This window comes from Trachemys scripta, chromosome 3, assembly GCF_013100865.1.
Source record: "Trachemys scripta elegans isolate TJP31775 chromosome 3, CAS_Tse_1.0, whole genome shotgun sequence".
NCBI lineage: Eukaryota > Metazoa > Chordata > Testudines > Emydidae > Trachemys > Trachemys scripta.
Window position 1 is genome coordinate 62,867,618 of NC_048300.1, and position 72,089 is coordinate 62,939,706.

The following is a 72,089-nucleotide window of genomic DNA, read 5'->3' on the forward strand; positions in this document are numbered from 1 at the left end:
ATCCAAAACTCACTGAAGTCATTGAAAAAACTCCATCATGATCTTAATTTGGATTAAAGTATGTGGCCAGAACAAGAAAATGTTCCCATAAATGAAACATAAATACAGGTGAATATATAAGCAAGAGTAGATGAATATATGAGCAAGAGCAAGCATCATTTCAAACAAAGGGCCATATATTCATCCTTTATGTTTAAAACATCCAGGAAAAGAGCACTGACTTCCCTAGTTTCATGCAATGTTGTTGCAGCCATGTTGGTCCCAGGATATCGGAGAGACAAGGTGGTTGAGGTAACATCTTTTATTGGACCAACTTCTGTTGGTGAAAGATCTGAAGGAGAGCTCTGTGTATTTCAAAAGCTTGTCTCTTTCGCCAACAGAAGTTGGTCCAGTAAAAGATATTACCTTACCCACCTTGGTTCCCTAGTTTCCATCACCTTCAGGGAGCTATTGATTGACTTCATTAACCTCTTGGAACCTTTAGGCAGTGCGGAAGAGACAGAGCCACTACCAATATATAGCTGTGACCTCTGCTTATCATGCTGACTAGTATCATTGTTTTCTTGTGCTCTCCCAATCTGTGTGGATCTCTGTCTCTTTTCTTATGCTTAGATTGTAAGCTCTTTGGGGCAGTGATTTTTTTGTTCTGTGTTGTACAGGGCCGAGTTCAGTGCTTTACTGCAATAAAAGTAATAGTCTCAGATATTGCTTGCTGATCTCCATCCTAGTCATGGATCAGGGTTACCTTGCAGTGGGCACTGTACATTCAAATAGTAAGAGACAGTCCTTGCCTCGAAGAGCTTACAGTCTCAATAATGTTTTGTAATATTAATTTAGTAGTTCATATATCGTATCAACAGTAAGTATGTCATAATGAAAATTTTACATTTAAAGAGCTACCATCTTTCTGCAGAATCCCAAAGTTCTTTACAGAGGTTCACTAAATTCACTAAACCACCACCTCTCAAAGCAATGTAGAAGCTGTTTAAAAGCACTAGGTGACAAAATAGTTTAGTAAAAGAAGTGAAAACTCCTATATCCAATTGAATATATTTTTTAAAACTCTTGTAATATTAAAAACGTCACCAAAAATATGGACAGGAAGCTACCAGAGGAATGTAGGTAGACATGGATTTACTATCTATCTACCTAGTTCTGTCTCTATATAGATCTTTGCATTTTTTACTTCTGCCCCTTACCATTGTATCTGAACATCTTCCATGTAAAGTTGTTAGAACCAGTGAAGTCCCTAGTGAACGTCAGGGAATTCTGGGGATTTACCTAGAAAGGAATGTATGTGGTCCTGTGATTTTTAATGGGCACATGAAGTCACAACCTATACTTGAACTCTTATCCAAAACACAGCAACTCCTGGGTACTAGTGACCACCAGTGATCCTAGTTTTCTGTGATATAAAACCCCAAAATTCTCCAATAAAAACACATAAAAATGCATGTTTTTTTGGAGATTAAAATGACAGCTGACAGCCAGAGCCCCACTGCCTGGGGCTGACAGCCAGAGCCCAGCCACCCAAGGCTGAAGTGTCAATTTCCCGTGTTTCACTAGTGGCCTGGTATATGATGTTTTTGTGGTGTGTGCACTAGTGGCCTGGTATATGATGTTTTTGTCACAAAATGTAAAAACTAAGGATTCTCTGTAAAAATGGAAATTCCACATTTTTCCATGGCAAACGGATTTATAGGATCCCCTGTGACCATGAATACTGTGCTCCAACATTTATTCAATACCAACCCAGTGGAGAGAGCAGTACCTATTTTATCACCATCATCACTTCCTGCAGCACTTTGATTTTCCTTTATACATAAAGTTATGCTGTGATTTTTTTAGTGCTTTACGTACCACAGATCTTCTCAAGTAGACCTTGAAACAAATCAAACTGCCTATGAGATCATTCCTGGCAGTGTATAAAAAGCAAGCTTTTCTGATCCATTGTCTGTCTGTGTAACCCCTGCATTATGTTAATGGTAAACAAAATACTAGATTGAAGAATGAGAAAAGATTTTTGTTTCTTTAAAATGTTAGGCCTTTTCAATAAAATGTTTTATTAAATTTCAGTAAACAGACTGAGATTTTGGAACTGTATTAAGAGACAGTGTAGTCCGGGGTAGAGCAATAGACTGGGACTCAGGAGCTGTGGGTTTCATTCCTGGTTCTGTCAGTGATCTGCTGGGTGATCTTAGACAAGTCACCTCATCTCTGTTTCCTTTCCCATTCCTTGTCTGCCTAGATTGTAAGCTGCCTGAAAGAGGGACTGTCTGCTACTCTGTGTTTGTACAGCACCTAGCCCAAATGAGGCACAGCTGTCATATAAATAATTTTCACTGGGTACAAATGGGGCTCTGATAGAAAAAATACATTTAAAGGGTTTCAGATGTGAATGGGGATAAACTTTTCCAGCCTAACAAGTAAAGAGAACTGGATTTGTGGTTTCCAGTTTACAGAAAGAGCTGACCAGTGTGGTGGATAGAATTTCAACACCTGGATGTGTGAGAAAGAGTCATTCGTCTTCAAATAGTGTCCCTATGGACAGAATCATAGAACTGGAAGGGACCTCGAGAGGTCATCTAGTCCAGTCCCCTGCATTCAAGGCAGGACTAAGTACTACCTAGACCATCCGTAACAGGTGTTTGTCCAACCTGCTCTTAAAAATCCGACAATGATGGAGATTCCACCACCTCCATAGACAATTTATTCCAGTGCTTAACCATCCTGGAAGTTAGAAAACTTTTCCTAATGTCCAACCTAAACCTGCCTTGCTGCAATTTAAGCCCATTGCTTTTTGTCCTATCCTCAGAGGTTAAGAAAAACAATATTTCTTCCTCTTCCTTGTAACAACCTTTTATGTACTTGAAAACTGTTATCATGCCCCCCCACCCCCCTGCCAGTCTTCTCTTCTCCAGACTAAACAAACACAATTTTTTCAATCTTCCCTCATGGGTCATGTTTTTCTAGACCTTTAATCATTTTTGTTGCTCTTCTCTGGATTTTCTCCAGTTTGTCCACATCTTTGCTGAAATGTGATGCCCAGAACTGGACACAATACTCCAGTTGAGGCCTAATCAGCGCGCAGCAGAGCGGAAGAATTACTGCTCGTGTCTTGCTTACAACACTCCTGCTAATACATCCCAGAATGATATTTGCTTTTTTTGCAACAGTGTTACACTGTTGACTCTTATTTATCTTGTGATCCACTATGACCCCTAGATCCCTTTCCACAATACTCCTTCCTAGGCAGTCATTTCCCATTTTGTATGAGTGCAACTGATTGTTCCTAAGTGGAGTACTTTGCATTTGTCCTTCTTGAGTTTCATCCTATTTACTTCAGACCATTACTCCAGTTTGTCCAGATCATTTTGAATTTAAATCCTATCCTCCAAAGCACTTGCAACCCCTCCCAGTGTGGTATCGTCCACAACTTTATAAGTGTACTCTCTATGCCATTATCTAAATCGAGGTGGGCAAATTTTTTGGCCCGAGGGCCACATTTGGGTGGGGAAATTAGATGCAGGGCCATGAATGTGAGGCTGGGGCAGGGAGTTGGAGCGTGGGAGGGAGTGTGGGGTGTGGGAGGGAGTGCAGTGTGCAGGAAGGAGCTCAGGGCGAGGGGTGTGGGGTGCAGCAGGGGACTCAGGGCAGGGGATTGGGGTGCGGACTCTGGCCTGGCACCGCTTACCTTGAGTGGCTCCAGGGTGGCAGTGGCGCTAAGGCAGACTCCCTGCCTGCCCTAGGCCTGCACTGCTCCCAGAAGCTGCCGGCACCACGGTTCTCCATTCCTGGCCAATGGGAGCTGCGGGGGCCTGCAGGCGAGGGCAGCGTGTGGAGCCCTTTGCCTCCCCCTCCCTCCCCCCAATGCCTCAGGGGCTGCAGGAATGTGATGCTGGCCGCTTCTGGGAGCAGCGCGGGGCTGAAAATCCCACGGGCTGGATTTGGCCTGCAGGACGTAGTTTGCCCACCCCTGAGCTAAATCATTGATGAAGATATTGAACAGAACCGGACGCAGAACCGATCCCTGTGGGACCCCACTCATTATGCCCTTCCAGCATGACTGTGAACCACTGATAACTACTCTCTGGGAACAATTTTCCAACCAGTTATGCACCCACCTTATAGTAGATCTCTCTAGGTTTTATTTCCCTAATTTGTTTATAAGAAGGTCATGCAAGACAGTATCAAAAGCCTTACTAAAGTCAAGATACACCACATCTACCACTTCCCCCCATCCACAAGGCTTATTACCCTGTCAAAGAAAGCTAACAGGTTGGTTTGACACAATTTGTTCTTGACAAATCCATGCTGACTGGTATTTATCACCTTATTATCTTCTAGGTGTTTGCAAATTGATTGCTTAATTATTTGCTCCATTATCTTTCCGGGTACAGAAATTAAGCTGACTAGTCTGTAATTTCCTAGGTTGTCCTTATTTCCCTTTTTATAGATGGGCACTATATTTGCGCTTTTCCAGGATGCTCCACTTCAGGTGCATGTATGCGTCTTGAGCCCTTGATCAGAGATTTTTAGCTAGCAGTGCCCATTTGGCCCACACATGCTCCCTTTGCCTCCTTGTGGCAGACAGCAAGGCTATATAGGGGCATGTGGGCGAACCATCCTCAGTTCTTTCTTTACCTCTTCAGCCCAAGCCAGAACACTAGTGTGTCTGCCTATTCATATCCTAATGAACAGGTGTAAGGGGGCTCCCATTTCTGCCCAAAGACTTTCAAAATGGATATTGGGTCGAGTCTGCAGGTGCTCAGCCCCCTCGCCGGGGGTGAGAGCACATTTAACCAGATCACAAGTGCCATCTACTGCTTTTTCGAAGAATACCCTGGTATCTGAGATATGTAGTGCCACTCCCAGGTCTTCAGTCCATCATTTTCAAACCATTACACCCTGTTCCATGCCATCAGATCTGATGTGGTACTTGGCTCTGCAGTACTATCTTCAGTTCTGGATCCTGTTCTGAAGTTCCTTTCTCCTTCTGGGGATACTGTTTGGAAATCACCTGAAGTGGAGACCATTAGGGACACTACTCGAAGAAGAAGGAAATGTTACTCACCCTGTACAATAACTATAGTTCTTCAAGATGTGTCCCCCTATGGGTGATCCAGACCTGTCCTGCTTCCCCTTTGCTTCAGTCATTCCCTAGGGGATGACTGAGAAGAAAAGGAACTGGGGATGGTTCACCCATACACCCGTATATAGCCTCAGTCTTGGTGTCTGCCGCTAGGAGGCATAGGGCACATGTGTGGGCCAACTAGAAATTTCTGATCAAGGGCTCAAGAGATGCATGTGCACCTAAAGTGGAGCACCCATAAGAGGACACATCTCGTAGAACTGCGGTTACTGCACAGGGTAACATTTCCTTTTCAATGTTCAGGAGTCAAATAAGGGACAGAATAGCAAAATTGGTGCAAGTTGTCCAATAACTGGTTTCCCAGTTTAGGAACTCAGACGTTCATTTTTTCATCTTGTGGATGCTGGAGAGGATCTTCTAGGGAGAAATAAAAGTCTTCTGTAAGACTCCTGATTGTGTCTTGATATCTAGGGTGGGTAGTTTCCAAAACACTGGGTCAAATCATATAATGCCTCTCCTTCGGTTCACAATATAAAGTAATGTATTGTTTTAAAGCAATACGTAAGGTTATCAGATCTTCAAAATAAAAAACCAGGATACTTTTGTGGTAACATTATTAGTGTGAGAAAATATTCATACAGTGGTTAATGACATTACCCAGTGGTTAGATCACTTACCTGAGAGGTGGCAGAGCCTTATCTCTTGTCCTTATTAGGCAGAAGGAGGGACTTGAACTAGGGGTCTCCAGCTCGTGGGTGAGTTACACTAGCGACTAGGCTAAAGGCTAGAACAGAAGTCAGCCTCAGCCTCTTCTGCTTACCCCACTGGTGGTTTTGTAGTGGTAGGTGCATTTCTGTTTCAATCTGAATCTCTTTTTGTTCTGGAGAAATTGATTTTTAAAACTGTGGCAAATGAGAATGGAAATATTTTTAGTACACGCACAGGCATTGTAGCCAACACTGTCAAATGTGGGTACCTAAAGTTATCCCCCTAAGTCCATATCTGAATACTGATGTAAACCCTGTGTACTGAGGCACTAGAGCGGGGGTGGGCAAACTTTTTGGCCTGAGGGCCACATGGGGGTTCCGAAACTGTATGGAGGCCTGGTATAGTGTATTAAATTGTTCCCTGGAGGAATGTGCTACTTACAATGTACTACTTACGGCTGCCAGTCCTGTGCTCTGAGCGGCATGGTAAGGGGGTGGGGTGGGGGGTTGGATAAGGGGCAGAGCATCCCAGGGGACAGGGAGCAGGAGGGTTGGATAGGGGGTGGGGTCCCAGGGGGGCAGTTAGGGGCAGGGGGTCCTGGGAGGGGACAGTCAGGGGACAAGGAGCAGGGGGGTTGGATGGGCCAGGCGTTCTGAGGGCGGCAGTCAGGGGGCAGGAAGTGGGAGGGGGCAGGGGCCAAGCTGTTTGGGGAGGCACAGCCTTCCCTACCCGGGTGTAGTGTATTAAATTGCTCCCCATAGGAATGTGTTACTTACGGTGTACAGTACTACCTTTGGCTGCCAGTCCTGGTGCTCCATAAGTAGCACATTGCTATGGGGAGCAATTTAATACACTACACCTGGCGGCTCTCACAGCCGTGCTGCCTGGCAGGAGCTCACAGCCCCACTGCGCAAAGCACTGGTGGCATGGTGAGCTGAGGCTGTGGGGGAGGAGCCGGGGGGGCTAGCCTCCCCGGCTGGGGGCTCAAAGGCTGGGCAGGATGGGCCCACAGATGGTAGTTTGCTCACCTCTGCACTAGAGAGGTGGGAGCTCGCTATTGACACCTGTTGGTGAAATGGGAGAAGAGCAGCTCAGAGCCGCTTGAGAACTCATGGACAGGGACAGAGGCTCCGTAGGTGAGAGAGCTCTGCTAGCATTTGTTGGTGAACAAGAGGGAATGACTAACCTTCACCACACTGATGCACAGTTGGGTGGGGGAGCTTTAAGAGACAGAGAGAGAGAGAAAAGGGTTGCATCCTCTGAGGGGAGGGCATCTCCTGGTAAGGATTCTGTTAAGGGCCCTGTGTTCTGTAGAGACCTCAGATAGCTACAAAACAGTGACTAGTGCACAGCTGAAACGGGGTGGATGTTCTAGAGCTGAGGTGGCTTTGAGGTAGTGGATAGTGCAGAGTTGAAGTGTCTTGGGCTGAAGTTGCAGAGAGCATCAGCCTACTTGAGAGACTCTGGTGTAGGCCTTCCTATGCAGCAATCAAAGCTTACCTCATTCCAGCTGGGTCAGGTGGTAGAACCCCTGGAGCAGCACTGACCTGCCAGAATGCTTGGATACCAAAAACCCAGGACAACAAACTGTGAGTAAGGGAGCTGGGGGGAAGGGTAGAATGTATGAGCCACTGCCAAGTGCAAGTGAAGATCTGAGGTTGGGGCTACTATTAAAACAGCCTGTGGGGGTGGGAGTCTTGCCTAACAGATCTTGTTCATGTATTAATTGCTGCCTCTCCCTAGTTCATTCTGTTGTTCACCTCTTCCCTCCCTATAAAGTTCTCTGTTTTAAATCCCGGCACTGGGTGCTTGTGAGTGGCGGGGAAGTATTGCTTATCAAGGGCACCCAGGGTGGTTGTATGTAGCTTCCTAGGTTTCTGGGTGAGGGTTGAAGCTGGAGATGTTTGTTTTCAGAAGGAATCTCCAGAAGATTGAACCTGGCCCTTTTTGCTGTTGACAACACCTGAAAGACAGGTTACCCTTAAGTAGGTAGTTTTATTTTGGTTTGGTTTTTTTAAGGGCTAACAAAGAGGAAGATGGAAGCTGTCGGTAGGGATGTTACCCATAGGCATGATAAGGGATTTCATAAAATAAATACTATGTCCTGAAAAGGAGGACTTCAAGGCCCTGATCCTGCAATTTAGTTCCATGCAGGAAGACATATGCCTGTGTGGAGTCCATTGACTTCAATTAGGTCCCTGTGGCTTCAGTGGCATTCTCTGGGGGCACAAGAGCCTATCTGTGTTGAACCAGTTACAGCATTGGGGCCCTAGTTAATGAAATGAGCCATTTCAGATATGGATTATTTGCTCTCTGTGCATAGCATTCATGTATATATGAGGTGGTAAGTGGGATAACAGAATGAAGGGTTTGAAAAAATGTTGCATATAATTAAAAATGTTCAGCACTTTAATTTTTAGCAGAATTTCATGTACACTAACAGTCATTTAAAATATAGCACACAAGGAGAAGGCCTTTCATAGGGTAAATATGTTTGCCACGTTTTGCTGCCTTCTCTGAGAACAGTTAATTAACATTAAACAAATATTTATGTGGGTCGAGCTCCAAAATGCTAATGTGACTATTTTGCAGTTTATAATATTTTTGTCACATGGGATTTGATTTTATTTGTGTTGCCTTATTTAATCTCTGTTCTAATTCTGTTTACTCTGGTTAATTATAATCTTCACTAATGGACTGTTATAAAAGTACTGTACCATTGCAGGTCAGATCCTCAGCTGATGTAAATCAGTATAGCGCCTCCATGTAGCTCTATTAACAATTGAGCTATGCCAATTCAGACTGGGGGTGGAGGGTCTGGCCCATTGACCTCAATTAAGCTATGCTGATTTGTACCAGGTGAGGATCTGGTTTGCGGTTCTAAGTGAAAACTACTCTGTGAGAAGCTTTGAAACAGATGATAAATCTGCTGAAGTATTTAAAAAAATCTAGAGAGTAGGAGAAACTTGTTGAGTGAGGGAATGTTTCTCCTGATGAAGAACAGTGTGTAGTTGAACAATAGCATATACAGTAAGGTCTTATTTATGTTGTGTGTTGAGTATTATTGGATAAAAAACAAGGGCCTAATTGATTTCATTGAAACCAGCGTAACTCCATGGGCTTCTGTGAAAATATTTCTGATTTGCACTGGTGTAAATCAGATCGGATTCAAGTCTTTAATCTCTGCTTTACCTTTGAATACTGAAATGAATGCATAAATATGAAAAATGGATGACTATTTTTCACTAAACACCATTAAACAGTGGAGTTGTGATAAGTTTGACTCATACAGTAGTTCATCTTATAGTTAGACAAAAATTATTTGGCCTTTTTATGTCTAGAGGTTTAGGTGGGTTCACAATGTGTAAAGTGTTTTCCCAAGAGACACTTATGACAGGGCATAATATAGGCCATGTGCAGTGTTGGGTAGGGAGAGAGTTAAAACCCACCTTATAAAAAGGGAAGAAATAGCAGCTGATTGCCTTAAGTTCAGCACCTGCAATAGAACTCAGCCATGGGGCCCACGTGGAGATGATTATCAGAGGAAGATTAGAGCAGGTGTGGACTTTCTATTAGAGAGGGAGATGGTTCTAGCTAATAGTCTCACACTATACACTGATTTTGCTGTAGGCCAGTCAGTTTCTGTCACTGGCCACTCATCCCCTTTTTCAGGGAGGGATGGAAGAAGGCTAAATACTGTTGCAAATCAATGTGTTAGCCTTCCTCTGCTAGGGACCTGAGTTCAGATCCTAATCTGAGTCCAAAAAAGAAAAAAAAATTGTGTTCTTTTCCAAGGTTGTGATCTAAAGCCTACTAAAGTCAATGGGAAGACTCTCATTGATTTCAGTGGACTTTGGATCAATTCTCTAGTTCTTAGCAGATGTATCCATAATGCGTGTCCCTAAACCACCACACAATTCAGCATGATTATAAAAAGTCTCTACTTAAAGGGGGCTGGCACTTGCACAGCAAATGTACTGTAGTGGAGGGTTGACCTGCGGTAGGAGAGGTGCATGAAGAAAGCTTACTCAGCATTTTCTCTGGCTTCCTTCATCTTCTTGAGCTCTGAATTCACTCTCACATCTTTTTTTTTTTTTTTTTTAAGAAAATGAGTACAAGAAATATAGTGCAGAGGGTATGGATCTAAAACCAATTGATGACCCTGAAGCATAGAAAAAGACTAAAACAGCCGTCCTCCAGAATTTCCTTTTGGAACTCTTAATTTACGCTCTTTGGAAGGATAAGGTGGCTTGAAAAAAAGTATTTTGTACTCTTGAGAAGATTCAAATGCCTGTTGAATATTCCCATCTTGCATACAAGGCATTAGAGACGAGCACTTTAAAATGCCAGCGCCTTTCCTTAATTTTAGTTCCATTTTTTTGCTGAGTTCTCTTCCTTGCAGGAGATTATTTCTAATTGCTTAAACATGGCTGTTATGCATTAGGAGTTGCAGCCTAGGTAGGGGTCTGATAAAATTGTAGTCTATGCTCTCAGGGCACTGCAAAGAGTCCCTCACTACTTCCCTAGTGGTGCATGGCTCTCCGGAAGGGAGCAGGTGAAACCATGGCTCTGATCCCTACCACATGCTAGCCAGCAGACCAGGCTAGCAGGGGTGAGTATGCCAAACCAGGTGAAGGGGTCGTAGCATTATGCAGGCTTCCTCTGTGCACTGGAGAGCTCTAGGAAGTAGTCTTGTAGTGTTCCTCTGCCTGCCTTCAGGCAGTGTGGCTCTGCCACAAAAATTTCCTAAATCAAAAGCCAGGCTGTAGTATCTGCCCGGTATAGGGTGACTAGAATGTGCATCTGTATCCCTCTTCCCCTCTAAGGAGCTAATAATCTCAAGATCGTAATCAACCACCCACCAATGCTGCATTGAATCCACTCCAGTTTTCTTGCCAAACCAAATGGTATTTTCAGTCAAGTTCCAAGTAAGAGAGAGCCAAAACGTAACCTTAAGCCAATGAGCTTAGAGCCAGGGTTTTAAGGGTTGTTAAGTGATTTTGCACCAAGCAGACGGGCGGGCCATTCAACACCAACCGCAAGCCTGTCAATAGGTTTGACCTGAGACAGATGAGCCTGTGCCCAGAAAGAAATATGTCCATAAAAAATCAAATCCTGGGCAGAACTGTGTAAAACTTGATGGTTTTAGTTTGCAGGAATTCTGGCAAACTCCTGTATCTTGTTGTCTGTTTGTATAGTTCCCACCCCCTGAAGTTTGGCTTTGACTTTTCCCTGATTCCCCTGACATACTAAACAGTCAGAAAACACAGAAATGAAGAGTCTCAAAGTAAAATTTGCTCTCCTGCAGCCACATGCAGAGTAGTTTTGATTACTACTTAGGCTACTTAATTTATATCATATTTAATACATACAGCATGTGCAATGCAGTGGAGAAGGCGATGCACTAACTGATGTTATTTCTGTATCAGTTTGGATCCTTAATCTTACACTAGCAGAACTGGGTTGGATTAATTAGGTGTATTTTGGTCAGAAGATGTTTGACCTGGAGTCATGTCATCTCTCTTCCCTTCCCCCTCCCCCCCAATGACCTGTCGTAACCCAGAGTACCACAGTGTATTTTTCTACGGGAGATGTATTAAGTACTTTTTAAGTACTCCCCCCTCAGAGTCTTTGCTACAGACCAGCGAAAGCTCCCTTTATTCCAGCTGGCATATTGGAACACCCCAGAATGCAAAGCACTTATAAGGACAGGTTTCAGAGTAGCAGCCGTGTTAGTCTGTATCCGCAAAAAGAAGAACAGGAGTACTTGTGGCACCTTAGAGACTAACAAATTTATTAGAGCATAAGCTTTCGTGGACTACAGCCCACTTCTTCGGATGCATATAGAATGGAACATATATTGAGGAGATATATATACACACATACAGAGAGCATAAACAGGTGGGAGTTGTCTTACCAACTCTGAGAGGCCAATTAATTAAGAGAAAAAAAACTTTTGAAGTGATAATCAAGATAGCCCAGTACAGACAGTTTGATAAGAAGTGTGAGCATACTTACCAGGGGAGATAGATTCAATGTTTGCAAGGAGGCAGTCACAAGTTTGATCCAAATAATTTGGGGTGGAGAGCTACATGGCCATGGCCATACACTGAGGTATCCTAGTCTGTGGCTGGCCAGCCCACCCTGGCTCACGGTTTTTATTCAGAGGTGGTACAAATTTAAAGACAACTCCTTTCTTCCCAACAAAACCCATTCTTGCAGGATGTGGGGCATGAGATGAGGTTTTTATATATGTGTGTGTGTGTGTGTGTGTGTGTGTGAGACCACTCTCTGAATGCAGACTGGCCTTATTCTAAGTGATATAAAGGTAACTTAGCCACAAACTAACATGACATGATGATGAACCATCTCTCCCCTCTCTGCCTTTCCCAAGAAGATACAGTGAAAGTGTAGCAGCCTAAGAAATCAGACAAGGCAACTCGAAAGAACAGGCTTCCCACTCAAGATTCCCAGTGCTTAATGGTTTCTGCATAACCTTGTTCGTAGTATTTCAGCCCAAACCAGGAAGTACAGAGGCACTTGAAAGGTTTAAGAAAGATTAAGGAAAGTTAACCCAAACATGCCAGCCCCCCTATTCACTCAACCCTTCTATAATATGAGTGAACAGTGTAACACTGTTGCAAAAAAGGCAAACGTTCTGGGATGTGTAATTAGCAGGAGTGTTGTAAGCAAGACACAAGAAGTAATTCATCTGTGCTGATTAGGCCTCAACTGGAATATTTTGTCCAGTTCTGGGCTCCACACTTCAAGAAAGATGTGGACAAACTGGAGAAAGTCCAGAGAACAGCAACAAAAATGATTAAAGGTCTAGAAAACATGACCTATGAGGGAAGATTGAAAAAACTGGGTTTGTTTAGTCTGGAGAAAAGAAGACTGGGGATGGACATAACAGTTTTCAAGAACATAAAAGGTTGTTACAAGCAGGAGGGAGAAAAATTGTTCTCAATCTCTGAGGATAGGACAAGACGCAATGGGCTTAAATGGCAGTAAGGGTGGTTTAGGTTGGACATGAGGAAAAACTTCCTAACTGTCAGGGTGGTTAAGCACTGGAATAAATTGCCCAGGGAAGTTGTGGAATTTCCATCATTGGAGATTTTTAAGAGCAGGTTAGGCAAACACCTGTCAGGGATGGTCTATATAATACTTAGTCCTGCCATGAGTGTAGGGGACTGGACTAGAAGACCTCTCGAGGTCCCTTCCAGTCCTTCAATTCTATGATTATAAACTGTTTCCCCTCTGGTTAGCAAGAGAAACTAAGTCTGCACTACAAGACCAATATTTCTTTACAGTGCAAACCATCACATTGCCAAATACTATTTCTTTGCCTGTCACCATCTGAAACTAGAAATTTCTCATTCATTAGACATTTGGTGAAAATAAAATTTTCATTAAGGTCCTGATCCAAAGACCACTGAAGCCAATGGAAAGACTCCCATTGCCTTCAGTGGGTTTTGGATCATTTCCATTTATTTGTTACTTGCCTTGGACACTTAATCACTTTGTTTAATTGAAGTATGTTTCTGTCCTTTTTATTATCCGTCAAAGAGTATTTTGATAGTTATAGCAACAAGAAAATAGAAAAGTACTGGGAAAACAATAATATCTTTAAGGCCCAATTCAGGCAAGCACTCCATTTTCAGGAAGTCAAGAGGACTGAAGCACGTCAGTCCTGAATCAGGGCTTTGGTATTTTGCTCCTGTTTTGTCCCATAGTCTCGTTTCCCTACTGACAGTCTAGCTCAAATGATGGGTTCTTCTGGCTTGAGCCTCCTTTGCCTGTTGATGTTAAGATTTATGGAGAGGCAAAAGCAGCTCAGTGAACAGTTTTTTCTGCCTACTTTGTTTCATTTCCTGTTTAATCTGGGACAAGGTGGCAGAACTTACTAAAGACATGGTCCAAAGTCTACTGAAATCACTGGAGGTCTTTCCATTGACTTCAACAGACTTTGGATTAGGCCCCAGCAGTGTCTCTTGTGATGAGCAAAAGTAAATGCAAATAGATTTGATGGAGGAAAGCCCTGTGAAGTTACTCACCCGCTCATTCATGGAGAGTAACTTTTTAAATGAGTGAGTAGTATTTCATTCATTATTTCATAATCATCATGGTAAAAGGTGGGCTTGTATGTGTGGGTTTCTTTTCCTATTTTGTGAGGTGGCTTTAATCCATTCAACGTATGTGTTTTAAAAAACCCAATAACTACCAGAACAAGACATCCACTGCATGTATTTCTCTGGGGAGAGGATGAGAGAACAAACACTTGATAGGTGTTAAGTCACATTGCTTAATGCACAAGTGGAAGGTGATCAGAGACTATGGTGATGAGTGAAGTATAAGACCGAATATAGAATTGACTAGACTTCATGAAGCCGTTTAGGGACTTTGCTATTGATTTTCTGCGGAAGGCACTCAGAAACCACGGTGATGGACATCCATATAAAATTCCAAGGTGGAGAAACAGATTAAGAATCTAAATGCAAATTTGAAAAACTACTGAGCTAAATAGGAACTGAACTGAATGCACATGGCAGAGGGAACCTGGGCTTCCCTTCCATCCCCCGGCAAGCTGGTAAATGAGGACAGACTCACACAATGAAGCACAAATCAGAACACTTTCTCATTGGCTGAATTTACTCTGAGGGCATAGTGCTGTTTGTAGCAGCTTCTGAAAGCTGCAGTTTCCAAATTAATCCTTTCATGGGCATCACACCACAAAATTGACCTAATATATGTACCTGGGATGGGGAGAAAATAGTGGATTCCTGAGGTTTTGCCTGATCATGATCTCAGAAGCAATAAAAAAGAGAGTTGAAAAATCCCTCCAATTTTATCACAGTATGTCTCCAGAAATTAACTGTGAACTATTTTTGCTACTCCATCCAAATGTTTGCTGCACTGAAAGTGGTTTTTGAGATTTTTCTATCTGCGCCTTTTGCCATATTTCCCCCCCATGTTAATGTGCAGTGAAGCATGTCTGAGAGCTAGATTTTTAAAAAATGAAATCCAGTACTAGAGTGCTTTTCCTAGAAGCAACGACCACATGAAAGCCCCTAGTTCTACCCCAACATGTGTAACTATTTAGCTATTTTGATAGTAGAAAGAAGTGAAAATATAGAAAGATGGTGTGATGGAAACAGTGATAGTGTGCTGCCTGTGCAGCTGCTGAGCAGCTAGGTATGCTGTTCTCTGCCTGACGTTTTTGACTACTAAACAGTAAAACATTTTGTTAACTCTGTGCATACTGCAGCTTCTGGACTCTTTAGTAGTCACATTATGAAGTCAGGAAAGCTAACATAAAATTAACCATGTATATCGGGATTGCCTCTTGTGTTCCTTGCTATACCATGCAGCTAAGGGCCCCAATTCAGGAAGGTGCTTTAGCTCATGACTAATGTAACGTTATGTTTAACCATGGTTTACTGACATGATGGTGGACATAGTTTGTTCTGGTCTACACTAAACCATGTTCCAAATCTCATCAGCTAATATGTTTGTTGACCCCAATCCCGGGGAAGGATGGTCCTGTGGGTTTAGGGTGCTCATTGGGGACTGGTGAAACCTGGTTTTGCTTCCTTGCTCTGCCAAACTTTCTATGTGTGACTTGGGCAACTCACTTCAGGTGTGAGCCACAAAGGTACTTAGGTGCCCAAGTCCCATTTTTAGGGATCATTATGATCCACAAATGCCCACTTGGCAGCTTCCTGACCCTACAGGTGCCTAAATTCACTCAGCACTTAGATTTTTGCAGTAAAAATTCCTTAGGCTCCTATGTGTCTGTCTCTGGGGATGCACTCTACTTCCTCCCTCTAGGCACCTGTCTGCCATCTAAGCCCCAGAGCAATGCATAGGCCAGAGAAGAAAGGCCTTTGGCCACCTGAGTTGTGTGTGGGGAGTGGGGGAGGGGCAGAAATCTGGTATGTGTGCTCAGAGACTACGTACCAGATGAGGTCCCTCAGTTGAGTTCACACAAAGTGGGGAGGAGGGAGAGGAAGCAGCTCTCTCATAACATTTAGCCTCATGGATAGGTACTGACCCAGAATGTGGGAGACCCCCAGTTTAAGGCCCCCCTCCTCAGGGGAGAAGGGATTTGAACGGAGATTGGCCACTCCTCAGATGACTATCCTAACCATGAGGCTATGGAGTCATTCTAACTTTCGCTGTCTCAATTAATATTAACTATTTTTTATAATTAAAGTGGAACAACTTCAATAGGAGAGACTAAGGGAGACCCACATCAGAATATTCCATAGCTTAGTTAAAAAGAAACCGCTAAATAAACCAGTTGCACGTGTCTCTTTCTGTGCAAATACTCGAATGTAGTTAGCAATGTTGCTGCTGCCAGTTTGTGTGGAGATTATGTAGGGTTTTGGTGGTTGTTTTCAGTTTTAATGTAATGATTAAGGGTGAAACCTTCAGAAAGAAGCATGAAAATCAGCATGTGCTCCTCAGTCACTTAGCTGCTTTTGAAAGTCCCTCTTTAATGTTATAACATATGAAAACCTTATTACATATTGGCCGACTCATCTACCAACAGTATTATTTCTGTTTCAACTGTTTCCCATATACTAGAAACAGATGACTCCCATTGTGCTAGGTTCTCATTCTGGGTGTTGAGAGTTTTGTCCTTTTAATGCAACACATTTTCAGTTCCTCATCAGATTGGGGAAATCAGTTGTGACTTGCCTTGGCCAAAAGTAAATGGAATATTTTCCATTCACTGTCACCTGAGTAGCTACCTGCTTTGGACTCTATTTCTAAACCTTTACAGCTAAAAAGTGGAGCCATCACTGAATAATTTAAATGTGTATGTAATCTATTGCAGGTGAACAAAGAGGCCAGAAAGGGTACCTGCTAATATAATTCTTACAAGCACATCAGTGGAGTGTGAAATGGAACATAAAATATGCCTCCTAATTTGGTGTGAGTTTCATAGAAAGATGGAAAAATGCACTTTTCCTGTGTGGTTAAAAGAAAAAAGAATTAATAAAGTTGTTGGGTTTTTTTTTAAACCAATGTAGACAAGTAAGTGGTCTGTGACTCCAAAACAGGTGCAGTCAGAAAAAGCGTTTCCAGCTGTGGCATATAAAGCATGTGAATGTTCCTAAAATCTACCCCCACAAAGCAAACAGCAGGCTCTTTTAGTTCCAAGAGACATTAGTAATTTACAAACCACCAAAGTACAAATTGATGCTGTTGTTGACTGTGGCAAATCCTCACCTTTGTGTCCAGCTTGGGCACAGGGCAGATGTGTGTGGGGAGGTGAGGAATCCCCCTCACCAGAGCCCCTTAGTGAACTCTGCTATACACTGGTGGGACCCCCCCCCACATCCCAACATCAATCCCTCCCTGTACCTTACTTGCCCTTTGCAAGGGATCCCCAGAGAATGGGTCTTTTCATCACACAAGGGCTGTGCACCCCTTGCATGACCCATTCAAATTGGACCTCCCCTTCCGCAACAGAACAGCTCTTGCTAACAATGGCAAGATTTGTCTGTGCTCAAACCATCTCCAGTTTGCAGTGTTGACTGTGTGTTAAAATGGCTTTTTACTTGGAACTAAACTCCTTGGCTCTGGTAGCATTTGGGAGGCTACGGGCGCAGAGCCCCTCTCTACCATGTTCACAGCATCACTTTTCTGAGGAGAGTTGCGCTTTCACAGCTAGATAAGATAAGCAACCCATGGATTCTCATGTCCCAGCTCATGTAGTAAGACCCACATTTCAGCAGTTTTCATTTTGAATAATGAATTGTGATATCTTGGAGCTCAGGTGAAGAGGTGCTGGGCTGGGAGCCTGAAGACCTTGAGTTCAAATCTTCTCTTTCACTGCCTGCTTACCCCCCAACAGATGTGGTCAGTACTGAATTAAAGCAATTCAAAGCCCAAAGAACAGCATAACATGGGGCTCTTAATGGTGCCAACCCTGCAGCCTTGCTCACATGCTATGGTCCCACCCCTCCCTTGGAGTAGCATAGAAGTGGGGTCCCCTTCCATGCAGGTATTGGCATAAGACCCCTGATGAGCAGCATTAAGGGTGGTAGCAGGGATCCACTCTCTGCCTCCTTCCCCACCCTGAAAGAAGCAGAGGCTGCAGCAGGAGACGCCCGCATTGCTTACCTGAGCAGTTGGCATGTATCTACTTGAGTGGGGGAGCCAAGCCCTCTGTACTCATCTCTTCCTGTCACACACACTGTCTTCTGGGTTTGTGTTAGTGTTAGCAGGATAATTGAGAGTGGTGGTTCCTGGAGCTGATGTTCCAGTGAGATAAATGGAGCAGTTCACATCTCCTGGAGCTGATACTTCAGGCTCTCAGTAGACTCTGGCAGGGATCACTCCATTAGTTACACTTGGTTCATGTTTTTTTGGCTTTTCTTCATAACCCTGAGGTCAAGAAACTTACATTTTTTTTCAAAAATGAAAATTTAGCCTGATGTAATCACATTCAGGAGCTGGGTGTTACATTTTTCATCACTTGGTGTTTCTAAGTTAAGACCAGATGGTCTCTTAAGGAGACCAAAAGTTTGACAAATTATTGTCAGTGCATGAATAATTGCCTGAAATTTGATGAGCTGTATTATTCATGAGATTAGAGACTATCATAATGTTCCCTTGACCTTAAAATCTGTGCATTCATATTATGCCACAAGAGAAATCCTCAACCGGTGTAACTGGAGGGTGACTAGGGCAGGGATCTACCTACTGGTATTCATATTCAGGCTTTCCAGTGTTCATGCAGTTTAGCCATGCTCTAACATGCAATCGTCCATGGTGAAAATCCTCCTGTGCAGACAACATGCACCAGGATTACATGTTATTTGTCATATGTAAGATCTATTATGAAGGTTTCAGTGTGACTTAAATGATGCATAGACCTTGTGTGGTCCCTCTGAATGGGATAAATTTCTTCCTATTTTTTATATGTATTCAAATGTCAAGATCAGTAGGTACAAAACCAGATGTTTTTATGCATATGCATGGATGAATATTGCTTTTGCAATATGCTAGGAACACTTTGTTTTTTTGAGTATGTGATAATCCTATCTTATTATGACTTTACCAGAGCGGTCCAATTTCCCTATATTAAAGAACAAGCATTATTCTGAACCTGTTTTAGATTAATCATTTTATAAGCTAAAAACATACTAGGTTGCAAACAGCTGAAGGTAGCCTGGAGTCAGGTGCCTTAGGCCAATTCTTGCAAGAATGAGTGAGCTGCCTGCCTAACACCACACACAATGGCCAGAGGAGGCAGCAGTTTCCTTTATAACTTGTTAGCCCAGCAGGTAAGGTACTCACCTGGGATATGGAAGACCCTGGTTCAGTTCCCCCTCTGCCTGATGAGAAGGGATTTGAACAGGGGTTCTCCACTTCTCAGGTGAGTGCCCTAGCCTTGAGCTATAGATTCATTCTCACTCTTCTCTGGCTCTATTTAATTATTTAACACACAGTGGAACAGCTTCAACAACAGAGCTGGAGAGAGAGCCACAGCAGAATAGTTCATAGCTCAGTGATTAGGGCACTTACCGGAGATGTGAGGAACCCCTGTTCAGATCCTTTGTGCTCATCAGGGAGAGGGAGGAATTAAACCAGGTCCTCACACATCATAGATGAGTGCTCCAACCACTGAGATAAAGGTTATAAATGAGGCAACCTCCTCTTCTCCCTCCCCACTCCTCCACGTTTTGTGTGGAAGGGAACATTGGTAAAAATTTGCACAGGCCATTGCTTTGATCCTTAGTATGACTACCTAGGTTTACAACTCCATTGAGATGAACAGGTGAAATATAATACATCATCTTTGGTGAGAGAGTTTTACAAGGTTTACATTTAGCAATGGAAATGGTAAAACAATAAACCACACTCTTAAATACAAGAGAAACTGCACTGTACCTCATGAACCTTCTAAAATTCTCAGGGCAGATGCAACCAATTTTATACATTATACTCTAGGAAATGCATCAGTTATCTATAGATATATGTGAATATGCACAAGCATCAGGACGGGTATAAGGAAAAAAAACAGTCTTCTGACACAAGTCATTGGGTACTGGTCTTATTAAAACAACATCATGAAGCTTAGTTTGGGGTTTTGTAGGTCTTCATTTACTGTGGTTTAAGACGATTCTTTTGAGCATGTAATTTTAGTCCTGAGCAGCAAGTGATGAAGGCAAGGAAGAGATCAATAGAGATGAGCGAGGGAGCAGAATTTAATTTCTAATTGCATTTTTCTTATTTTTATTTGTTTTTATGTGAATTGCTCCTGCCCATATTTGAAGTATATCTTCATTTTAGAACTGTTTATATTTAATGGATACCCACATTCAAATTATACAGCAAGGAAAGGATTAAAAAAAACCCTGCTAATGTTGATCAGTCAAACAAATTTTTACTTTGTAGTCAGAAAGTAAAAGACCAATTCCAGAGCAACACATGTTTATCATATTTACATACACATGGACACCCAGAAACACACATGTTCATAGTAATAATGTGATGTTGTACAGTCTATATGGTTTTATAAAAACCATGATAATAAGTGAATATAATGTAACTGGGATAGTTTTAGAAAAATATGGTTAAAAAGTGAACATAACGTAACTGGGATATGCTTCATGCAAAAGGTCTCTTGTAAGGTATCATTACAAAACTTATAATCTACTGAGTGTGATCATCCAATTTGTAGAAATGTACCACTCTTGTATCTAAAACTAGAAATATCAAATATAACTCTGAGGGCCTATTGTAATTATGTAAAGTGTGGGCCATTAATGATGGTTTGGAATCTTGATGACTCCCATTGTCTGCAGATGGCTGTGTTTACCTGTGAGTCTTCCTGTATGTGTGTGTGCTGGCAAGTGAGTAATGAAGTCTTGCAGTGACATGTGATCATGTCACCTGAAATGGAATCCATCTTTAACCTGATGCTTTTCCAGTGAGGGGGAGTGGAAACCCAGAGGTTCAAAGGGTTCCCGCCTTATACAAAAGATATATAAAGGGGTGGAAGAGAACAAAGGAGAGAGAGGAGCCATCATGAAGAATCCCCTAGCTATCATCTAAGCTGCAACAAGAGCTGTACCAGGGGAAAGAATTGTGCCCAGGCCTGGAAGGTGTCCAGTCTGAGAAAAAACTTACTGAAGCATCTCTGACGGTGAGATTATCTGTATTTAGTTTGATTAGACATAGATTTGCGCATTTTATTTTATTTTACTTGGTGACTTACTTTGTTCTGTCTGTTACTACTTGAAACCACTTAAATCCTACTGTCTGTATTTAATAAAATCACTTTTTATTTAGTAATTTACTCAGAGTATGTATTAATACCTGGGGGAGCAAACAACTGTGCATATCTCTCCATCAGTGTTATAGAGGGCGAACAATTTATGAGTTTGCCCTGCATAAGCTTTATGCAGGGTAAAACGGATTTATCTGGGTTTAGACCCCATTGGGAGTTGGGCATCTGAATGCTAAAGACAAGCACACTTCTGGGAGCTGTTTTCAGGTAAACTTGCAGCTTTGGGGGCAAGTGATTCAGACCCTGGGTCTGTGTTGGAGCAGACGGGAGTGTCTGGCTCAGCAAGACAGGGTGCTGAAGTCCTGAGCTGGCAGGGAAAACAGGAGCAGAGGTAGTCTTTGCACATCAGGCGGCAGCTCCCAAGGGGGTTTCTGTGATCCAACCCGTCACAAATAGTATTAAAGTAACTTCTTTTGGAATGACAGGGAGGAAAACTTAAATGTTGAAACATCACAGTTCAGCATTCAACCAAATGACTGAGTTCATATGCCAAACCAGCACTGGGTAATCAAGTCCCTGTTTCAATCATTATTTGAAACAGAATGGCTATTCTGCTTAGTGTCAGTATGGTAAGAGTTCTGACAGTGAAGCTAAATGCCTACAGTTCTCTGTTTCTCAAAGGGGAATTGTCGTCATTCAAAACGTTAATAGTGCTAAAACTGATTAAAAGATGAGGGAACTTTCACGGTTGGAGACATGTTCACACCGAAAGATTCCACTCCTCCATTTGTTAGGTCCTTTGTTCCTGATGACACTTGTCTTGCCCACAGGATCAGGACAGCTCTTGGTTCCCCATGTCAAGTGGTGAATTTTTCTCTTGATTGTGCTGGGACTGTTTTTTAGGGGAGATTAGACAGTGCATAAGGTTCTCATTAGTTCAGAAAACAGAACCATCTGTGGAAGTCATGAATGACTTGCTAGGACAATGCAGGAGCAGAAAAGCCTCTGATGGATCATTCTGGGCCAAGAGATCCCCTACATTACTCTGAAGGAGCAAATGTGCATAAAATCGCATGAAATCTGGTCTAACATACCAGAAGGAGGACAACAGTGGCTATGTTACACGGCCTTACCCTCTTCCTACACCAGTGGATGCTCCTCCATGGAACAACGCAGGTTTGGGGTACATCAAGCAGCCACTCAACATGGTATTGTTACCCCTTTTGACGGAGCAGTTAACAAATTTGGGGGTTTGCAGGTTGTTCCAGTTAGGGAGAGAAACTGATGGATATAGCCAAGTAACTTCTTTGATGCCATCTTTTTTTATTTACAAAGATTACGTAAAGTCCTGTTTCTCTGAACACAGTTGCAATCAAACAGCAGGAGACAGTTTCTTTGCTGCTGTTCCAAACCTGCCTTTCCAGCCAGTACTCTGTGCCCAAATAGCTTTCTCTCCTAGCTTTCTTTCAGAGCCCCATTACCAGCATTTCTTGTACTCTCTGCTTGGCTGCTTCTGTGTCTCTATCCTCCTCCTCACTCTCTCAAACACACCCTTACCCAAACAACAACTGGCTCAGTCCCAGCCTATGTAGTTCAAATTTCTGAGTGGCCTTTGGTGCGTCTTTGTTTCAGCTGGAGATGTGGGCTTGTGTTTGGGATCGAGGCGGTTGAATTGTTTCAGTCACACGATTACAATGATTTCCTTACATTTATCCTGAAGGCAAAGTGGTGGTTACACCTGACTCATAACAAGGTATAACCCAACCCATAATAGTATGCTCCTATAGGACACTGGCAAACTTCCCAAGGATGAAGTTACTGCTGCTCCAAACAGACGCTAGAAAGAGAAGCCAATGGGGGAGAGAGAGAGAGAGTCTGTGTGTGTACAATGTAAATTGAAAAAACAGAATAAAGGCTGGTCTACACACAGTTTTTGTGCTGCTATAACTTTATCAATTTAGAAATCAATATAGTTAAATCAGTACAGCCCGCTAGTGTGGACACATGTATATCAGTATTTAAAGGTGCTTATATCAGTGTAGCTTATTCCCTAGGGGTGTCGCCTCTAGAGTAGTTGTTTTCAGGGCTGGCTCCAGGGTTTTTGCCACCCCAAGCGGCGGGGAAAAAAAAAAAAGCCGTGACTGCGATCGGCAGCAGCTCCACTGTGCCGCTTTCTTCTTCGGCGGCAATTCGGCGGCAGGTCCTTCCCTCCGAGAGGGACCGAGGGACCCGCCCCCGAAGAGCCCGACATGCCGCCCCTTCCATTTGGCCGCCCCAAGCACCTGTTTGCTGGGCTGGTGCCTGGAACCAGCCCTGGTTGTTTTCAACCTGTGTTCTAATACTTGCAAAGGGTTCTGCACCTCCATCTGAAATTTTTTAGGGTTCTACAAATAAAAAAGGGCTGAAAACCGCTGCTCTAGAGGAATATATTATACCAGCATACGAACCTTTATACTGGAATAACTGCTGCCACACTAGAGGATTGCACTGCTTTAACTAGAGCTGTTTCTAAACTGTACTACATGCTGCTTAACAAATATAGTAAAGTTTTGTCTCCGGTTGATTTCTTCCTATTTTCAAGTTTTGACCTTGTTTCATTTTATTGAACTTTATTTTCTGAAGTGCTTTTTCTCAGGACGTATTAGCCAATTTGCAGCCAACTCGCTGTGGCAGGTGTACTTATCACGCACTTGGAAGATGCTGGCTTGGCAAGAACACACAAGGTGTCAGAGAGAGACCTGAGAGAAAGCTTACGGAAAACACTTCCCCTTTGTTCTTGTGCCACTTGGAAAGGATACCCAGGAAGCTCCTCTGCAGGGCATATTGTTCTGCAGAGTAGGTACAGCTCTACCGCCTCTCTGCCAGGAACGGAAAGATGAGCGTCGTTCTGACACGGAACAAGTGGCAGCATGACGCTGTGTTCCAGCAGCTGTACGCTTGAATGAACTTCACCAAGGGAAGGAAAAGCCAGGATACAAACCGATTTCTCCATTTAAAAAAAAAAATCTACTCGTCATTAGAGTAACTATGAAAGCTGCTGATTTAATCTTCAGTGGCACTTTTTGCTTGAGCCAAACAACAGAGAATCAGTCCACAGTTCATACCTTTTATAGTTCTCTAAGTAGAGTGGAAAAACTATAATTAACCATCAATTAAAATATAAAACAGAGTTAAAATATAAACTCTGGAGGAGAGGCCTGTTTTTCTCTCGCACAATATTCAAGAGGTACGCAGCACCATTTCTCAGTGCTCTGCAGCAGATAGGACATCACACTCATTTTAGGCAGTCAGAATCTGACATGAGGAGCCTGCCTTTCGGAGCCTTTCTGTTCAACAAGGAAAGTAGAAATGACTTCTCCATTTCAGCCACATTATTACACATATGTACAAAGGAACTTAAAGCATCGTCTTGATCCCTCTCTTGTGGGAATAATTTAGATTCGCCTTTAGATCTGGATTAGATGGCAGTCTTCTATCTCTAGTTACTGAACCACTGAGTCACAATATCACCAAGTGTCAGATGGGATGGGGGTGGGGAATAAGTGGTGGTATTTATCAGAGGGGTTTCCCTCCCCATAAAAGAAACTCCATCCACCACTGAAAATAGACAACTGAGTCTGTCACCCACCACCAGTTCATTCTGGTGCTCCCCTCAATACAGCTATTTAGTTCTGCACCTCCATACACACCCCTCATACAGACCTGTCTACACAAGCCCATATATAACTCATATGCAAATCCCCACAGAGTAAAGATCCTCTCCACAATTGGTACAGACCTCCCCACGCACACAGCTTCCCACACAAATGATAGACTCCACACACAGGAGGGAGCACAAACTGTTCCACTTGATGAGGGACAGCGGCATAATAGGCCCCAGAGGCAAGAATTTCCCAATTCTGAAATCTGTTGTCCCTCAGTACATGGAGCAGCTTCGAATGACCAGTATAGGTGACAGGAGCAGGACAAGATAGCAGCAGGCTCATAAATGTGGGCATAGCACAGCTGTTTCCGGTCCCTGGTTGTTACACTCTGTCTCTATTTGAAGTTGGTGTGTGTGGCTCCTTTTAGCTTCTCTTGAGTGAGCTGCATTCTCTCTCTCTTGTGCTAGTGCTTCTCTGCTCAGTGTCCTAGTCTGCATGGCTGCTCTGCCTGGACAGTCCCCATTGATACCCTAAGTCTCTCTCAACAAGGTCTGTCTTCATCTTCTTCGTAGTTTCCCCAGGTCCTTGGGTGATGGCCCCATTTGCCTCTCCTTCTACTGATTGTGACTTGTTCCCCAGACCCTGCTCACCTGGTTCCCACTAGCCACTGAAAATAATTTTCCACCACAGATCTGGTTCTTGAACAAATGACAAAATGCTATTCTCATTCTGGATCTAATCTTGCTCCCATTGTAGTCAATGGAAGTTTTGCTTTTGGCTTTAATGGAAACATGATAGTGCCCTTGATTAGTATGTGTCCCTAGTTTCTGCTGTATTTATTGCTTCATCTTACATGACTCCCTTTCTTGCATGTATGTTGACACAGTTCAGGAGCTACTGATTTTCCAAGCTACAGGCAGCCCTGTAGCTCTCTCAGTATCTTCCAATTCTTTATTACCACTGAACCCGATTCCCAACCTGAATAGAAGGCACAATCAGTGCTTTCAGGAGCTGACCAAGACACAGAAAAGAAAGCGATAACCCTTCCAATGAGAAGAGGATGAACGTGCTGGAGGCTGACTTCAGCTGTGAAATCACTGGGTCCTTGAGACCTTTTGTGTTAATTTCGATGGAATAAAAGGACCAGGACAGTCAAAGGCATTAACATGACTTTGCTATTATTCAACACTAAATAGTCTCACGTGTTTTGAGCACAAAGACATGGGCCTGCTGAGTCCCATAGCAAACACACTAATAAATTCACACCAATATTTGGACATCTATTGATCAGAGCAGGAAAAGAATCAGAAACAAAATGTAAAGCATTTTGAAATTGTGGTTAGGCAGAACAAGCTTAGTCAAAAGCCTCTCTCTGAAGAAGGGACATTGTTTAGTCCAGTGGTTTTTCAAACTTTTTTCATTTACCAATCCCTAAAATATTTCGAATGGACGTGCAGACCCCTTTGGAAATCTTAGACATAGTCTGTGGACCCCCCAGAGGTCCATGGACCTGGGTTGAAAACCACTGGGTTAGTTTCTTATTTCTCTAGCATTCCTTCATGGTGGGGAAGAAAAGGTTAGTTCTTCGAGTGCTGTCCCCATGGGTGCTCCACTCCAGGTGACAGTGCGTCCCAGCATGGTTGATCGGAGATCTTTGGTAGCAGTGCCTGGTCGGGACGCACACGCTCAGGTGCTGTCGTTAGGCTCTGCCTGAGTGCACACGTCCTGCATCCTCCTCGCTTCCTTCTCAACCATCCTCAGCTGAAGATGGGACTCGGGGCAGTGCTAACCTCTTCCCTGGTCACTGAAGGAAATAGATAGAAATAGTTAGTTAGACTTATTCCAGATTCTCCCTTTCCTTTAGAATAGCTCGTTAGCTTATCTTAAAAAAAATTCCTCACATTGGTCTCCCATTGAGACTTTCCCCCAGCAATCATACTTCCATGATGCCATGGTCTCCAGGCTTTAAAAAATGCAGCTCCTGCAATGACTCTATGCTGCGGTCTGATGGGCACTCACTCTGCATGGAATGCCTCTGTGAGACACATGTCCCTGCTAAGTCTTCACTGCACCAACCTTAAAACTAGGGCTCAGCGTGACAGAGACTTACGCATAAAAATGCTCCTGATGGAGAAAGCCCTGCAACTGCCTCTGGAGAAGGGCAGTAAACCCTCTCCCTCACACTCCCCTGCTAAGTCGGAACTGACCAGGAGTACAGCTTCGCCCTCTCACGCGAAGAGGTAGGAAGCTCTGATGTCTCCACTCAGAGAAACTCAGAAGAGTAAAGGATCTCCTACAAGGTCTTTACCCTGGGTCTCGGTGCTGACAGCGCCAAGAGCAGGCACCTCCGGCCGCCCCAGCACCTCAACAGTGACTCTCACAGGGTGCAAAGGCAGAGACCCAACTTCCCACAGCGGGAAGCTCTCCTCCTCACCGGTCCCCCTGGCACCAACAATAGACCCAGTGCCAGCAGCGTGTTCCACCCCGGTGCCGACAAGAACATTGGCACCAAGCCTGCCCATCACCCAATGACCAGACGCGGAACCTCTGCAGGGCTCCCACAAACGCTCTGCGGCTCCAGCTAAAGCCAAGCACAAATCACTACTGGCTGCCGCTCACACTGAACACTCCGCGGCACTGCAGCCCAGGGAGCAGCAACAATTTCTACACCAGACTGATATTTCTGTGGCCTCTCAGCCTGACTCTCCGCTCCTTGACACGGAGCGCTCGCTCTTTGAACAACAGCTCTCAACACCAGACCTGGTTGCTTTCACTGACAGTGAGAATGACGTACAGCACCAGGCAGAGTTCTACCGCCTGATTCTCCCCCTCCACTGGAGCCTTATCTCTCTCAGGGCACAGCGCATCATAAGAACCAGCCTCAGTTTCCCTATTTTGTCCCCCTGTGGATGGGACCCCAATTTTCCTACCCTGTGTCCTGGTCTCAATGGTCCCCATGGCCGGCTCCTGCCACCACTCCTCCTTGCGCCCCTTTCATGAGACGGCAAGCTCGTTCTGAGCCTCTCTCACCAGCTACATTGACATCTAGAGCCCCTGAACCCCCTCTTGAAGATGTGGGCTATGAACCCTTGCCAGATTTACCGGCTCCTGCCTCGCCATCAGCCACAGATGAAGCCCTCTTGCTTCCACCTCCATAAAAGGTGGACGACTTTAAGCAATTCCAGGACCTTTTCAAGAGGGTGGCACTCAGCCAGGATATTTCTTTTGGAGGAAGTCCAGGAGACACAACATAGACTCCTCAAAATCCTCCAACCCTCTGTGCCCTCAAAGATCGTGCTCCCCCTCCTAGAACCAGCTGATACTCTCTGGCAGATCCCTGCTCCATCCCACCAACATGCAAGAAGGCTGAATGTAAATACTATGTTCCCGCGAAGGACTTAGATTTATTTTCCCACCCACAATCCAACTCTCTTGTGGTGGATGCAGCAACACACAGAACAAAGCAGCCACAATACCGGCCCACTCCACAAGACAAGGACCTCAAACACCTTGACCTCCTGGGCCACAAGTTTTATACCTCCTCTACTCTACAGTTTAGAATTGCAAATTATTCCACCCTCCTCGCAAGCTATGACTACGACAACTACAACAAGCTATTTGATTTTACCTCCCATATCCCGGAGGACAAGAGAGCAGACTTTAAGAATGGTCATACTGGGTCAGACCAAAGGTCCATCCAGCCCAGTATCCTGTCTACTGACAGTGACCAATGCCAGGTGCCCCAGAGGGAGTGAACCTAACAGATAATGATCAAATGATCTCTCTCCTGCCATCCATCTCCACCCTCTGACAGACAGAGGCTAGGGACACCATTCCTTACCCATCCTGGCTAATAGCCATTAATGGACTTAACCTCCATGAATTTATCTAGTTCTCTTTTAAACCCTGCTATAGTCCTAGCCTTCACAACCTCCTGAGGCAAGGAGTTCCATAGGTTGACTGTGTGCTGTGTGAAAAACTACTTCCTTTTATTTGTTATAAACCTGCTGCCCATTAATTTAATTTGGTGGCCCCTAGTTCTTGTATTTTGGGAACAAGTAAATAATTTTTTCCTTATTCACTTTCTCCACACCAATCATGATTTTATATACCTCTATCATATCCCCCCTTAGTCTCCTCTTTTCCAAGCTGAAAAGTCCTAGCCTCTTTTTAAGTCAGTCTTTGTCGAAGGTCAATTGGTGTCCAGAACGGAACTACAAGCATCCCTGGACATGGTGGACACAGCAGCCCACACCACTGCCACTGCGGTGGTGATGTGCAGGTCTTCCTGGCTGTCTGCATCTGGTATCCCCAAAGATCTGCAGACCAAAGTGGAGGATCTTCCTTTTGATAAAGATAAACTTTTTTCCAAAAAAAAACCTGACGAAGTCCTTCACACTATGAAAGACTCTAGGGCCATCCCGCGCACACTGGGAATACCAGTGAGACAATGGTATCAGCCTTATCAGAGGCCCCACGCACAACAATATCACTGGCCCCAGTCCAGACCTTATGATACTGGGAGAAACCACAACAGACCTCCAAGGCTTAGGTAAAACCATGCGTAACCAACAACTTCCCACCCATCGGGAAACAAACAGCAGTTTTGAAGTGCTGGTCAGTTTTGAAGCGCGACCACTCTTTGAGTCTGCCGCCTATTTTCCCATTTGGCTACTGCCTCCAGGCTTTCCACCATGTCTGGCAACAGATCACCCAGGACTTCTGGGTCCTGGAAATAGTGCAGTCAGGTTACACCATCCCTTTCATATCTTGCCCGCCCACCCTTCCCCTTCCCCATCCTTTTTTCAGGGACCCTTTTCACAAGCACCTCCTCCGTATAGAGGTGGCTCATCTTCTCCACTTAGGTGCAGTGGAACATGTACTGACGCAACATTGGTGAAAAGGGTTCTACTCCCACTACTTTCTGACCCAAAAGAAAGGTGGGGGATGGAGACCAGTACTAGACCTATGCCGACTGAACAAATTTGTCCATGTACAAAAATTCAAGATGGTCACACTGGACACAATAATACCCGCGCTGGAACAAGGGGACTGGTTCACAGCCCTTGACCTACAAGACGCCTATTTCCATATATCCATTCATCCAGCACACAGACGCTTCCTGTGATTCACACTCGGACACGACCACTTGCAATACAGAGTACTCCCATTCAGTCTCTCCACAGCACCGAGGGTATTCTCCAAGACCCTAGCCGTAGTCGTGGCCCACCTCCGCAGACATGGGATCATACTTTTCCCCTACTTAGATGACTGCCTTATCAAAGCCAGCACCTGTGACGAAATGTTAAAAGCGACAAACTTTACCAACTCTCCCTTCCACAGTCTAGGCTTTCAAATAAATTTCCAAAAATCCACCCTGATAGTTCATTGGAGCTCACCTAGACTGAATTCGAACCAGAGCCTCGCTTCCACACAACAGATTCCACACTATTACACATCTCAGACGCACGATCTCTGTTCACCCCAGAATATAGGCACAGACCTGCCTAGAGCTTCTTGGTCACATGGCAGCCACCACCTTTGTGGTCAAATACTCCAGGCTGCACATGAGATGCCTTCAGGGTTGGCTCAACTCCAACTACAAACCCAGCAGACACCGTTTCTGCATAACACTGACTCCAATATTGGCCTCCCTACATTGGTGGACAAAACCAGAGAACCTATGTATGGGTGTTCCCTTCCATCCACACTCCCCAGTACTCATGCTCACCACAGACACTTCCCTGATAAGTTGGGGAGCGCACCTAGGTGACCACAAGGTACAGGGCCTCTAGTCCCTATCAGAGACGCGTCTGCACATCAGTCTTCTAGAGTTCAGAGCCATCAGGTAAGCTTGCCTTCACTTTCTTCCCAACATAAAGAACAAGTCCATCCGAGTTCTGACAGACAATATAGCATGTATGTTTTACATCAACAGGCAGGGAGGAGCATGATCTCACTCCCTAGGCACCAAAGCCATCCGACTATGGAATTGGCGCATACAACATCTCATAGAAATCCCCGCTTCTTACCTGCCTGGGTGCCACAACACTACTGCCGACACACTCAGCAGTCACTTCTCCGAGGAATGGGAATTACATCCCACGATACTCCGACAGCTCTTCTCCCACTGGGGCACTCCGTCGATAGACCTGTTGGGCACTCCTCAAAACTGCAAATGCCATCTATTTTGCTCCAGAGCGGGACTCGGGAACGCATCTCTAGGGGATGCGTTCCTCATTCCTTGGAACAATTCTCTCGTGTATGCTTTTCCACTGATTTCACTGATACATAGGGTTCTACGCAAGATCACAGAGGACAAGGCTCGGGTCTTACTTATTGCCCCAGCTTGGCCCAGACAGACGTGGTATCCTTACTTGCTATGCATGTCCATCCATCCGTCCTCCAAGGACTCTCCCCAACTGACCAGATCTCCTCTCCCAGAACAGCATTTGGCTTCTTCACCAACAGCTCCGGAAACTCCATCTGATGGCGTGGTTCCTTCATGGTTTCAATTCCATGAATTAGCCTGCTCAGAACAGGTCCAATATGTCCTCCTGCACAGTAGAAGGGACTCCACTCGTAAGACTTACCTGAAAAGGTGGAAACGCTTCTCCATCTAGTGCTTTCACAGACATCTGACACCCCAGACTGCAACCTTCCCTCACATCTTAGACTATTTTTTCGAACTAAAACAGGACGGGCTTTCACTCAGTTCTATCAGAGTACACTTCGCGGCCCTTGCCACCTTCCATGACACCCTGGACGGCTATTCACTTTTTGCCCACCCCACCATGAAATGCTTCCTCATGGTCCTGCAAAATCTCTACCCTGAGATTCATTCACCAGTAGCCTCTTGGAATCTCAACCTAGTTCTCTGCAGTCTTATGAAACCTCCTTTCGAGCCCCTGGCTACCTCATCCCTACTCCACATGTCCATGAAAGTGGCTTTCTTGGTTGCCATAACATCAACAAGAAGGGTTGGTGACATAAGCGCACTGATGGCCTACCCCTCCCTACACCATTTTCTCTAAAGACAAGGTTACTATGCGATCCCACCCCAAATTCCTCCCCAAGGTGGTGTCTCCCTTCCACCTTAACCAGCCAATACACTTACCTGTATTCCATCCGATGGGCTCTTGCATTCTATCTTGACAGAACTAAACCATTTTGTAAATCCCCTAGGCTATTTGTTTCTACTACTGAGAGATCAAAGGGTGAGGCTATCTCTAAGCAAAGACTCTCCAAGTGGATCGTGGACTGCATCAGATCCTGCTATGAGACCCAGAATGTTCAACCACCAGAGAGTGTTAGAACTCATTCTATTAGAGCAATGTCAATATCATTGCCTTCCTCCACAATGTACCTATTACAGACATATGCAAAGAGCAACAGAGGGTCCTGTGGCACCTTTAAGACTAACAGATGTATTGGAGCATAAGCTTTCGTGAGTGAATGCCCACTTAGTCAGACATATGCAAGGCGGCCACGTGGACATCTGATCACACATTTGCCAAACATTATGCTATCACACGGGATACCACGGCAGACGCCATAGTCAGCCATATGGTACTGTCTACCATTATCCCTCATGCAACTCCAAAATCCCACCAGCCATAGTGGGTACTGCTTCACATTCACCAGGAGTGGAGCACCCACAGGGACAACACTCGAAGAAGAAGAAGAAGAGAAAGTTACTCACCTTGCAGTAACTGAGGTTCTTCGAGATGTGTGTCCTCGTGGGTGCTCCACTATCCACCCTCCTCCTCTCTACTTTGGAGTACTAATCAGACAACTCTATGATAGAGAAGGAACTAAGGGGGTGCAGCACGTGCGCACCCAGGCAGACCCTAATATTGCTGCAAGAAGCACCTGAGGGTGTGTGTCCCGAAGATCTCCAATCAACTGCGCCAGGATGCACCATCACCTGGAGTGGAGCACCCACAGGGACACACCTCTTGAAGAACCTCAGTTACTGCAAGGTGAGTAACTTTCTCTTCTTCTGTTCAATTCTGAATCGTAAATGATCATTTTCCTTGCCTTTGAGAAAACAGACACAAGGGGGAGAGTGAGAGAGGGGATAGTAAATGTGGGGGAAATTCAGCTTTTGTTGATCTTGAAGTACAAGGCAACTAGACAGTCATGTGGGGCAGCTGTGGTAGCTGCTGTTCTGGGCTCTGGCTCATTTCTGCAGTCTGGGGTGTCATCTGGCTGGTCTGGTCAAATACCTCTCCTTCACCGGTCTGTCTCAGGCTGGGCAGAGGTAGATATGCCATCTCATTTCATAATGCTTGTGCCATGAGGTACAGCTGGTCTCAGGATCAGAGGAAAAGCTGAGTGAGTGAGAGTGGGGAAGGAAAGGGAGACAGTGAGGGATAGAAAGGAACATACGAGGGGAGGAAAGACCGAAGGCTCTCACATGTATATGGCTGATGTCTTCACTGGTGCAGCAGTGGTGATCAGAGGTCCCCACTCATGTGGTGAGGTCTGGGAGTCATGATGACCCTTCAGGCTCATGAACAAAGGACAGTATCTGGAGTGAAGTGGGGGCTGATCAGCCTTTCCCCTGGAAATCCCCTAAAAACGCAATCCCCATTCAATTTCCCCACCCCAAGGTCTCTCTTTATAAGCCATGTCACAATTCCTGATTTAATTGCACCTCTGACCCCTTAGGGGTCACCTTGAGGCACCCCGCTTAGGTCTCTGGTCTGCAGATGTCACCTTTATGGGGACAGAATTTTGCCATTCTCTCCTTCCTGACTGGGTTTTTAGGTTGCAGACTTCTGCTCAGGTGATCACCGTGAATTGTGGATCTGACTTCAGTTCAGCACCTGCAGTCCTGTTCTCTCAGAGGCAGTGAAAATGTTATTCGGTGACTAACCAGCTTTCACCAAGCCAAGTACTCTTGATTTAGAACAAAAGCATTATAAAGAAAACTTACCTTAAAAAAAAAAATCAATAGCTTGTATACATGCCTGACTTACCAGGTGATCACCTATCCTCTACAAGAAGACCCTGGCATGTTTTAAAGTACTTTGGGTCTCTGCCCACATTGTTTCAGCAGTGACGATTTACATTACTTATCCCTACTGTCTTTACTTCCTGCATGCTTACAATTACTAGCAAAGCCTTAAAGATACATATAACATTAATACAATAGTCTTTAACTATTCCATTTCCAAAGCATCTGTTACAAGCCCATGCTCTCATTATTTTGATACCATAGACCTACTTTTCAATAAACCCATTTTGATCCATTAATTTCTGGTTTCGTTCTTCTCTTGTTTACCAGACATACAACCCAAGGAATATGTTGAGAGTGTCAGGAGGCCTTTTGCTTTTTGTTATGACTAATCCCACTCATTCTGTCTCCCTTATATACCTTTCTCCATCCACACTTATTGTTATAGGGGATTGGGAAGTGGGTTTTTAAAAGGTTCTGACTGTTGAGATCATAATTGGGGTAGACCTGCTAGGCCCCCATTTTTTACAACACATCAAGAGGATTTCAAAAATAATTTGGGGATTTGAATAAGAGATTTCTGTAATGTATTTGTTTAACTTTGACTCATTTTTATACTTGTTTCTGTCATGATACAGCACGTTCTCGGAGCAGCACCTATTTTTCTCTCGTTGCCATAATGACAGCCTTTCACAGGTTAGGGAGGTAATGACATATGCCATTAGGGAATCTGATGGGGGTGTGACTTTTCTGCTGTTGGATACACCCTTGCCCAATCTAGAATCATTGCTACAGTCATCATCATTTTTAAACTGGGACCTGGTGGAGTTTAACAGATTAGCACTTTGCTCGGCCTCACTTCTGTAAACTGTGATTGCTGGCCTAAAATGACATGATTTAGAAGTTTCTTGTAACCTGTTCAGCAGCTGTAAATTCTACCCCCGCATCTTTCCTCAGGCTAGCTGAGAACTGGCAGTAACAGGCAGCTGCTGTTGCCCTGTATAAACCTCAAGCCAAGTTCCCCTGCCTGCATAATACAAGAGAGGGTCTGTTAGCACTGAAGAAGCAACAATGAAGAGTAAAAATGTGCTGGTTAACCTTGAGGAGGGAGTCTGAGTTCCAGCTTTGGACAGCTGGCTAGCCAATATATTTTGCTATGAAGCACAGACATTAGATGGGTTGGTTAGCCGGAAGACAGTGGGCAAGGGAGTACTTGAGAAGGGGAGAGGAGATAAGAAAAGCAGTCAGGAGTGGTGGGGACCAGTGAAAGGAGGGAGGAACCAGGGAAGGAGGAACACAAAGTGGTGTGACAGAGTTTGGGGAAAGGTGAACAGGAGGTGGGGGAGATCAGAAAAGGTGAGATGGCATTGAGAGATTGTGGCAGAGTTAACAGGGAATGTTTTTCACATAAAAGAAATTGTGGGGGAGAAAAAAAATAGACTGTGAGGAGGAAGTTCTGGGAAGACCAAAAGGTGGGACGGGGACCCAAAGATAAAAGGAGGGGAGAAAAGATGGAGAGAGAAGAAAGAATGCAAAAAGACTAGAAGAAGAAGAATAGCCCAAACTAATTCTACCTTAATCTCAGGGGGAAAATATTTAGGAAAAATATTTGCTTTGTCCCAGTCTAGCAGGGACAAAGCAATTCTTTGGCCTGACTAACTCTGGGGGGGCATGCCATCATTTGACTTTTCCCAGGTTAAGCATGCAACATATATAATGATTTTGTTTATCCAAATCCCAAAAAATGAAGTATAAGCTAAGCAGATTTATTGTAAGAATAATTTTTATTTAATATTTTGGTAATACAGTGATCCATCTTAAAATGACCACAAAGATTAGCTGTTTAAGAACTGCATACATTTTATCTGGGTATTAATAAACTTGAAGAATTTTACAGTGATAGTATGATGCACATATTTGACAAGCATTTATACTGTGTATCACCTGATCATAGACATCCACACAAATCAATTTCAACCGTATGAATGACAGTCATGTTATGACAGATACATATTTTAAAGCTTTTGGGAGAAGTACAAAATTACAAAAACAGTATTTTTTACTGAAATAGAAAACAATGATCCTTGAATTAGAATAACTATTCTGTTGAAGGTTACAGACATTTTTATGGACATATAAAAGTATAAGTGAAAAATGTGTTGATCTAGTATAGATCTGAGTATGACTATGTTAAGAATGTTATACAACATTTCACAGATATAGGCTAAGTTCTGGGATATCAAAGATTTTATGTAGTCCACAAAATACCTGAGGGATACCCCTTTTAGATTTAAAAAAGCCTTTGATTTTAATGTTTAGTTTTGAAAAACATGGACGTACATTCCCTACAAAATCAGAGATTTGAAATAGCTGAGTCGGGTGTGTCCCTGCTACCTGGGTTTAGGGGGCAATGCTTTAAAGACCCTGATACAGATTCCTTTGAAGTTAATAGCAAAGCTCCTATGTACTTCAGTGTGATCAGGATCAGGCCTTCAACGTTGCTCCCATCCAAAAGCACTGTGAATTTTGCCATTGCTGTCAATAGGGGGTAGGATTGTCACCTACTGTATAATATAGGGCTCAGTCCTTCAAATCTTTATTCATGTAAGCAGTCCTCACTCCATCAAGTAGTCCCACTGATTTCATGTTTATAGCACCAGGCCCATATTCCTCTGTATACCATAGGGTCTGATTTTGCAATAGTCTACACACCTCAAGCAATGTGCTGAGTGCCTCTAACTCCCATGGATTTCATTTAGAGTAGAGAGTGGTTTGTGTCTCACAGGAGGTGCCCAACACTTTGCAGGGTCTGCACTTTTATATATTAAAAAGCAGGTTCTCTGAGTGTTGTTCATTATCCTATATAACCATTACAGAGTGGTTCAAGACTAAAATACTTCTCATGTCTGTTTTACTTAACAGATGATCACAAGGCTATTTGAAATTTAAATGTTTTGTGAAATAATGCAAACTACAAAATGCCCAAATTATCCTGATTGGGCCCCAATAATTGTATGTAATCCAAACTCCCATTATTTTGTTTCATGTCCTTACTGGAAGTAGATCACATTAATAGTACATGATGAACCATCATAGACATAATTTTAACTCCAGCTAATAGAATGATTATAGGAACATAACTATATCTATTCCACATGTTGTTTGATCTTAGTGGCACAAAAATTCTAAGACACAAGTCCTCCTGCAAACCTATGTGAATTTTAATAGGACTGCTCATGTGATTAAGTGTTGGCATGTGCCTAAAGATTGGCAGAATCAGGCATAAGCTTTTAGCTGAGAAAATAAACAGTCCACAATAAAAGGCCATCCTTAAATAGGTTTTCCTAATGAAAATATCTATTATTTTTCCTTTGATCAGTACCTTTGCTTCTGCTTATGAATAAATTAATGGATTATATCTCATATCTGCTATCTGGTGACTTACCACTTTTAATCTTTCTGCTTGAGATGTAATGAATTTCAGTACATTCCATTTGTTCACATATAGATTATGAAATACATTTCAAAATTCCGTTGTGCTCATAAACAAGTCTTTTTGTAGTCATACTTTAAATACTTTGGAACGTTAAAGGCAAGCTTGGCATTTTACCCAACTTCATTTGAAAGTTTATCGTCAAGGCACTGAAACACATCCCAGCGCATGTCCCAGGATGTAACATGAGCCCATGGCAGTTCCCTGCATAGGGCACTTGCAGAATCTAGCTCCAACAATCTAGGCACCTCTTTCCACACAAGATTTCACTTTGGGATGTAGAGTCTTTGAAGGCAAATTAGAGCTGAGACAGCTGCAATGAGACATGGAAAGGGTTGCGCAAGGAGTGGCTGGGACACTCCAGCCAGGCAGTTAATGAGGAGGGTGTTAAAATAACTGTTTTCTTCTGCCTGTTACCCCAAAAACAAATTTACTTTTAAATCACATTTTTTGCCTGTATTTCAGTACTTAATATTTTTATAAGGCTCCCCTCGCGTGCACACTCTCTCTCTCTCTCTCTCTCTCTAATTAAAAAAAAGGACCTGCTTAATGCTTGGGCAGTTCCACTCCCCGGTGTTTTGTGGTACTTGGTATACTACAAAGAGCTCACCAGTACTGCATATTATTATTTACTTTATTTTAAGTCTAAAAAGAGAGAGGCGGGAGCATCCTTATATCTTTTATTCAAACGTCAGTGTTCACAGATTTGCTGATAGATGATTTTCAGTAGCTGTTTTCTCTGCTTGCAGTCTTTGGACAGCTTTATCTAGCAAATCCATAGTCTCCCTAAGAGTGACATTAACTGTAAATGGCTTAGGTTTAATGGTCAACCCATAGGTGAATTCCATTTTAGAGTCCTCATTTGGGTTAGCAATAAAATTGCACTGGTGTACCAGTATGGAGGTAAAAAGAAAGAGCTGCATCTTGGATAACTCCTCTCCAATGCACCTACGTTTACCCAATGAGAAAATCATCACATTGCTAGTAAGATCTTTGTTAATGAATCCATTCTCATCCAGGAATCTTGTTGGCTCAAAATCCTCTGGGTTGGACCATTTTTCTGGGTCATGATTCACTGACCACTGATTGATGAATATGACTGTATCTTTGGGAATGAAGTAGCCCATTATGGAGGTGTCGACTGTGGTGGCATGTGGAATAGTGACTGGCACAAAGCTGCTGAAACGCATGGATTCATAAAGGAAAGCCATAACATAGGGCAAATGAGGTTGATCTTCTGCACAGGGCAAGCGATCTCTGCCAACAATCCTATCCACTTCTTCTTGCATTTTAACCTGCACCTTTGGATATCTGTTGGGATTTAAACATATATATATATATATACACATGTCATCTATGCAAATATAATCTACATTTTCAAACAACGGACTTTCTTTTTGAAAGAATCGTATTTAACTAAAGCTGCTCAAATTTTTTTCACAGTTTTTGTCAAATGCAGTTGTCAAAATAAAATATTTCATAGAAACATATTGACTATGACACGTTCAGTGGGAAAAAGTCAAAATGATTTGTTTCAATAGTGTTATAATTTAATTTAGCCTGCTATATTAAAATTGTATTTTATATTACATTTAATATTTAATGTGTATTGTATATTTTAATGCAATATAAAATCTGAAACAAAATGGATTTAAATGACACTAAATGAATTATTTTTGAATTTTAAATTTCAGCTTTTCATTCTAAATCAGAATTACTCCCCCCACCCCCTCCATGCCCCCAAAAGTAGGAATTTCTCACGGAATGGAAATGCTGGTTCTTGACCAGCTCTACATGTAACCTCTAAATCTGTTTCCATTGATGTTTGAATTAACACATATGAGACTATATTACACATGGATTAGAGCTGTATGTAGTGTTTTTTTTAAATTAAAATATTTATCTAATAAACTATCAGAACAGAAAAGTTCATGAGCACTCAGATCTTTGTTTGTGGATATTTACTATGACTAATATCAGAATACACTTTTTCATGGTACTGCATTGTATTTAGGATCACTAGCAAAAAATTATTCCAAATTTGTTATATAAACTTGGAGAAGGATCTCCAAGTGGGAGAGATTATAAAAGAAATAAGCAAGCAAAAATATTGTAGCAAGGGAGATCAGCCTATTTTTTCCTCTGTTTGATTTTTTTAAGCCCTCATTCCTTCCCTCTCTAAAAGCAACATAGCTCTATTGTCTTCCCACATCTATAATTTTTTGAAACTTTTTGAAGCTTGATTTTTAACTCATCATGTTTGGGCTTTTCAAGTTCCTGTGTCTCCCTCTGTCTCAGTATGTCTCCATGAGACAAGGTGGGTGAGTTAGTATCTTTTATTGGACTAACTTCTGTTGGTGAGAGAGACAAGCTTTGCCACTACACAAAGCTCTTCCTCAAATTTGGGAAAGGTATTCAGAGTGTCATAGCTAATACAAGGATCAAACAGATAGAAAAAGCCCTACTTATGCTAAACTAAGGGACTATTCAAGGTGAAGTGGCCCATTAATACCTCTGTAGTCATAAGACAAAAAGGGGAATTAGTGAGTTACAGAATGTTGTAATAAACCATAAATCCAGTGTCTTTATTAAGACCATGATTTTTAGTGTCTAGCAAAGTTACGAATTTAAGCTCCCAGGCTCATCTTTTGAAAGTGTTGTGACGGTTTCCTTTGAGGATGAGGACTGAGAGGTCAGATCCCTTTGTGAAATGTATGTCTGCATGGCAAACGAAGTCCAAATGTACAGTACTCCAGTTAGAATGCCAAACAGGTTATGTAAACATTAGTAATTATACCCTTACTCTTAAGGTGTTAAATATGTGTGGCTTTTAAGCAGCAGCTAAGTAGATGAGCCTAAGGAGATAACGTCCACAGAAAGTGCAAATGGTTAAGGAAACGCTGGTAGAGGAAAAGGAGGTAACACCAGTTTCTTGTTATTTAAATGCTTCTTCCAACTGTAAGATTTTTGCTGAGTATAATCATTTTCTGCGAGGTGAATATTATGGTGCGTTTATAAGCATACGGTGCGCAATGGGTCCACCTGCTCTAAAGTTTTGAGACTGTTTTTCACTAGTCATGCAACCGTAATAAAGGTACCCACCTTATAGGAGCAATAACATAATAGAGGGTTTGTAAACCAATACGTGAACTCTTTATCTTGTTTAAGTAGATATTATCCTGTTCCTATGATCTCTTTGATCTTGACCTGGTAAAATCTGTTACTTTTGGGTTTGTTTTGTTGCCTTTTTGCCAGCCTGTATCTTTATGTAACGTTTACTGGAGTGCAGTGGGGTTTGGGTTTTTTTTTAAATATCTTTAGTTTTTGGCAGTTTTCCCAGAGCTTCCGTGTGAGTTAATCATGAACAACTAAGGTACTTTAGTGCCCACAAATACAGGATTGTTACCTTATGTGTACTTTCTACTAGAAACAAAGAGCTAATAACCAGATCAGTTCAGTTTGATACTTGCACATCACTGGCAATCAAAGCATTCACCTCCAATAACGGGCCAATTTGTTCACGGAGCATATTTAATACATTAGATTTTGGTTGCAGGATTCACTCCAACTTGTCTGTCTTATGTCACACACAATGTTCTGTACAGCTAGACCTATTAGTTTAGAAGCATTGTTTATTTTAGTTGGCTTTTATATATGGATCCTTTCCAACAGCTGCATCTAATTGCGTTTGAGGAACTGGAGTGGGGAAAGCAATAGACTTGCTATGTGATCAGTGACGCAACTTCACTGTCACATTTCAGAAGCATGGCAGGGGAGAGAAGAAAACTGCCTTTTTTTTTTTTTAATTTAAATGAAACTGATGGGTATATTTTCCCAGAACGCTGAAATTTTGGCTGGCAAGGGGCAACTTTATTCTTTAGACTTCAACTAGCAGGATGTAGCCATACCTGGGTCTCATAAACTGATATGAAACACACCCTGCCTAAGGCAACAAAAAGCCAGGTTGGCCCGATTCTTATCTCTCTCTCTCTCTCGCTCTCCTCCTCCTCCTCCCCCCAAGAGAGATCAGAATCAGACTCTGTATTTGTAAATTATTTTAACCCTTGCTGGAAGCTCTTGCCTTAACCAGGGGAGGTCACTGCCATGTTTCCCTTAGAGGATTTTTTGTTTAAAATAAAGTTGTGACAGGATTCTCACATTCGGCTTCCACAAGAAAGCCGGGAGGGCGTCCTGCTGCTGGAAAGAAACAGCTGCAGTCAGGATGATGTAGCAACAGTAGTGAAGAGGGTCTAGGTCTAGTATCATGCACTAAGAGGGACTCTAGGTTTATCCCTGTTTGTGGTAGCTAAGGTGGTCTAGGATTATTACTGGTGATACCTATTTTTTATATAGCACTCTTCAAAGTCTTTTAAATGTATTTATCCTCCCACCACCCCACTGCGGTAGGGACGCAGCATTATCCCGGTTTTACCGCTGGGGAACTGAGGCACAAATTTAGCCAAGGTCACTCAGCAGGTCCATGGCAGAGCCAAGAACTGAGCCCAGGTCTCCCCTATCCTAAGCCCCTCGACCCTCCTTCCCCTCCGAGGGCTCTAGTTCATGGCCTGGAGGGAGAGGCGAAGGGCTCGGATCTTGCACTAGCAGGGATGGATGCTCGGTTCATGCTGGTTCCTGAGATGAAGGGTTTGGACGTTGGTTAGGGACAGGGCGCAATGAGAGCCCCAGGCTGGGCGGCCACCCCACTCCGCTGGTTCGAGGGTGACCAGTTGTCCCTATATTAGGGGCTTTATTTTATATACACAACTCTACCCTCCCTGGAAGAAGTGTCCCTCCTTTTCGCACTCGCCCCTGCCTTTAACCCCCCGCCCCTCCGCGCTGGGTGTCTGGGATGGCTCCGCCGGGGAGATCCGGCCCCAGCCCGAGCGCACCCACCGGATGAGGAAGATGATGAGCCACTGCAGGGCGGTGGAGAGGGTGTCCTGGCTGGCCCCGAAGATGTCGGTGACGGTGGCGGGCACGTGCTCTAGCGGCAGCCGGGGCTGCGCCTGCTGGAGGCGGATGAAGGCATCCAGCATGTCGCGGGGGGCGGCCCCGGGGCGCAGGCTGCGGCGGTGCTGCAGGAACTTGCCCCGCACGAAGCTGTAGAAGTCGCGGTTGAGCTGGCGGAAGGCGCGGTAGGCGGCGCGCACCGGGTTGGGGAAGCGCTGGAGCCAGGGCAGCGCGTCCACCAGGCTGCCGGCCCCCACCGTGCGGCCGAACTGCTCGTTGCGGCCCACCAGGCGCAGGAACTCGGCGTCGCCGTGGCTGTAGCGGCGGCCGAAGCACAGGGCGCTCATCACGTTGGCCACGGCCACCACCAGGCTGTGCCCGGGATCCAGGAAGGCGCCGCCCGCGCTGCCCCGCACCAGCAGCGCCACCAGCGCCCGCGCCTCGCCCAGCAGGTGCTGCTCCAGCAGGCGGCGCGGGGCCGGGCTGCCGGTGGAGAAGGCCCGCACGGTGGAGTGCGCCAGCCGGCGCTGCAGCTTCCACAGCTCGGAGTAGCCGCCGAAGGCCAGGCTGCGGCCCCCGGACACCAGCTGGAAGGAGGGGAAGCGCGGCCGGCCGGCGAAGGCGGCCCCCTGGCGGATGAGCGCCCCGCGGATGGCGCGCTCGCCGTTCAGCACCACCACGGGCCGGCTGCCCAGGCGCAACTGGAACACGTCGCCGTAGGTGCGGGCCAGGCGGGCGAAGGTGAGGTGCGGGGCGCTGCCCAGCTGAGCCGCGTTGCCGATCAGGGGCCACGGGAAAGGGCCCGGGGGCTCCAGGCGCCGCTGCCGCAGGAGGAGCTTCGCCAGGTGGATGGCGGCGAGCAGGGAGAGGAGCAGCAGCAGGGCGCTCTGCAGCGGCGGGATGCTGGAGAGCGCCTCTTCCAGCCGCCGGAGGGCCATGCTGCGGGGAGAAGCAGAGATCAGGTCGGGCTCTGGAGGAAGGGTTCGTGTGCCCGCACCTGCCGTGCAGCAAAAGGCGGGGGCAGTGGGGGGCTGCAGATGTGCCGGCTTCGCAGGCGCGGCCAGTGTAAATAGAACAAGTTCTGACCCCGACGCCAGCGAGCGATGCTGATCATGTCACTGCGGAGCCTGAGATGTGCCTAGAAAGCGCCTAGCGCGCGGCTGGGTGCTGAGCGAAAACCGCAATCAGGCACCACTGGCCTTGGAGAGCTGGGGAAGCGCTCGCCCCGGCCGAGAGGGGAAGTTTGCCTCGTGGGGAGCGGACTCCCACGGCAGGAGCGGGCGAAGAGAGGAGGATGCGCTCGCTGTAAGCAACTGCCGCGACGTGGAAGCTGCAAGAAGCTTCTTCCTTATACAGGTCGGGCAGGTGATGCCAGCAGTGTCACCGCCCGGCTGTGCCTACTGCAAAACAAATGCGTCTACCGGGTTGGAATCTGCGCGCCCCGCTCCTAATTGTCTTTGGAAGGAAACAGCGAGAGACTGTAAATCAGGACAAGCTTCCCCCCTTCCTGACTTTAATTAGCGGTAGGCGTGAACTGGTAACAGTCAGTATGCACGCATGGGTTGAGGGAGATGGGCACAGCCCCAGTGATACAGGAATATCATTCACACCCAAATAGCAGTTACCAGTGTGGTAACTAAGAGCTCCTAGACAACGATCTAAACGTGCTTCACTTTTTGTCTTTTAATTTGAATATGGGGGGAGGGGGAAGGGGAAAGGCAGCTTTTTAAAAAAAATCTCTAATAAAACTGACCTGCTGAAAAATGCTTCCATCGGAGATTTCTGGGCTCCAGTGGGAGGATCCGGGCAGCCCGCAGCAGCTGTGATCCGTGCAATTGGGCAGCCCCAGCAGGAGACTCAGCACGCAGCGCAGCAGTGAGGTTCAGATCCCAGACTGTGGGAAACTCATTAGAAGCCCAGGTTCTTGTCACCCGGAGCTTGGCAGGTCATGTGCAGGCAAATGCCAATTGCACCCGATCCCGCATCGTGCGTTGTGCTAATCTTCCGAGCGTGTTAACCCTTCAGAGCTCGCACTTCAACAGCCTGCCTGGTTCAGACTAAATAGACATCAGCCAGATGTGATCCCTGCATAGAGCCCGGGGGATGGGGCAACCAAAACCTGCTGGAGCAAATGAGCGGCTTACAGGACAGTTTAGTGTCCCCCTGAGTTGAGCCGGAGCCCGGCTGGGCAGTCTTCTGGCACTGTCTCTCCTGGCTTCAATCCCACCAGCAGCTGCAGCCTCCAGCCCGTAGTTAGCCTGGTATTGACAAATCACAGCCGCCCGGTTCTTCCCTACGGGACCCGGCTCTTTGTCAATTGCCTTTGGCCCCAACCCATCTGGACTGGCTGAGCCTTCGAGGTTTCCTGCCTTTTGGTGAACGTTTTAGCAAAGCGGTTCCAGTTGAACGGCTGGCGGGGCTGTGGGCTCGCGGACTTCTCTGGCAGGAGGGAAAATCTCCTTCATCTTTCAGGGTTTATGAAGTTGGAAAGTTTCCCCCTCCTCTGCCTGTCGCCTCCCAGTTGCGTGCAGAGTTTGCATTGCGTGAGCCTGTGGTGGAACCCTCCAGCCATCTCCTCCCCCCCGCTCTTCCTCTTCACAGTACCTGACACCAGCGTAAAGGGAAATAACGCAAAGCTGGGCAATACAGGCGCCCGGCCGCGTGCAAGATTAGAAGGAAACGGCTGTAGCATGCGGAGCCAGGCTGATAGCTTTGTCACCTGCTGAAGGGAGCTGTTAGTTCCCAGAAGTGAGTCATTTCTTCTGTGAGAGGATGATCAGTTCGTTCCCGTTCGGTTTTGCTCCTCATCAGAAATCTCTGTAGGTCACTGGGATGTGTCCCTCTCTGGCGGAGGGTATGGAGTCTCGGCTGGAAGTAGCCTGCACGTCTCTCCATTCGTTCGCTTACCTCTGGGAGAGCAGGAATTGTTACCTCTGGCTGCTCAGGGCCCAGGGAGTTTTTGCTATTGACTTGAAGGGGAGGAGGATAGGGCAAAGTAAAGGGAACAGCCCAGTTGTTTCCTAAGGTTCCTTCTTGAGTCCCATTACAGTTTCTATTTGTTTGTTTAGGGAGTTTTAAGAGGTTGACAAATCCTTGCCATGTCAATATCAGAGACAATACAATAATCATTATAACACTGGGCTTTTGGTTAAAGAGGTACAGTGATATAGTCATCAGATCTCTCTATGTTACTATATTGCAGAGTGAGCATGTTAAGACACTCAAAGACATGTCATTACGAATTGTTTTATTAAACCGAGTAAAATCTCTGATTACACAGTTAGGAGAGCAGACATGTCTATCTCATGTTAATATTCAAAAGCAAATGTACAGTTTCCCTTTTCAGGCACAAATAGTGATCTTTTCAGAGGTATATTTTCCAATGTTCCAATATTATTGGGATGCTTTCCACGATTTATGTGAGGAATTATTTCCTTCTAGATACATACAGACAGAGTGAGAGAGTTAAGCACTATAATACATTTAGGATGTATTCCATTCTTTCTTGATTTAAAATGGATTATAGAAGTTCTCAGAGGTACCTACAAAAATGGGTTTCTGCATTTCTTTTCAAGCTGCTTTTCAAATATTTTTAAACTCTCACACACAAAATTTGCCCCAGGCTAACAAAATAGATTACAAATTGTTAGCATGGCAGCTTTCAGTGGAAAATATCATCTTGGTAGCATTTAGAGTTTCATGAGATTAGAACATGACATCTTGTCCATCTGAGAAGTTATTTTTATTTTGCTTTACTATTTATTAATTTGTTATAAAATGCACATTGTGTCCACAGCATTATATCTGGGTTCATATTACAAACATTTAAACAGACTGTTACAAACAGTTGGCATTGGTCAAACCCATCTCTCCTTCTACCACCTCCATCAGCTGAGTAACGAATCACCTACTCTTATTTCCACAGAAGTCAATGCAAATTTTACCATTTATTTCAATGGCAGCAAGAATGGATCTGTTAGGAGCTGGGTGAAATCTTGTTATGGGTGGAGTTAAACCCTCATTGAGATTAATACGTATGACTTCACCCTTCAGTTAACATACTGTAAAGATAAACCTCACCTAAGACAAAAGGAATATGTGAACACATCCAGGAATTTTTGCTGTGTGATGTTTATGTTCAGCGGCATGGATGTATGCGAGAGGGAAGAACACACAGAAACTGAGACAGCTTGGTATCTGACCTGGTAGAAACCTGGGTAGAGATTTTTGGGTCAGAGGTGCAGGCTGAAAAGAGTGTTCTTGGTGCTGTGAGCCAAAGAAGCGGTTTCCTACTATTTGATTCCTTCTGCATTCAGAGACACAGAAGTTTGCATGTTCTTTGTAAATAAACAAAACTGCATCAAAGAAATCCTTATCACCAATTTCTACTCCCAACTGGAACATCCCCAGGGCCCCAAATTTTGACTAGATGCTCGACTCAAAAAGAGGCAACAGGTCCTACATCTCTGTCCTGCCCACCCCCCACCCCCCGAATTAAGAAAAGGACAGTATGTGTTTTGCATCGAATCCCCAGGTCGCCAAACTCCAGTGCCAGTGGACTGCAAGAGGGAGAAGATTTCCAGAACCAAGGTTAACTTACCAAGGACGCCTTGCTGTCTGCACCCAGGAGCTTAACACTGGGGACAAAGATCAAGAACATCCTGACCCATCACAACAGGACACTTGAAACAGGTACCCGAAGAAGCTGAATCCTAGGCCATTCAGAGCACTTTTAAATGGCATTTCCTGACAGTTGAGTGCCTCACTTTGCAGCCTTAAGATTTTTTTCCTATTGAACCTCCAAATTAGACTGTAAGTATAACTGCTCACCCTGGGTAGTCAGCAGGGATTGAACCAAGGACTTCTCCACGAAAATCATGAGCATTCACTGTTCAAGCTAAAGGACTCGAATCTAAAGTCCATGTATTATTACAAGCCTAATTTAATTTTTTTTCATTCTGTAATAAAATATCTATCCTCTTCTTTCATTTTTTTTTGGCCTCTGAAAAAGATAAGTGACTTCCAAAAGTCATGGATGTTGAGTCCTACCATTGATCAATGGTTGAGGAAAAGACAGAGAAAGAAGGCAAGATGAGAAAAAAGATATGACATTTATTGTTTCATATTTATATTGAAGTGGTCCCTACTGGCCAACCAGGTCTGGGCCCCATTGTCCTGGGTGCTGTACAAATATGTAAACAGTGAAGTCCTCACCCAAAGTGTTGAGTGTTTAAACCCATTATTGTCCAAAGATTATTTCAACTACATGTAGCGAACACTCACCCCAACTTTCTAGGGCCTGATTCTCTGATGCTTTGCACCTTGTGTAGTCACACCTGTGCAAAGCATATGAAATGTTACCATTCTGATTTCTTAGTGTTTTACAAGCTGCAAGGTGTTTACAGTTTCAGGGTGACTGCACCTATATTCCTCCTCCATGGTCCCTTGAGGGAACTCACTCAAGGTTTTCAGCTCCCAGGTGTCACCCATTGGGTGGAGACCCATGTGTCTCTCCCTCCTGTCTGGGGTTTTAAGGCTACACAGCTCCCTGCCTTACACTGCAATATCCCCAGAAAGCCAGTCCACCTAAAGGCTAGTGCCTGTGCATTGCTTTCTCTCCCCGAAGGCTATGAGCAGTGTATTGCCAGCAGTGGCAAGTCACCATGCAGCTCTTTCTAAGCAAGCACATTTATTCATAAGGTAAAAACATTACAGGGAACACATAATAAAACAATAAACAGATTTTAACACACTCTAAACATACTAGGAGTCACTCATGTGTAAGAGTTAGGTTTTTTTATTTAAAGCAACAGAGTTTACCACAAGAGTTCAGTTTACATGCAGATCTCTTCTGATACAAGTTCCACTAGTACAAAAGATTATTTTCCTCAGTTTCACTGCCTTACACTGATACAAGGGCAACAGTAGGCATTTGATTCTCATCTGCACCCAGAGTGCCAAGGATGCAAGGGAATTGGCTGGGGCTCCCTGATTATGGGGCCAATTCTATGCTGGGCCTGGTCTAAATTAGAGCATCTTGGGATTGCTTTTTAAAATATATATATTGTTACATTGTATATCTTAAAACTTTGTTAATTTCTTATATTTATGTGAGGCAGGGGCCTGTGGAAAAAACTGTGTGTGATCATAATACAAAGGCACTAGAAGAATGAATAAAGGTTGCACAAGCAACATTAATTCTGGCATTTCCTAACTTTTTGGTGATGGTATTGATTATTTGTATTATCATAGGACCTAGGAGCCATGGAAAAGGACCCCATTGTGCTAGGCACTGTACAAACACAGAACAAAAAGACAGTCTCTGCCCCAGAGAGTTTACAATTTAAGTATAAGACAACAGATGGATGCAGACAGACAAATAGAGGCATACAAGGAAACAATGAGTCTATGTTGGTCAGCATGATAGGCTGTGGTCTCAGCACAGGGGTGGCAAAATGCACATCCCTGACCCAAAGGCCACCCCCTTGCCAAATTTCAAGTTCCCACTCCAGAGAATGCGGCTGTTCAAGCTTTAACATGAACAAAACAACATATTTTCACTAGCCTCATTTTTGGAAAAAGCTGGACTGTTTGGGCTGAAACATTTCCAAAATTTCAGCCTCAGGCAGACACCCAGCATGTACAACTTCAGCCTGAATGGCTAGAGTTTGGCAAAGGTTATAAGCAATTGAAAACATAGGGGTTCCCAATCAAGATGAGGGGCCCATTGTGTTAGACTCGATACATACACATAATGAGAGACAGCCCCTGTCCCCAGTAATTTATAGTCTAAAGAGAGAAGATGGCTAGAGGGTGGGATGGGAAAAGAGAGGCAGAGATGAATAAAGGATCAGCTGCAGAGCCAGAAATAGTTTCCCAGTTCAGTGCCCTACCCCCTAGGCCATTTTATCAGCTTACAATTTCTCACGGTATAATTTCCCATTGTATACATATTTTTCACTTAATTTCTTCACTTTGTATTGTGCCCTGATCACCATTCTTTCTGCACAAATACAGTTTTGTAAAGAGCAAAAACAGACAATGCAATATTGAACCTGGTTGTTCTGAACATAGCATATATCATTAGTACAGTAGGGTAAGGTGAATTTTGAGTACTGCCCCTTCACCCACAGAATATACCTAACTGTGATGCCTGTAGTCTTGCCCTCTTGGGTTTTGATCTCATGAGTTCATGGGTTGGGCTGGAAGCGTCAAATGAAAATGCCTGTGCTGCAGAAAGTGGTGGTAAGGATTCAGCAGATGGTGCTCTTCTCTCTGGAAGTCTGCGCTGAACCATTATTGAAGTGTAACATCAGGTGACACTGAGGAGCTTGTCCTTTGTATGAGTTTTATAAAACAGGCCCTGACCACTTGTGCTCATTAAAGACCAATCACATTTTCCCTAGGATTAGGCATGTGTGCCTGGAATCTGGGCTTTCTTCTGCCTGGGGGGAATCACATTCTGCTTCCCAAGTATCAGAGGGGTAGCCATGTTAGTCTGGATCAGTAAAAAGCAACAGAGAGTCCCGTGGCACCTTTAAAACTAACAGATGTATTGGAGCATAAGCTTTCGTGGGTAAATGCCCACTTCGTCGGATGCTTACCATCACTTTCAATTGTAAGGGCCAAAGTTGCATAAACCGTGACCCCCATAGTATCTGTGATGATTTCTTGGTGTGGTGTTTGCAGAGTTCAAATGTTTACATTTTGACAGTGGGAAATGTTCAGTGTTTTAAATAAGCGAAGTCTTAGCACTCAATTACGCACAGGCAGACAGTATCCCTCGTGCTCTGGAAAGTGGGAATGTGCTATTCATAGAGATGGTGTGTGAGAGAGACTGATTATTACTTGTTTGCCATGTTGTTGATTGCTACTTGTCTATCTGGTGGCTTAATCAAACAGGGACATAGCAATATGAATAGCATGAGGGCTCTGCTCAGCTCAGGAGGTCAGACTAAATGATCATGATGGTTCCTTCAGACCTTAGAGTCTATGAGCTCAAGCACTCTAATCTCAAAGGGGCAGATCCTCTGATCTGGTGTAAATGGTCAGAGTTCAGCTGAAGCCAATGGAGCCATGACCATTGACACCAGCTGAGGATCTGCTCCTAAGGGTCACTCCCTAAATGCCGCTCCTTAAATAAGCAAACCATAAACCTGGCCACTCCTTTTCTTAATTGTTTGGTGCTTTCTGCTACTATCACATCATTGCTAGAAAGCCCCATGGAATATGAAAAATAGACAATCAGCGCCGCGGGGAGAGGAAAAAACACAAGGATGTGAGTTGCCCTTCAGAGGAGCAAATCTTTCTTCTGATGCACTAGGTCAGTCTTGATGCCTCAACTTTGCTGAATTTGAAGTGTATAGTTATATAGCAATAAGAGCCTTAAAGGGTTTTTTCTTCAGTATTTGGCCAGTGAAAAAGTGTGGGGGCAGGGGAGTGATGTTCCCCTGGTGTTATCTGGACTGGTGATCTGCTAGGTCACTCCAGTCCTTGACTCTGGGAGCCAGCCTTACCCTGCTCCGCTGTGAGAACCCCCATTCCTGGGCTGTTCACGCACAGCCTCTAGCACAGGTGTTCTCAAACTGGGAGTCGTGAGGTTATTACATGGGAGGTCACAAGCTGCCAACCTCCACCCCAAGCCCCGCTTTGCCTCCAGCATTTATAATGGTGTTAAATATTTAAAAACATGTTTTTAAGTATAAGGGGGGAGGGTTTCACTCAGAGGCTTGCTATGTGAAAGGGGTCACCAGTACAAAAGTTTGGGAACCACTGCCCTAGCACGTAAGCTACTCCCAGCACATGAGTGAGCACTTTTGGCCAGCCACTGTTTGGATTGTGCAACCAAATGATGCTAGCCAATATCTCTGGTCCCAGACACAACCAGAGGAACCTCTGTCTTGCAGTGTCCAGTTATGCCCACTGGACACTGCAAGCTTATATGAGTTCGTCAATTTAATAAAGAAATTGATATGTACCAGGCTTGTTATCCCAAGGGGAGTCTCTGACATGCTTCAAACCAAACACACTGCTTCAGGTAGAAGAAACAAATGAATTTATTAACTAAAAAAGATAGATTTTAAGTGCTTATAAGTCAAAGCACGACAAGTCAGAGTTGGTCAAATGAAATAAAAACAAAATGCATTCTAAGCTGATCTTAACACTTTCAGTGTCCTTACAAACTTAGATGCTTCTCACCGTAGGCTGGCTGGTTGCCCTTCAGCCAGGTTCTCCCCTTTGATCAGTACTTCAGTTGCTTGGTGGTGGTGTCTGTAGATGGAGGTGGAAGAGAGAGGAAGAGCATGGCAAATGTCTCTCCCTTTTATCATGTTTTTCATGTCCCTCTTGGCTTTGCCCCCCGCTTCAGGGTCAGGTAAGCACTACCTCATCATAGTCCCTGACTGACTAAGGGAAGAGAGTCCAGCAGATCCTTTGTTGCTGCCTAGGCCAGTGTCCTTTGTTTCTGTGAGGCTGGGCTGGGTTTGTCCCATACATGCCCTGATGAGGTGTGAACGGCCCTCTGTTCCTGGAGAGTTTTGCCTGGGCTTGTTTTAAGCCATGAGGATGCATTTTTAACCTCATAACTATATTCAAGAAATTACAACCTATAACATAACTATAACAACAATGCTTAGTGCATCATGAGCCTTCCAAAGACACCTTGCATGACAAACTTTGCATTGGATACCACACAATCATATTATAAGGATGAACATGGGGGTTCAGGGGGTTCCCCTGAGATACAGAGTGTCACAGGTGGTCATAAGAAAAAGTTTAGAACCACCTGGGCTAGGATAGTGTTCTTTGCTAACTGTTGCAGTGATGACAAGTCCTGATTAGAGAGAGATGTGGCTTCATCAGCCTGGGAAAATTGACCTTGATGAGAAGACTCCTCAAAGAGGCAGCATGGTCTAGTGGAAAAGGTATTGGATTGGGAGTCAGGAAATCTGGGTTTTATTCCTGTGCCTGTCACTTCACCTCTTTGTGGCTCTCTTTTCCTTTACAGTCTAAGGAGACTTTTCAGGGCACTAGTCTCTTCCCCAAAGAGCTTATCTTTTTGTTCTGTGTCTGTACAGTGCCCTGCATGATGGGATCCTGCCATTACTCAGGCTCTGAGGTCCTACAGTACTACAAGTAATAATACTGGGGCTTACTTTATGGTTTTACAGTGCTTAGCACAAGGGTACACTGATCTTGGCTGAACCCCCCCCCCCGCCCTCTCCCCTCCATGCAGAGTTCAGCAGCTCCAAAGAACCCATATGTATTACTACTTGTATTTGGGAACAAACCCAAGGGACGTGTGCATGGGTTTCTGAACCATTCTGTTACTCTAGCCTTCAACAGTGGCAAAGACCAAGAGGAAAACAAGACTGCAGGAGCCTGTCAGGACAGGTTTGGTCTTGTCACAACTCCCCTGTAATACTGATTCACTAATTCTTGCTAATCTCATGGTATGTCAAGTGGGAAAGACAGAAACAATTAAACCACCACCCCTTTCTCCCAAACACGCATGTTACACAGGACTCAAGTCAGCTGTGGCAGGATGGCTCCCTCGACAGGGGGCAGCAGCAGATGCAGTCCCTGAGCCAGGGGCCAGGCTTCCAATGGAAGAGGCAGAAGCAGCAATTCTGGGATCATGCAGGCAGCTGCTGCCTTTTGCGGAGGCAACAGCAATGTCCAGGCGAGGCAGGTGGAGATACCACTGGGAAAATAGCAATAGCTGCAATGCTGGGAATAGACAGGAGGTTCCCTCCAGAGGCAGCAGTGCTGGGATCAGGTGAATTCCCTCTGGGGCGGGAGCAGCAATTATATAGGCCATGCATGTGGGCCCTCTGGCTTGAGTAAGCAGATAGCAAGTGTGAAAAATCGGGACAGGTGGTGGGGGGTAATAGGTGCCTATATAAGAAAAAGCCCGAAATATCAAGACTGTCCCTATAAAATCAGGACATCTGGTCATCCTACCTCTGGCTGAGGTAGAAAGTAGTGTCAGCCTCTGGTAGGTGGGTTCCCAATGGCAGTAGCATAGCTGAGAACAGGAGGGTAGGGTAGAACACGAGACCTGCATGGTGTGGAGGAGACCAGTGGTTCATCTTAGCTCTGCATCAGCTTAGCTTAGCATCGTATCCCGTCTCTGAGGGTTGCTATTTCCATACTGTGAGGAAGAAATGTAAAACATCCATAATGGACAATTATGTAGCAACATGGGGAAGAAGCAGCAGCAGTGCAGGGAGCAAATATTTTACCAGTTTCCTAGGGGATTAGGAGCTGCACCAGACCCTTTGTGGGGCTTGGCTGAAATCCAGACTGGCCCCTGAGGTGTGAATAGCATGCAAGCAAAGTCTTAGCAGTGGCTGCTCTGAGAAGATAAATAGCACAATCCCCTGGTTATTAGTCCCCCCACACTCCTCCTCGTCTCCCTGACTGACTTTGATTATTGTTACTTTACACAAGCTTTTAATTTGCGTGCAGGCAAGTACAAAGGCACAACCGGATATACCTGTTATTTGCCAGTGACCTGAGAGAGTTTAGTTTATGTTAAGCCTTGGGTTGTGGTAATGCTTGCACGCGATTCCTCAATATACTTGCTCCAGGCAACTGATGGATGGTGGTGTTGGAGGATGAAGGAAAGTTTTAAAGTGACAGAAGCATTTTTCTGTCCTTCTTAACTTTCCAGTTATATAACCTCCTGGGTTTATTTCAGTGTGGAGCCAAAGCTTTGCCTTCTATTCAGGTAAGAAATGTATCATTGACACAACATTTAACCAGTGAAGTATTTGCTGTAATTTGTTAACAGCCATCACTGCAGCTAACCTTGTGACTGTTTTGAGTGATGGCTAAAAAGCTAGTCAGAGTTTCCCCAAACAGTTTCCAGACTATGCAATGACTATGAAAAACTGTGGCTATACTTTATTAGTGTGATGTCCTGTGTACCTAATGGCACTTAATGCTAGGAGGTACTTGAGGAAAGCACCCAATCACAACAATTTCATTTAATTCCTTTTCCCCCTTAAAAGGTTTAAATAAAATAATTTCCACCCTCCACTTTTCACCTATTCAATATTGATTGATACTGCACCAGAGGAAGGAGAGGAAACTTGTCTAGTAGTTAGAGCTGGTGGCTGGGAATCTGGAGAGCTGGGTTCCTTTCTACATCTACCATCGACTTACTGTGTGACCTTTGAAAGTAACTGTAAAAATGGCCTAGTGCGTTTCAATGTTTGTTGCCTTTTAATTATACCACATCAAATTAGCTAAGTCTGCCAGCAGAAAGGAAGTGTTTCCATCTGCCAGGTCACTATACTCAACTTGAGGTCTGAAACTTGAGCTCTTTTATTTCTGGCATGTCTATTATCCCAGTGATAAAGATTCTACAGAAGGAATTCAGTCTGCATTTCTACTGAAGATGCTTGACACAGGATGGAATCCAGTTCATTCTCAGCCCTGTCAGGCAGGCGTGCTGGAACAGTTTGTATAGTGGGGGTGCTGAGAGCCATTGAACCAAACCGTAAACCTTCTATATGATGGAAATCACTTCAAGCCAGGGGTGCGGTAGCAACCCCAGCACTCCTAGTTCCAGCACCTATGCTGGCAGGGCCATAGTGCTAGCAGGAGTGAAAGATAGTAGCATGTATTTTAGTCACTATGGGCCAGATTCTGATACCTTTGCTCACACTGAAGATTGGCTTTCTCTGACACAATGGAGTAAGGTTCTACTCAGCTTGAATAAGGGCATCGTAATATGGGTGTTACATCACAAAGCAGATCTGTTGAGTAAGAAAGTATCATTTTAACAAATTTGCTTTGACCATAACCATATCTCTTCTGTGCCTGTTTCCTCATTACTAAAATAGGGATACTGCTTAACGGCTAGAATCATAGACCTTATACCGCTTCCTAGGCCATATGCTGTCTGCTCCCAGTGAAGATTCTCTTTTAATTTGAGTGGTAGGGAGCTGTGGTTTTTTAAGCAAGAGGATCTGAGTTCTTTCCTCCTTTTGGGGAAGCTTGGACATAACAGGGGCATATACTGCCCTCTGCACAGAATAGATCAGTTAACAAAATTCTTCCAATCAGAGGCATTTACAACCAATGGACCCTTGTCTCCATGAGTATATCTGTGTGGGTTTTTCTTCTTTTCTCTCCTTCTCATTTCCTTTTTTCTGTCCACATCCCTCCCATTTCTCTGCCCTTTTAAACAGTTTTTAAAAAAATGCAAATATTTTCCCTATTTTCCATCACCTTTTATGTTTTCAAAATTAGAAACTGAGATTTTGTGTAATGTATCCATTATCAGCTCTACCCCTTTTGTGTCAGCACTTGGGATAAGTATGAAAAATCTGCTACCCTGATGAGTTTGTAAATTCTGACTAGAACATGTGACTGGTCTTTCCATGGTCAGAATGTTTCTGCAGGCCCATATATGGTTTCCCTGCTAAACTACACGTACATGCTTGTACCAGGGCTGGATTAAGGCGGGGGCTTTAGGGGCTGCAGCCCAGGGTCCAGACTCAAGGAGGGACCCGCAAAAATAAATCACAGGCAGCGATCTCCAACTCCGGACCACTAAAAGTCCCGCTGGGTTCTCAGGCAGGCTGCCTGCATGCCGTAGCCGCATGCTGCTCCCGGAAGTGGCCGGCTGCTAGCATGTGTCTGCAGCCCTTGGTGGGGGCGGGGAGGTGGCTCCGTGCACTGTCCCCGACCCCATTACCATCCCTGCAGCTCCCATTTGCTGGGAACCAATATCTTATTCATTATTTCTATTTTAATGCCCTACTGCATATTGCCTCATTATGCAGACATACCTTTTTGCCATTCCGTTAAGATTTTTAATAACCAAATAGAAATCCTGACCCTGCATCCTTGGGATCCACACACTCCATTGAATCACTGGGTGATTTGGATGTGCGAGGAATGCAGAAATGGGCCCAGCTTCTGGAGCAGCCCCCATTTAAAACACTGGAATAATATTTCATTGTTTAATTGTGTCTGTGTTAGTGAAACAGAACCCCAGTGAAGATGTTGTCAGTCTTACACTGGTATTTATGCAGGGGAAATTATAACTCTACAGACAGCTAGTAAATATTTTGAAAAAAATGTTGGTAAACTCAAGAAAAGCATACAGATCAGGGCTTAAATTTTCATAGTGTTTCCTGGAGCCCCCCAGGCCTTCCCTCCCCAACACGCTATGAGGTCTGCGGGGGAGAGGTTGGGATTGAAAATATTTACCAGAGTTCCGCTCCAGACAACTCTAGCTGAATTTAAGCCCTGGAAAAGAGTAATTATACTCTGAACAGATGCTCTGCAAAAATGGTGGTGTGAGTTCCATGCTTCTTCCTCGGTGATTTCCAGTATCCAGCTAAAATATTATTTTCTAGCTACCAGACCTGGCGTATAAATTCTAGAGTGCCCTAATGTGTTGCACTCTAACTACCTAGTGTAGACTCTGCTGGCATGAACTAAAAGTACTTAGAACATTCTAGCAAGGTCTACGTGGGGCAGTTAGAATGCAACATATTCTAGTGCACTCCAGTCATCACAGGGTATAGTCCGGGCAGTGAATCCAGTGCCCCAAATTCTACTGAAAATTGCTGTGGCTTCACCACCTGGCAGAACCTGGAAATCATAACTGTGCACACTGCTACTAAATATGAATCATGAACACAGCAGACCTATGGGAGGCTGCTATTTGCTGTGTTCGCGGTTGGTTCACGCTCACACTCTCTCTCACACACACTTTTATATAAAATATGTGTATGCAGTGCCCCATCACCCTCTAAACACGAGCCACCATGGAGCAGATTCCTGAAACCAATGAGGGCAAGTCTACGCTACAAAATTAAGTTGACCTTAGTTACAGCGATGTGCAGCCACCACAGTAATTAAATACATTGTATGTGTCCAGACTACGCTCTTTGTGTTGCCGGTGAGAGTCATCACCAGGATCACTTGCGCTGATTTAACTGTCAGTGTGGGGCATTGTGGGATGGCTTCTGAAATGCAGTGACAGTTGATGTAAGCAATGCCGCAATCTACACTGACACTATGTCAATCTAACTCAGGGGTAGGCAACCTATGGCACGTGTGCCGAAGGCGGCACACGAGCTGGTTTTCAGTGGCACTCACACTGCCTGGGTCCTGGCCACCGGTCCGGGGGGCTCTGCATTTTAATTTAATTTTAAATGAAGCTGCTTAAACATTTTTAAATGTTATTTACTTTACATACAACAATAGTTTAGTTATATATTATAGACTTATAGAATGAGACTTTCTAAAAACATTAAAATGTATTACTGGCACGCAAATCCTTAAATTAGAGTGAATAAATGAAGACTCGGCACACCACTTCTGAAAGGTTGCCAACTCCTGATCTAACTAAATGCTATGCCTCTTGTGGAGGTATTAAGTCGGTATAGCAGGGGAGTTACATGGGTGAGAGCTACATTGTAGTGTAGACGCTTAAAGAATTAGGTCTAGGTAAGCTGCCTTGTGTTAGCGTAACTCTGTCGTGTAGACCAGGGCTGAGTCTCAAAATGTGTGTGTAGACATATGGCCAACCATGTGGCAGTCCTGTGCTCTTGGCAGAACAATTCTTGCAGGAGCTATGTCATTTGGGACTTGTCTGCTGGTCACCGCTTCTGGAACCTCCCTCTTGGATGGACACGGGTGTGGGTTTCCACAATTTACAGAGAGAAAGGAGGCAATTAATTCTGATAGAGTGAGGATGTATTTACTTGCTGAAGTCCCTTGTTTTCTACCTGGATTATAAATGATTTGGGGGCACAGATTGGTGGTTTTGTTTTGGGTTTTTTTGGTCTGTATTTGTATCATGCCTAGCACTATGGGATTCTGGTTCATGCCCAGGACTCCTAGGTGCTCCAGTAATACAAAGAAATAATAATGAAGTCCCATGGGGTTATTTTGCGGTGAGGTAGGAATGGTGCTGCCTCTCCCCAGCTTTCCCTCCCCCTTCAAAGGCACAGATCCAGAACCCCACAAATTTAAGCAACACGGGGCTGCTGCCCTGGTCACGGGAAGAGGGTGGGCATAGATGGCGCTCTGCTCTGCCATACCCCCCACCCCCGGCTAGCTTCTTTGGGGGGATGTCCCTCCGGCATGCAGAGGTGGAAGGGATATTCTGGTTCTCTGGCAGTACAGTCAGCGGATGGGAGGCTGAATGAGCATGAAGCTGTCGCTTTTACCTGGCCTCCTTCCTGCTCCTGGTTGCACGTTCATCAAAGCCTGCGGCTTTCAGTCTCTCAGGCGCCCCAGGCAAAAAGAAGGTGCGAATGACCCTTGTTTTCTCTCGCTGTCCCAGCAGCGATCTCGTTGTGAACATTATTGGGTGTCTCTTCAGCATCTGCCTGAGTCTGGGTCAGCTTGTGACGCCCTGGTGGTTTTCTGGCACTTCGGATTTGCCAGTGGGTGAATGGGAGGGATTCTCTGAAGCCCGCAGACAGCCAGGGTCTTGCCATCGCCAGAGTTTTGTTAATTCCTTTGAAGCACTTTTCTGTTTTAATGACCACTTCAAAGCAGAGCGCTCGACCCAGCTTTATGTAAACGGAGAGGTTTGACAGTGGCAGGCGGGGTAATGACTGGGCAGGGTTTATTGTGGAATATTACGCATTGTCAGTTTCCCCTCCAGGCTCCGTTGTGCGTGCTGTTCGCTTGACAAAACAATACGTTGAATAAACGCTAGAAGCTAAACCTCATTTCCTTAGGGCGGCAAATTAAACACAACTCTTTGGAAAGCGTAAAGTATGAAATACGAAGAGAGACTGTGCCCCCCCCCCCCCCCCCATAGCCAGCAGTAGTAGTCCCAAGCCAATAGCCTTAAATGATCAGTTTGGCAGGGGTGTATTCACAGGCAAGCGCCATCTCTGATTCCCAGCTGATGAGCTCGGGGAAGGTAACATAGTTTTTGAGAACACAGAGGAAAGAAAGTGCTGCTGATTCAGACCATTGCTCGGGAGCGATTTGTGGAATTAAAGCCCAGCAAATAAGATCCTTTCCAAGCCTGGGAAAGATCCCTTTCAATGGCTGCATTCATCCATAACGAAGTAAATGCACTATCCGAAACGTAAAGCAGTGGGACAAACACGATCTGCCGGGCACCAGAGAAAAAGAGGGAACGCAGTGAGACAGCGCGTGGAATCGAAAGGGTGGTGCTGTAAGAGCAGGTTAATTTTCAGATTCACATAGCAAAATAGGAGAAAACCTCCACAACATAAATAGATAAAGCGACCTACATCGCAAACCACTAAACGCTGGCTAGGATTAGAAAATTCCGAACACAAGTATATTTTGAGTGTAGCAAGATTTTTTTTAATTAGTAGTTACCACAGAAACATCGATGATTCACTACAAAGTCTGCCCACTGCACGCAATATTCATTTATTGTCGGTGGCCAAATATAATGTGGGCTGGGAGTCATTTATTAACAGTGAAACTGCTCCGATAAGATTGTTTTCTTACTGTTAACATTTGTGATTGAATTCCTAGACGCTTCCTTCTTTGTCTCCACCCTTGGGAGAGCAATAAATCAATTGTGTTTCGCAATAAAAGTGAGGATCTCCCAAGGGAACTGTGGTTTTTATATACTCGCGTTTTTACTAGATAATATGCAATTCTCGCTGCCATGAAAAGGACACTTGCAGGTAAAAAGAACAGGAGTACTTGTGGCACCTTAGAGACTAATAAATTTATTAGAGCATAAGCTTTCGTGGACTACAGCCCACTTCTTCGGATGCATAGGCTGTAGTCCACGAAAGCTTATGCTCTAATAAATTTGTTAGTCTCCAAGGTGCCACAAGTACTCCTGTTCTTTTCGAGCATACAGATTAACACGGCTGCTACTCTGAAACTTGCAGGTAGTGTAACGTGGTACTGCTTGGGGTGTTGCAGCAAATCAAGACAAAATCAGACTGAGCAAATCTGGCTGGATTTGGGAATTAGTTAGGACATGATAAGGATTTAACTGTCAGTGTGGGGAATTGATAAGGAATTCTCCGCCTTTCCCCTAGAATCTTTGATTTCGGTCCTCATTGCTTTCCTGATCCTGAGTGCAATGTCTTAGTGGAAAATCGGATTTGTCTCGCTCTCTTTTCCCAACAGAAGAGCTTGGCCAGAACAGTCCCAAAATGTCCTGTTTCGGGAGACCTTTTATTAAATAACCTCTGGGCTAGTTATTTTGCCCCAAATATTCACGATTTGGCGGCCAGATGACGTCCCCACGTGAGGAGGGCAGAAAGAAACATTTTCTATTGCCAAGGCTTATGCTGAAGCGTTCCTACAGGCTGTAGGGGTGAAGCTGCAGAGGGGATTGCAATCATTTAGCCCATTTCCGTCCTGTGGGCTGACCTGCCTTTTGGCTTGGGTGACAATGAACGATGGGTTACCAAGAGAGGCCAACGTGAAAAGTGGCGAGAGAGAAAAACCAAACAGGGAGAAAAGAGAAGGATGCGATTGCACGTATAGTCCTGGAGAAACACAGGCAAGAGTGCGCATGTGGAGGGACACATTCCACAGACCCGGGGGACAACAAGCTGCAAACTGTTTAAAGCCCCAACGCTGATACCGGTGGCCTTTAGGGAAATGCTGTTTTGTAGATCTCTTACAATGCGTGCCAAGTAGCCGAGTTTACAACCTGGCCCTGGCCTTAATATCAAGCACCGTAGAAGTGTGTGCGCGCACATTTTACCTATAAAATCGATCTTTTGATACAGCTGAGCTAGCATCTGTACAGATCTGTGGGGCGGGTAAACGAATCCGCATACAAAACAGACACAGGACCCGATACAACATGCTGCTCTGTGACTGTTAAATGCACAGACTGCATCAAACCCGGACTGATCCGAGAGCCTGTGAGTTCGTGGTTCCCAATAAAGCTCCTAATGAAATTAGCACAAATTATCAGAGCTACCACGGACCGCTACAGAAAGGACATATCCACAGCCCTGTTCCTGCTCTATTCCTTGCAAGACCGTGAACGCAAAACCATTAAAAAATAGCAAGAACAGAATTGCGGAGAGATCGGATATGCGAGACCAAATCAAATCTCTACATAAAATCTCTGGAATTAAAAGAGTGAGACACTACTATCTCAGATTCTGGGATCTTCACCCTGTTGATCATTTATACATTTCTGCCAACGTCGGAGGATTAACTTCAGTTTTACACGGATCCATGAGAATCCTGATTCGTTATGAAATGTAACTAACTTCAATATCTATCTTGTAAAGATCATGTTTAGAGCTACTCTACCCAGAAATCTGAATAAGAAAATACTTTGAACCTTAACATACCTATAAACGGGAGCACATAAATAACTGTATTGTTCTGGACTTAAATTTAGTTTTATTCTAACACCATCAACTTATTTATTCATTTATTGTAAGGATAGAGGCCCTGTCTGAGATCAGATCACCTTTGGGCTAGTCAATGCAAATAGTTTCCCCCAGTCAGTAAAGAGCACGGATTTCAGATGTGTGAAATTAAATACACGCAGAGTTCCATGGCTGGATTTCTCAACATCAGAGGTGATCTTTATAGCTTCCCCACACACATGGATTGGTAAAATAGTTAACAATTAAACCTGCGTAGATTAATCATTGAGTTTTCAAAAGGAATGGGCTAAATTCCAATCTCCTTAGACTCCCTGAAAGCTACTGCCGCCAAGACAAGGTCGGGACCTTTTAAAATCAGTGGCGTTTGGACTGTACCAATACATGAAGTTCACCATTTCACTGTCCCTTCTTGGAGCTGGCAGGGTAATATTTTAATGCAAACTTTCCTGGGGTGATAATGTTAGAGAGTGGTGCAGAAGTGCTAGAGATTTATATGGGAATCCACCAGCAGAGGGCTCACGTGGCAGAATTACATGATTGCTTTCGGTCAGTTTCCCCAATAATGTTAAAGGAACTACAAATAAACTGTTTAAATCACAAATCGTTACATTAGATCTCATTATAAATCTTCCTTACAACGAGGTCATGTCCGTTGCATTAGTTACGCTAGTGCCAGGCTCAAAGTCCAGAGATTACTGAGATTTACAAATTAGTAGTTTTAGAAGTTCACTAGTAAACCGCTGAGAGAAATTTTACACTTCTAGTAATGCTGCATTATGATGTCCCTTATTCAAAATTAGGATCCGATTCTGCTTTTACTCAGACAAAACACCCATGAAGGTCAATTGAAATTTTACCCCAGTAAGGATTGTAGAAATCTCCATCTATTTTTAAACTGAAATCAGAGGGGATTCTGCCTACAACCTGATGCTAATTAAATATGGCCCATGTTTTCTACGGTTCAGAGGGGTGGACACGTTCAGTGGGATTTCCCGTATGTGCATCTAACCCTTTCCTTTGATGTAATGGGGGTGTGTAGAGGCACATGGGTTTGGAGGGATGGCCCCTTTGTAACACTCCTAGTCTGAAAAGCTACTCCAGATATAGAACATCTTTGATGCTAAATCTGTTGTTTAATGTGAGTTGCTGATCCTACAAGCCCTGGTGAGTCCACCCCTGGTGAAGAGGTATCAAAGCGCTCAGGGAGTTCTCTAAACCCCACTCTCAATCCTTTTTTCAGACCACACTCCCCTTTGTCTTCCTTGGGCTATTTGCTTGCAGAGAGGATGTGTCCCGGTCTGTAACCTACATACCTAAGGTCCTTGTTGTTAATTATGGATGATGTCAGAATTTTGGATTAAACTGACAGCCAAAAGTTGACCTGATCTCAAACTTTCATGAAGTTGATAGTATTTTCTCAAGGCTACTGAATCAATCGATTACATGCAGGGACTTATTCTTATCTGGTCTTCTCACTATATTCACCTCCCATTACCAACCTGATATTCGGTATAATGTAAAAAGCCCTGACACTGAAAAACAAGACCTAACTCTTAAAACCTGAGAGAGGCCAAATCTTGAAAGAGACCAGCCAAACCATTCATGTTACTTCCTATCACAAAAAGGGTGAGATAGGGAGTCTGCTGTACTTCTATTTTATGAACTAATTGGGGACTGAGAAGTTCATAAAATTGAACTCCTCAAAATTACAGTGAGTACAATGCATAAGTTGCGGCAGAGTGCACTGCATCACTTTCTTCTTGACGTTCAAACCATGGCATAATGATTTCCAATTCACTGAAGGCACTGATTTCCCCCCACCCCCTCAGCAGTGGTGTTGTGGAGTCAGAATGCCATTCCGGTACTATTTCAAGGTTGCCAAAGTAGCAGCCTATGTGTGCCACGTGGAGGACGCCATTTTGCCGAGCATGCTGCGCTGCTCTGCCCTGCCAGCGTGACCTTGCATGCAAAATGAGCAGGAGGTCACACCAGCAGCAGTGGGCCCAAAGCGTTCCAATACCTTGAGAATTAGGGCTACACCACTGCCCATTGGGGGAAAATGGTTCAAATATCCAATTGGTCATAAGATTGGTGTTCATAAAATTGAAGTTCTACTGGAAACATTCATTAGCAAGAAACAGAATCATGTATACACACTTCTGACATTTTCCCATAGTTTGCCTCAATAATTTCCACTTGTATCAAAACCAATTAAGCACCATGCTGACAGTTTAATGCCAACATACCAAGCTGACTCCTGCTGTACCAGCTCATTCTGCTCTAACCATCCCAGTCTGGCACGTGGTACAGACTGCTGCCAGGAAATCTGACAGTAAAACATACATTTAAAAGACTGAACAAGGTGGAAAATATTTTATGATGTGGTAAAAACAGTGTATTCCATATGTGGGACAGGCAATACACCTTTTCATTACATTTGTTAGGGATGCTCTGGAACAACTAACTCAGGGCTTCATCACTGCTCTACTCTGCTCTGGTTAGGCCTCAGCTGGAGTATTATGTCCAGTTCTGGGCACCGCATTTTAAAAAAGATGTGGAGAAATTGGAGCAGGTCCAGAGAAGAGCAACAAGAATGATTAAAGGTCTTGAGAACATGACCTATGAAGGAAGGCTGAAAGAATTGGATTTGTTTAGTTTGGAAAAGAGAAGACTGAGAGGGGACATGATAGCAGTTTTCAGGTATTTAAAAAGGTGTCATAAGGAGAAAACTTGTTCACCTTAGCCTCTAAGGATAGAACAAGAAGCAATGGGTTTAAACTGCAGCAAGGGAGGTGTAGGTTGGACATTAGGAAAAAGTTCCTAACTGTCAGGGTGGTTAAACACTGGAATAAATTGCCTAGGGAGGTTGTGGAATCTCCATCTCTGGAGATATTTAAGAGTAGGTTAGATAAATGTTTATCAGGGATGGTCTAGACGGTATTTGGTCCTGCCATGCGGGCAGGGGACTGGACTCGATGACCTCTCGAGGTCCCTTACAGTCCTAGAATCTATGAATCTATGAATCACTTCTTCGTTATGTGGTCATCCTCTGACTCATGAGGGAAAAAAGCATGTTCCTAGTTTACACGTGGAGACACAGGATCAGATCCTCAGATATGAACGAGATGCTCACAGTGCAAGTAATGTGCATGTGTGTGAGAATGTGCAAAGATGATTTAAAGCTCATCTTTGTGCCTTCTTGATCCAGGAGCTCCAGTCCCATGCATAAGTTACAGCAGCCCAAGAGGCCAAGGTCCCCAAACCACAGCTGGGAAAAGGAGCAGTTTAGGGGCTTATCAACTGGAGTCGTTGTCTTACAGCCACACCCCACAATGCCAGAAGAAGGATGGGGATGTCAGAGCCTCTATGGCTGCTCTGTGACACTGGGGGATTCCCCTTGCCTTGGTATGAAACTCCCTGCTATTACAGCCAGAACACACCAGAAGTATGCCACAGAGTAGCTCCACTGCACAGATGATATGGCTCCTGGGGCATTATTTCTATACAAACTGTGTGTGCGGTATCTCATAACACTGCATATTTGAGACATGCACATTATGGTGATGAATTATTATTATTTATTTGTATTTTACTAGTGCCTAAGTGCCAAATTCTCTTCTGGCAGCACAGCCCCAGGCTGTGGTGGAAAATCCAGCTACAGAGAGGTCAGGGTGTGGGTGTCAAGCGCAATTGACTGCAACTTCCACTCTGCTTTGGGGCCCAGAACCAGTCGGTGAAGCCCAGTAGGTGTGTGGGACTGACTAGAGAGAGAGAGAGAGAGGCCAGACTAGAATGCCTGAGAAATACATAGATTCAATGCATCACCCTGACAGTTGGTGGGGCTCCAGTCATAAATTAAATCTGCTCTCTCATGGCATAACCCACTAAGAGGTCAGTGATAGAAATTTCACCTACCCTCCTTCAGAGGTGAATCCCCCCAGCAGCATAGTTGCTGCCCATCAATATAGGATGGGTGTGATATACCAGTAGTCCACTTACTACAATTATTTGAATAAGAGCAGCTATATGAATAACAGAAAGTACCCACCTTGTAAAACAAAATAGGCATCAAAATGCTGGAGGGGACATCAACATACAGAGTATCCTCTCCATACTGTCTGGGATTTTAATAAATTGAAAAGCTTTTTGGTCTGACACAGGAAAATTGATGCAAGAGTCATCTGAGAGAAATGTCTCCCAAATTGCTGTTTCTATTGCATTGGTAAAATGTCCTGATTTGCTGAAATTAAACAAAACAGATATCTGTTTAGTATTCTTGTGACTGAAGCCAGTAAATGTATTTCATTGTTATGGTTGCAAAAACAAATGCCAACTGTGTGTATGTGACTGACAGAATGAAGAGAAACGGGGTGCTACTTACTGTCTGTATTAGATTAGCAAGTGAACTATTTGCTGAAAGAAGGGTCAAACGGAAGGAACCACTTCAAAAAGACTCAATGATATAATTTTTACAAACCAATTTGCATACGTATTGTAACTCATAACCTCTTACTCTCAACTCTGCTGCACTCTGCTACCTTGTGTATTTGTCTCCTTCCTTTTCAGTATTTGTGGGCAAAGATTATACTGTCAACTATTTTGTTTAACCAAAAGACAGTAACAAAAAAGGACACACCTGGAGTTGTGTAATCTATGCTCTTCAGGATCCCCATCTGCCATGGAAAATATATTTATATATAGCATTGGTTAATGTAATGCTTTATTTTCATAAGTTAGGGGAACTAGGTGTGACGTTATCTGATTTAAAAATGACCATATAGATCATTTGCTGAAAATATATAACAGTGGTTGCAACCACTATCTTGTACAAAGATTGTCAAGGGAGGTGTGTATGAAAAGATTGTGATTTGCTGGTTATGATTATGCTATTTGTTTGCATGTATCATTTTTGTATTTGAAATTATGAATATTGGCTCTATACCTGGATTTCAAATGTTTGCTCCTGGGGTAACGCCCACAAAGTAGTTAGACAGCACATCTTGGAGGGACTATTCAAATTGAGTGGCCCATCAAAAGGACACTTAACTCACAATGGACCATAGGAGATGCCCATTTACACTGAGTGGACTGTCCGGAGTATAGGTAATGGCTTCCTGCAATGACTGAGTGAAATTGGGCATGACTTGCCCATGTGACTCCAAACACTATCTGGTCACCTCACCTGTGATTCTCCACTACCTGTGCTGAGGTTTTTGTTTGAAACAATGGGTTTCCCTCCACATGGCAGAGGATATAAGTGGCCCTGGAAACACCTTCTTTTTGCCTCCATCCTGCTCAGGGGCAGCTCCAGTCACCAGCGCAGCAAGCGCGTGCCTGGGGTGGCAAGCCGCCGGGGGCGGTGTGCCGGCCGCTGTGAGGGTGGCAGTCAGGCAGCTTTCAGCGGCATGCCCGTGGGAGTTCAGCGGCGGGTACGCCGAAGGCGCGGGACCGGCAAATCACACGCAGAAATGCCGCCAAATTTGCGTTACCAGTGGACCACCTGCAGGCGTGCCGACAAAGGCTGCCTGACTGCCGTGCTTGGGGTGGCAAAAAACATAGAGCCGCCCCTGATCCTGCTCCAGCCTTTTTCCTGCCCAAGCCTCTGGAATATGAACTTATACTAATGGGAGCATTCTAACCAAGGAATTGAGGTCCTTCCAATGATTTGGAAGCAACCAGAGAGACTTGACTTAAGCCACCAGTTTATTCCATCACTGCTATAAGACTGAACCAAGAACTTTTCAATTACTGTATGTATTTGATTCTTTTAACCAATTTTAACTCTCACCTTTCTTTCTTTTTATAAATAAACCTTTAGATTTTAGATACTAAAGGATTGGCATCAGTGTGATTTTTGGGAAGATCTAAGTTATATATTGATCTGGGTGTGAGGCAGGTCCTTTGGGATCAGGAGAACCTTTCATTTGATGAGACTGGTTGTAAAGAACCACTCATCTCTGAATCCAGTGTTCTTGGTGATGATATAAGAACTGGAATGCCTAAAGAAACTGCTTTTATGACTTCTTATTAGCCAGTTCGGTGAAACAGAAATTTACTTTTGTGGCTGGTTTGGTATATCTTATGAAAGAATAACCACCAGTTTTGGGCTGGCTGTGTTTGCCCTATTTCTCAGCAGTTCATCCTGAATTTGGCATCCTCAGTTGTAACCCACTGAGGCGCAGTTACACTAGGTAAAGGGCACATATGATTTCTCTCCACCTCATCACTCGAAAGTCATATAAACAGTCCTAGTTTTAAAAGTATATTCTACTCCTCACCATGATATTCTCAACCTGTATGTGATTTATTACATTATTTTAAGTTTGAAAAGACAAACCAACAGGTGGCAAAATATTGCACTACACCTTTAAATACAAAGTTTCTCTGCAAACCAGATCCACGCTGTCTACTACAGGCCTCTGTAATTAGACACAATTAAATGGCTATTTTTCTTTGAACGCTTCATGGGTAGAGAATGAATAAACTGATGCTTAACATACCTCCCTTTTGCCCATTGTGTCTTTCTAGATCAATTCATGGTCTTCCCACTGCACTAGATCTGGACAGGGTCTGAATGCGAGCTGTGGAATGCTACCAGCAAATTCATAGCAAATACACGATGTTAAACCCCAACAAGATAGTATGTGGTATCACTTTTTTGACCATTGGGATCTTAGATAGATGATTAAAATAGATGCAAATATAAATGGGACCTCACCCATTTTGGTGGCTTTTGTTGCAGGGTTTGATGTTGGATGGCAATGTGATTTGGCCTCTTTTTGTAGTGATGGGAAGCATAAAGTGAAGTGACAGCCACAGTAAGCACCCAGAGGGAGCAGTACTGAAATGCCAACTTTGATTATTTCCTGCCTGGATTTCCATCCAGAAAGCCAGCCCAAAAGTAGAGCAGGGACACTGGAGAGTGGCATCTTTCCTGGTTGATCCCCCCTTTCATGTTCCTTGTCAGCGTGACTCCACTGGACTCATGCTATCAGGGCCTCTCATTGCAGCAGCTGCCCTCAAAATGTCCCTTAAAGAGAGACCCCACAGAACAGGTGCAGAAAAGGCATCACAATGGGACCAGGCTGAATAGTCAAGTAGTCTCTGCTGAATGCAGAGAAACCATTACATTTCCTCTGAACATGTCCTGAGCTCTGCCCCACTCCTACCCTCAATCCAGTCAGTTCCCACCACCTCCCGTTGCATAGACTCCAACCCCCTGGAGCATATTCTGCAGGATCTGGAGAAAGGGGGTGGGAAATGATTGTGAAGGCAACTGAGTCCTTTGCCCCCCCTTGCATCAGGGCCACCCAGAGGATTCAGGGGGCCTGGGGCAAAGCAATTTCAGGGGCCTCTTCCATAAAAAAAGTTGCAATACTATATTCTCGTGGGGGCCCCTGTGGGGCCTGGGGCAAATTGCCCCACGTGCCCCCCCCCCCCCCCCGGGGCAGCCCTGCCTTGCATCCAAGCATAGATTGCGTGTAAGGATGACGTGGCTAATGTTGGGAGATTGTGTATATTGCATGAGAGGGGCACCAAATCATCCAGAATATGCAAAATTTCATGTCCCTCTGCTCTGAACAGTGCGTGATTTATTAATATCACGTGTGCTGCGACAATATCTAGACAGAGTGCGAGAGGTGAAAGGTGTAATATATAGACAGGGTATACTGTTAACTTTGAATTTCCTTTTATTAGTTTGTTTCACAGCTCTGTTATTACTGTAATAAATTAAGGGTGCTTCCTGTTTACAAGGTAATAATCAAATCTGGGCTCATAAACTCTGAGCCTAAAGGCGGTGGAATTTATATCCCAGGAAGCATGGGAGTACTTTCCAGTTGTTGTTGCTGTTATCATTATTTAAGTGCTTTCCCTCCCTCTTTTCATACCTTCTCCTCCTCTCCACTCAATTTCTCTACTCCACTTTGAAGTTCAGGACCTAAGTGAAACCTATTGGATTGAAATGAAAAATGAGGACGCTCCCATTTATCAAAATGGTTTAAAATTTTCTTTCTCTCAAGAACTGATCGTCACTAAAACAAATGTGGATCTAACACATTTCAATCCGATGTCCTTGTCATTTTTCATATTCTGCCCATCGATATTTTCTCTGTTTTACACAGAAGGCGAAACCTGGGGAAAAGCTAATTGTGAACTTCATGTTCCCTATGCAAAGTCTGAGTAAGCAGGTTTTGTGGAGGGACTGAATCCTACCTGGACCCCCATATAAAGCAGGTGGTTGGGACCTGTGCAGCTCATCTGTGACTCGCTGCATTGCCTCTGTTTGGCTTGTGTCCAGTGGATCCATACAGTTGCTGTGCATTAACTCAGTTGCCATGCCTGAGTCAAGCCACTGCCCCTCACCCACATACCTCCATGTAGCGAACCCCTATGGGGTTTGACTCCACTGCATGGAGGGAGCTACAGATCTTTTTGGCTTCCAGATACTCTCCCACCTTCTCCAACCCCACCACGTGCTGTGAAAGTTTTGCTGCATTTTGAGCTTTCTGTGACTGGGGAAAGGGATGAGAGGATTTAATCCAAAGATATTTCTGTTTGTTGTGACTGTCCTGGGCCAAATTTAACCCTGCATATGAGGGTATAACTCCTATGACTTCAGTGAAGCTGTGTTCTTTTATGCCAGGCTTGTGTTTGGCCCCATGAGTTCTGGTAAGGGAGGCACACATAGAGGTAGGGATTACAACCTGAAAATATTGTTAAAAACTGGGCAACTTCATGGAAGCCAAATTAATTAAAAATTGTGATGGTTGTAATCTTTTCTCCCAGGAGCATGCAGCATTTATTCCCCATCTCAGTATTACAAGCCAATGTGAAGTGAGGGCTTACAATAATACCACCGAGGAAGCATGATATCATGTCCTTCACAGGTGCAAAGTCAGTTTTCCAAGGTGTGTTTGTACAAGGCCTACATTATGTGTTTCAGAATGCTAGCACACACGCGAGATACTTAAGCAATATCCTTAATTACTGGAAAGTTTGTGGAATAAACACGGTCTAGCCAGATGTGAGTTGTAAAACACCTAAAGCAAAGTACAGTGATGTCATTCATTTTCATCTTGACAAATACCTGTTAGAACTTGAATTTGGCTGAAGTTAAACGAAGTTGATAACAAGGTATATACATGCACCGCACGCAGATCTTATGTAGTAATACTCTGGAGGTTAATATGATGAATTGGCTGTAATATTGTTTGCATTACTGCAGAAACAAATTTGCTTGTATTTTGACATGTATATTGTCTATTTCAGGGCACTAGTCTGTTTTTATCTAAGTTGTAAACCACAAATACAATAAACATTACAAGATTACTACAAAAAAAAGTCAATAACACGCATAACAACTTGCTGTTTTTCCCCCTTGTGTCTTCAGAAGATTGAATAATCAGAGAAGTGTTAGCATCATCCAAACATCTAATTTCTATACTCACTATGTTGATGTTTATTGAAACAGTTTGAGGCAATTACCCCAGTAGTTAAATAGGATTATAGAGGAAATGGCCCTTGCAGTCTATTTGCTGTTCATTATCTTTTATATTTGAAGACCCCTTTGTGTTTATAAGCCACAGAATGGAGTGAAAAAACAATACTATGATTCCTTTATATCTGTAGTCCTAGGACAAGTTCACAGTTGTCTTTCATCACGGCCTTGGCTACTCTAGTAAGAAAAAGGTACATCTTTCTTCTTGGAGATGTTTGTGTAACTTCATCTCAAGTGAATACCTTACGTGGTTATAGTTTAGATTCTGCTAGCCCATATGTGAGACTACGTGTCACCATTCTAACACCAATAAAACTCTTCAGAATTACAAACCTCAAGGCATCTAGTACTTCAGTGGAATCATGCTAGGGGTGATTTTGGCCCATGATCTATAACAAATCCCCAATTGTGATTTTTTTTTTATAGCCACACCAGTGGGAAGAGAAGCAGAACCTCAGCTGGTAGCCTGGGATTCTGATGGTGTTAAGTGAAAGTATCACCTTTCACTTCTGTTCTAAGGAGCTAGCTGACCTCAGAGTCCTGTTGATGCTCGGGGTGTCTTGTGAAAGCATAGACTGCTAGAAGGGTCGCAGAGAAGTTCTAAAGGCTGGGCCAGACAAGAAGCTCATTTAAAAACAAGTTTCCTCCAGACCACAAATAAAACATTGGTAGAAGCCACCGTCTTCAAACAAGGGCCTAAGAGAACAGATAAATCTTGCAGGGTTACCCTAAAGGTTAACAAGCTCATTCTTTGCACTAATGGAGGAAGTAAATTCCAGAGCCAAGAGCTCCCAACTGAGAAACACCCTATTTCCAGCCCGCCCCACCCCAGCACTTGATAATCTATCTGACTCATGAGGGAACAAATGACTAAACTCCATTATTAGCGAGACAGGGTGGGTAAGGTAATATCTTTTATTGGACCAACTTATGTTGGTGAGAGAGGCAAGCTTCTGAGCTTGTCCATTATATCTGTCTCTGGTCATCTTGCTTAAGACATCGCTTAGAAAAATGCTGGCACTCTACTACTCACTTGTTGGAGGAGACAGATTCTGTCAGCTGATCATATCTGCAGTAGCAGGTGCTAAAAGCTGTCCCAGAGCTTTGCCAGATATCGCAGGCTACACAGTGCAGTGTGCCCCAAGGAGCTG

The 72,089-nt window shown here is 44.2% G+C and overlaps 2 protein-coding genes across 2 annotated transcripts in view; one reads left to right on the forward strand and one right to left on the reverse strand.

Annotated features, from left to right (window-relative positions):
- RMDN2 (regulator of microtubule dynamics 2) overlaps positions 1-139 on the forward strand; it is a 63,904-nt gene extending 63,765 nt beyond the window's left edge. The window contains exon 11 of the mRNA XM_034764924.1: positions 1-139. This exon is cut by the window's left edge and continues 1,013 nt beyond it. The gene's annotated coding sequence lies outside the window, so the exon portion shown is untranslated.
- Positions 140-35,430: 35,291 nt separating this feature from the next.
- LOC117874620 (cytochrome P450 1B1) lies at positions 35,431-44,683 on the reverse strand. The gene is made up of 3 exons (XM_034764926.1): positions 43,850-44,683; positions 42,040-43,035; positions 35,431-38,457 (listed from the first exon to the last, which is right to left on the reverse strand). Exons 1-3 carry the CDS (start codon positions 43,867-43,869, stop codon positions 37,845-37,847), a joined length of 1,629 nt encoding a protein of 542 aa, XP_034620817.1. The 5' UTR covers positions 43,870-44,683; the 3' UTR covers positions 35,431-37,844.
- Positions 44,684-72,089: the final 27,406 nt, after the last annotated feature.

Bases quoted from the DNA above. Each gene is read 5' to 3' on its own strand.
- LOC117874620 (XM_034764926.1), bottom strand. From the start codon at position 43,869: ATGGAAGCATTTTTCAGCAG. The intron at 43,036-43,849 runs GTCAGTTTTATT...TTCTCCCCGCAG, and splicing joins ATGGAAGCATTTTTCAGCAG to CATGGCCCTCCGGCGGCTGG. The intron at 38,458-42,039 runs GTGGGTGCGCTC...AAATCCCAACAG, and splicing joins CTCATCATCTTCCTCATCCG to ATATCCAAAGGTGCAGGTTA.